General features: G+C 33.2%; 5 protein-coding genes and 1 pseudogene across 6 annotated transcripts in view; 1 reads left to right on the plus strand and 5 right to left on the minus strand.

Annotated features, from left to right (window-relative positions):
- Nucleotides 1–1,400: 1,400 nt before the first annotated feature.
- On the minus strand, nt 1,401–2,759 carry LOC145948915 (cytochrome P450 6B7 pseudogene; annotated as a pseudogene). The gene is made up of 3 exons (XR_014427499.1): nt 2,427–2,759; nt 1,682–2,207; nt 1,401–1,492 (listed from the first exon to the last, which is right to left on the minus strand). The product of XR_014427499.1 is annotated as a cytochrome P450 6B7 pseudogene (transcript).
- Nucleotides 2,760–23,864: 21,105 nt separating this feature from the next.
- LOC145948944 (uncharacterized) lies at nt 23,865–27,886 on the plus strand. Its single transcript, XM_083058553.1, has 4 exons — nt 23,865–23,904; nt 24,205–24,336; nt 26,081–26,200; nt 27,386–27,886. Exons 2-4 carry the CDS (start codon nt 24,206–24,208, stop codon nt 27,648–27,650), a joined length of 516 nt encoding a protein of 171 aa, XP_082914679.1. The 5' UTR covers nt 23,865–23,904; nt 24,205; the 3' UTR covers nt 27,651–27,886.
- Nucleotides 27,887–28,691: 805 nt separating this feature from the next.
- LOC145948945 (uncharacterized) lies at nt 28,692–29,994 on the minus strand. The gene has a single exon (XM_083058554.1). It carries the CDS (start codon nt 29,922–29,924, stop codon nt 28,692–28,694), a length of 1,233 nt encoding a protein of 410 aa, XP_082914680.1. The 5' UTR covers nt 29,925–29,994.
- Nucleotides 29,995–38,240: 8,246 nt separating this feature from the next.
- LOC145948921 (uncharacterized) lies at nt 38,241–45,708 on the minus strand. Its single transcript, XM_083058505.1, has 3 exons — nt 45,399–45,708; nt 41,198–41,776; nt 38,241–41,083 (listed from the first exon to the last, which is right to left on the minus strand). The coding sequence occupies exons 1-3, from the start codon at nt 45,706–45,708 to the stop codon at nt 38,241–38,243; spliced, it is 3,732 nt and encodes a 1,243-aa protein (XP_082914631.1).
- An 11,031-nt stretch (nt 45,709–56,739) lies between these two features.
- LOC145948941 (uncharacterized) lies at nt 56,740–61,578 on the minus strand. Its single transcript, XM_083058539.1, has 2 exons — nt 56,933–61,578; nt 56,740–56,773 (listed from the first exon to the last, which is right to left on the minus strand). Exon 1 carries the CDS (start codon nt 61,317–61,319, stop codon nt 59,805–59,807), a length of 1,515 nt encoding a protein of 504 aa, XP_082914665.1. The 5' UTR covers nt 61,320–61,578; the 3' UTR covers nt 56,740–56,773; nt 56,933–59,804.
- A 7,202-nt stretch (nt 61,579–68,780) lies between these two features.
- The window catches only part of Trmt112 (tRNA methyltransferase subunit 11-2), a 3,518-nt gene continuing 209 nt past the window's right edge, over nt 68,781–72,089 (minus strand). Inside the window, exons 1-3 of the mRNA XM_083058836.1 lie at nt 72,043–72,089; nt 70,794–70,895; nt 68,781–70,658 (exon numbers count right to left, since the gene is read on the minus strand). The exon at nt 72,043–72,089 is cut by the window's right edge and continues 209 nt beyond it. Coding sequence (XP_082914962.1) covers nt 70,464–70,658; nt 70,794–70,895; nt 72,043–72,089 — 344 coding nt within the window. The 3' untranslated portion in view covers nt 68,781–70,463. The remainder of the gene's footprint in view (nt 70,659–70,793; nt 70,896–72,042) is intronic.

Consider the following 72,089-nt stretch of genomic DNA (forward strand, 5'->3'; position numbering starts at 1 on the left):
CACTACACTCTCACCGGCAATATTGCACTCTACTCCGTCTCCGAGCGCCACTGTTCCGCTATCTTTGATCGGTCGGTATTCGGTGAGCCAATCACGTCGATACGTCATGTGTCTTGACGCACCACTATCGGTAAGCCAGATTTCGCTCTTCTTGACTGCGAGCAACTCTCTCACTTGACTGTCGCTCGGCGACCCAGACTAGTCCGACATATGCGCCCTCTCAACAATGAACGCGCAATCATTTGACTGATCGTCATCACCACCTTTCCCGCCTTTTTTCGTCGGACACTCATGCGCAAAGTGTCCCATGGCATGGCACCTGTAGTACTCGATGTTTTTTTTATCTCTTCGGTCTTCCTTTCTTCTTTCCGCGATTTTTCTTGTCGTTCTTCGACGCAGTAAATGCACTTGCCCCTTCTTCGTTGTCAGTACTCAATCTCACTTCCTCACGGATTAGCCTTTCTTCGAGATTGTTTAGAGTCTGACGTGCCGGTTCGACGCTGTCCCAGGCGGTTTAAAGTGTGCTGTACTTAGGCAATAGACTGCCCAGGATTTTTGTTATCACAGTAAACTCTGACATTTTTTCGCCCACGTCTTCGATTTGCGCGGCCATGTTACGAATTTTCGTGATATGCTGGACGACCGAATCACTCGATGCCATTCGATATTCGTGGAACTTCTGTAACAGTAAGAGCTTGTTTGCAGTAGCTTTTGCTCGTGTATTCGACACAAGTTGTCCCACATCTCCTTTGCTGATTCACACACCAGTAACGGCTCGAGCTGAGCGTATTCAAGTGCCGACGATGTTAAAAACATTGCCTTGGCATTGTCGCGCACCCACGTTTTCGCCTCGGGCGACGATCGGTTCGCCGGCATTGTTCGCGAACCATCGATAATGTCGTCTATTTCGTCGGCGGTAAATAATGCGAGCATTTGGAATTTCCAGCCTTGGAAATTCGTCCCATCGAATTTCTTCACATTTCTTGCAGACATGTCTTGAGACATGATGGATGCGAATCACACGCGCACGTTCTCAACGAGTGTCCGACCGCACAATGGCCACCGCCCGCACCACGTTTGTTTATCTCGCGACCTCTCTCCTTTCACTCAATTTTTCACGCAGGATGGGTAAACTGGGCCCATAATCTGTTGACGCAGTTGAGGATATATTTATATATATTGTCTTGTGAAAGGATCAGAGAGGATATCAAAAGAGATTCTGTATCGCACAATATAACTTTATTTGACGTGGTCACTTGTCTCGACTAGACTCGACTGACTAACACGAGGAAACAAGACGGAAGTCTTCGCTCGTAAAGCGCTTGCGCCTGCGCAACTCACTGCTGTGACACGGATAGTGACACAGCTGTCCTACTTACCGACGCGATAAACTAAATGCTTCAATATGCATGGCTTATGGTCATTGATGAAGTTTCAAAGCCGGCAAGGAAAAATACGAATGCTTGAGAAGCTATCAAGCTGTCGGTCAATTCTAAAGTGTGATTTTCTTTTTACGATTTAATTCTGTTGAATAATCTATCTATTTAATGATTAATATATAGTAAACTGTTGTATTTTATATACGCAAATATACAAATATATAAACATATACAAATTTATAAACAGTTCCGTCTAAAAAACATTTAAATGATAGAAAATATTCATACGGACAGTCACTTACTGATATCACCGACTTTCTCTGGATGCTTTTTTAATTCGCGTAGTATATCAATGAAATCATGTCTAATGACATTATTCATTTCTCTATATTTCATGGTATCTGCAACAACGCGTGTGAAAAATGTGGTGAACTCCGATGGTAGTAGGATATAATTGATCACGGCGTAGAGTCGTGGCAGGAATTGTTTTATTTTTAACCGTATAACATTTTTCCATGTTGACACGAAAACTAATCTTCCCATTCTGCGAAATTCGCTGTCTTCGTCCGAAAGAGCATTCATTTCGAGGCCGAAAACGCAAGTACCGATTACATCGGTCGTAAACTTAGCTGTCAATTCGCGACATTCTATCGGTTCAGTCTGGTTTATTATTTTATCTATATATTGCTGAAGATGATCGGCGCATTCCGACATTAAAGAGAACATCTCTTTTAATTTACTGGAGGTAAAAACGGGCGACAATCTTGTTCTTAAAGATCGTCATCTTTTAGACTCCAAAGCGAAAAGATGTTGCGACAATGGGTCAGCCTGCAATATAATATAAAGACATAATTATAATCAAGTAAGTTTTCGAAATTTAAGAACATTTTTACTAGATTACACGAAATTGACTGAAGAAACTCAATTTGTAATTAATGTCACGATTTTCAATAATTCCAATTATTGGAAAAATGTATTAAATAGATTATCGAAACGCATTTATATAATTCGAATATTATAATATAAGTTTATAATATTTTTACATACTTTTTTACTAACAGGAATTCCTCTGTCGGCGAAGTTGGTAAAATCTTTAATGAGAATATTCTTAATTAAACCTGGATCTTTTACAATGAGAATGGGTGTTTTTTAAGCGAATATTCCAATCATGGATTCATCTTTGTACTCGTTATATATGTCCCTAATGTAGTCACCAGTGAACTTTTTATTGAATATGACATCTTTAATATTACCGAAAACCAGTATTGGTTGTGGACCGCGAACGCCACGTGATTTCCAAAAGTTATAGTTTGATATGAAGTAATAATAAACAGTGAGATATATGGCAGCAATGCCGCACAATATTTCAAAGATTTCCATTATCTTGCAGCTATTGATCAATTATTTCAAGCGACGTTTGTTGAAAAAGAAAAAACAATATTTCGAGAAAGAAAAAGGTTGTTTTAAAAAAATTAAAATTTAGTAAAGAAAGTTTGATAAATCAAATACATATTTAACGAAATATAAATTTATGATAACTGAATTTAAGCGGATTTTATCGATATCAGACTGATCGAAAAATCCCTTACATAGATGTATATGATATACATATATCGAAATACACAGATCAAAATATAAAAACTTTCTTTCAGTAAGAATATTAAACGAATTTTTGAAGATTATTGAGATAAAAAATGACACATTATGACAGTTTATTCGTATTGTGCAAATTATGACGTCAAATTATCTTCCTTTTAAATCTCATCAATGTAATTTAGCGACAAGTGACAAAATAAAATTGTATTTTTTGGTTTTTATGAATGCATAATCTTACGATCTGTCTCGTGCCAATTGATTACTTGTTTATATATACCCAATTATAATTTAAATGAAGAAAAAAATTCATATGCATTTGATTCAAATTTACCAATTAAATAAAATTAATTTATGATTGAAGCTAATTAGACATAAATCTTTCAAGACATTAAAATCAAACAAACAAGAAATTATTTCTTTACCTTAATACAATATATCACGAAGATGTAAGAAAGTTGTCGAACTGTGTATTTATTAATAATCAACAGAGATGTGCAAAATGGGTGACCAAACCCATTTAAAAAAGAAAATGCAAAATAGTTAGAAGCTTTTCATTTAAAAATGCAAAATGCAAAATGCTTTTTAAACATCCATTTAAAATAGGAAATCGAAAATACTCATTGTAAAAATGGCTTTTTAAAATAAAACATGGTGTTTCAAACATTTATAAAAAAAAAGGATTTAAATTCTTATTTATGTATTTAAATTCTCATTTTTTTAATTAAATTTTTATAAACTTTATGCACTTTCTTTATAAGCTTTCTTTATATACTTTTTTAAATAAATTTTTTAAACTTTATAAACTTTACATAAACTTTACATATTTTTAATATAAACAAAAAATAAAAAATATATTTACATAAATATATTTACATGTGAAGTACAATAAAATGTTTATCATTGTTTACAAAAAATATATTTACTTTATGACTTCTTTAATAACATTTTGATTGTTATACATATATATTACTGATATTTTGATTAATTTTTAATTTGCAAGAAAAATGCATTTAAAATAAAAAAATTAGTAATAAAAACCATTTAAATGTAAATTTAAAATAGTTTTCGAAAACATGTGTTAAATGCAAAATACAAAATAGGCATTTTACATTTTATATTTGTATTTTAAATGCATCTATTTCAAATAATGCACATTCTTGGTAATGAAGTGGAGATAAAGTAGGCGATAAAGTATATGGCAAAAGTTGACAGATAGTTTGCAGAGAAAAGTTGGCAAAGATTATTAACATATACATATAACACTTACTGTATAGTTTGGAATTAAAGAATGTGCTTCAAGATTATGCTTCAAGAATAAAAACTTGTCACGTACTATTAAAAATTCAAATTAATGCGACGTAATAAAATCAGAAGTGCCGTTTACCAGCAACACCTCTGAACCACAAATACATCAAGCTGATGATGTTGTTGTTTATCACGCGTTTGTGTACGTACAACAGCGAATGGAAAAGTTGCACCACTCTTTTCGATAAAATTCCTTTCGATAAATCACATTTTTTTCGTCCGCAAGTGAATGATATTTCGCAAATGATTGCATCTGACTGTGAAATACCAAAAATTGATAATATTCTACTCTCTCCAGAGACAGGTACATTTCGAATTAACTTCTTTTAAAAAGGATACGACGATGAAATTATTTTTCAAAATGTTATGATTATTCGTACGATATATTTGAATATGTTTTACGAGCTTTGTAAGCTTTTACGATAGACTTAACCTGAATAAGCGACTAATGTAATGTATATGAATGTGATGTTAACATGTAATTGATAATTGCAACAGCTCACACATCCGCAGCTATCCCAGCCGACCATTTTGCAACGATGACTGAAAATAATACGTCATGGTCCAAATTGTATCAAATTATAAAGTGTACGTGCCACCGCAAGGAGATGTTCGAGCAACGTAAAAGTCACGATGAATTGCGGAAAATATATCTTTCAGATTCACCTCCAGCACAGAATGTCTTTGCAAATAATACCGGGAAGAATTAATTGATTATATTAGATTAGATATATTTAACTAACAATTAACTTTTTATATTTTCTTAAGACTTCTGGCTCCTCGCCGATCATGTCGGAATCGTGACGTCAGAGGCAAGAAAGCACATGCTAAAAATTCTTGCGTGCCATTTTTAAATAAAAAGATATTTCAATAAAACCAAAGAGGATCAGATAGAGTGGAAGCTGCCATAAGAGCATAATGTTAAATAGCGTGTCCGAGTTTCAGAGCCATCTACCAGTTCAGAGGCCATCCTAAATCCTCCCACTCTTCGGCATTAGGTTGCAATAGCAACGGTTAAAGTGGAGGTTATGGCTGATGGCAGAAAATTAATTACGTCTGTCGTAGCGTAGACGTAAAGCAAGGCAGAGAAAAACATATACGTAACTATGTAAATCGTGTATGCGGAAAGTATATCGTGCACTTTCCGTACACACGTATTACGTATACGTTTTTCTCTGCCTTACTTTACGTCTACGACAGACGAAGCTCTTGCGAGTTCTCTGTTATCAGACCACGATCATATAAACAGGTCTGGACACTTAGGCTCGGCAAGCGTCCCCTAAATGAAGCCAATATGGCGTCAGAAGAAGTAAAAAAATAAAAAATAAAATATTTAATAAAATATTTTTTTTCAGTTATTAATGTTACATACTTGTTTGTTAATCAGTTAAACACTTAGAAGTAATAAATTATTTAATTTTATCATTCAAAGCATGCAGCAATTCCGCGGCACATACGCGGTAAAGTTTACTTCTTCTGACGCCGTATTAGTTTTTTGGGTTCCACTCTTTCCTATATTCGCGACAAAGAGTGTCCAGACCTGTTTATATGATCGTGCATCAGACTATCTTGCAGAGTGAGAAAGAGGGGATAGAGAGGGAGAGAGAGGATTGCACGTAATGCGTCTCCGAACTGCAAGATGCGCGAATTGCGGTACACGGCCAGCTTCCACTTTATCTGATCCTCTTTGAATAAAACAACACTACAAAATTCTTTGGCACACTTGTAAAATTGTCCGAAAACTATCTTTTTCCCTTTATAATCAATCAACAACTGTAAAATGACTAATATGAAGTCCAAGACATCTGGTCTTTGCTCATGCGCAGTCATTTCACATGACAAAGTCCGATATCACACTCATTTTACGGTTGTTTATTAACTGTCAAGGGAAAAGCATAGTTTTCGGACAATTTTATAAGTGTGCCAAAGTGATTTGTAGTGTTGATTCATCGAAATATCTTTTTATTTAAAAATGGCACGCAAGAATTTTTAGCGTGTATTTTCTCGCCTCTAACGTCACAATCCAACATGGCCGCGGCGAGGATCCAGGAGCCTTAACTTGATTATAGATATCGTTTTGTATAGATAAACTATAAGAAAATAATTAAGATGCATATACACATATAATTTGTAAGCAAAACAATCCACACGTTTTTTAAAATTTATTAGTCCCACTAGAGTTCGATCAAATGATTTGTTAGCGAAAGTGTATGCTTAGACAGATTATTTACCAATTCTTTTATTAAAGATTTGCCATATGTTACGCCTTGTATTATCACAAAGAAAAAGCTATAAGATGCAAAGATCCAATTATGTACATTTTGAATTATTATAGGTACATAGAATTAATATTTCATAAATAGTAGAATGTAAAATAATGTATAATTTAATAGATCTATATTTTGTTTAATAATCTTATAAATAATTTTTAGTCAATTAACATTAAACATTCTTAAAAAAACAAATTAAAACGTATGAGTATTATTTTGCAACAATAAATGTTTTTAAAAGAACAATTATATAAATATATGTATACAATATGTGTATATATATATATATATATATATATATATATATAATGGATGTGTGTGTATTATAATAATATTCCAATTTTGTCATTTTAATGGAACCACTATTCTTTAAAATGATAAAAATCAATAAGCCTGAAAGTACATGCATATTGTTATAGCCCTCAATAGCTATAACTACTTAAGTTACATCCGCTTGTCAACGCGCTGGCTACGAAAAAACCGCATACGCAGCGAGTCACGCGCGAAATATTAAAATTGCAAAAATGCAAGCGAAGCGAAGGAGACTTCGAATTTCCTTCGCTTGCACCCGGGACTTTGACCAAGAGGGCCTGTTACCAGGCACCCCCTCCGATCAAAAGACTCCAAAATCCGGCTATAAAACCGAACAATAGACGCGCTCGAGCAGTCGCAAATTAAGAACCGAATTAAGTGTAACGCCGTCGCTAAGATTATAATATACGCGACCCGCCGGACGTTCTAAACCATACGAACGTCAAGGAACGACCGTAATCCTACACCATTCAAGGATACGACGCGAGCGCGAGTACTCTAACTGAAATAAGAGTTAAATAAAAGTGTAGACAGTTTGAATAAAAATCGAATATATTTATACGAAGATCTACAGTTTCTTCATTAAATATATATCCACGGACCGAATCATCCTGACGCCCACGGATTCCCATCCCAAATTCGACGCAACCCCTGTGCCTTTCACGAGGCACACAACATTATTGGTGGCAGCGGTGGGATCGCGCCGAAGGACCGCCGGGATCAACCGGAACCAGAAGACCTGAAATAATACAAAAGTGTTAGAAATCAGGCACGTCGAAAATAATCGACGGAATAAGGACAACACAGAAGGCAGCATACTAAGACCTGCAACATACATATATACAATGTGTAGAAGTAGGCACGTCAGATAACAAAACAGCTGACGGACCAAGAGCATCGTACCGTACGTGCACCACGGTACGTCTCACACACACGGACAACGTATCAAGCAGAAGTAGAGTAGGCCGCCGTCCAAGGACCAACGCGACCTACGACACACCGAGGAGATCGCAGCGCAACCGAGCAACGACCCGCCGTATCAACTTACAACGCCGGGCCGCCAGCCGTATCAACGCCGACGAGCAATGACCTGCAGCGTCAGCAGTCGAGCAGCACAGCGCACGATAATGCTAGCCGTAATACTGTAAGTCCGAAAATAATTACTGTAAAAATATTGCGTGAATGTCGGAAGGGAACAAAACACCCCCGAAACCGATAGCGAACAAATCTTGGCTACATAGCGACTCAGCCAAGCAAGCGATTCAAGCGTTACCGTTAATTGTAGAAAAACTCGAGCGAGTTCGAAGAAAATTAGAGAACGAATATTCAAGCGAAAGCGAAGTCGAATTACCCGCGAACGTCATCGTTAAACGCGAGTTCCCCTTCGATAGCTTTGACGAAAGCATACTAAAAGCGCTAACTGACGGTAATAACAAAAATAAAGAGGAAATTAAAATACGCGTGAGCAGATCCCCTAGCAACGCGTCACAGAAAAGCGGATGGTCAACTACGTACGATAGTAGTGAATTTGATTCTAACGGAGATAGAATGTCGGTAATGCACACTCCACCCAATGGTGCAGCTGACGTATCCGAGGGTGCTGTCGACCGCGAAATTGGTCACCTACGCGAAAATATAGCGCACGAAAATGCACAATGCGTAGAAGTTGACGTACATAGGACACCCGCCGAACATAGGACACCCGCTGAAAACAATACGGATACGGAAAACCCTTTGATGCGCGAATTGCTACAAGGCATACGAAACCTACAAATTGAAATGCGGACGGAAATAAACAAAATACTCGATTCGAGGTCACGCGGGGAGACATCAGACGACAGTCGTCGCAGCTCCCGCGAACGCACGTGAAATCGGGATACAAATAGGCATCGCGATAATCGACGAAATCTCCGTGAACACACCCGTAATCAAGATGCGGAAGAGAGATATGACAGTCGGCAAGATTTACGCGAACTCACTCTCGAGCGAGACGTGGACAGACACAGAAATAATCAACGGGATCACCGCAACCACCCTCGCGATCGAGACGCAGGGGATCGACGGAATTTACGCGAACACACACGCGAACAAGGAGCAGATAGGCGCTGCAATAGGCAGAGAAGATCCCGCGAACGCGATGGTGATCGAGATTCGGCCGAAGAACACGAGCCTCGTATAGCTTACGGACGAACCGAACGTGATATATGAAACCGGCGGAATGCCGCACAACGCTACATGTCATTAAAAGAAGCGCGAATAATGATACCGGAATTCGACGGTACAACGCGAACTCGATTACAAGAATTTTTAAATTCCTGTACTTACGCGATTAAAAATATTCATCCAGATGACGAGGAAGCGTTAATTCAGGGAATCTTATTTACGAAATTACGGGGAAAAGCCATGCAAGACTTCGAGACGCGAGATATCCAAACGTTCGAAGAATTAAGGAATCAACTCGAAAATTCTTACCAAAGTAAGCGGAGTACAGCGCATTTGCAAATCGAGTTCAATTCACTCAAACAAAAATTTAACGAATCAGCGCAAAGTTTCGGACAGCGCGTCGCGCTAGGATAAACTCGCTAGGAAACTATATGGTTCGATGATTGAGGGAGAAAACCGTTCGAGCACGTATAAGCGTGCTATATTAGAGACCATACAAAGCCAAGCGTTACTGAATTTCCAATTCGGGTTACGCGACGAATTGAAAATACTTGTGCGGTCACAACGATATGCAACCCTCCAAGAAGCGATAACAGGCGCAACCGCGGAAGAAAAGCTTATGGGGCCTAACACGTCGCGAACAACAAATGCCTCGCAAAATAAAAACGGGCAACAACCGCGACAAAGTCAACGAACGAGCACGCAATGCTACAAATGCGGCAAATCAGGTCATTACGGGCGCGATTGTCATAGCAGCAAATACGCCCTACCGAAACCCGAGAAATCTTCCCGCGTAACCGCCATTGAAAAATTCTGTGACCATTGCAAAAAACACGGACACAATCGTGAAGAATGCTGGTCTTTAAACGGGCGACCGAAAAGAAATACCGCGGAAGAAGCAAAGAAAACAAACGCGAAGATAGCCCAGATAGAGTCGGAGAAGGACGACCGAAAGAAAAGTAGGCCGCGACAAGATACATCCGACACCGAGAGCAGTAGCAACGAGGAAGACACGGGAGAGGAGACTCCGGCGCGCGCGATCGAATTTAGAGTATCGCACGTACGACGAACACAACAAGAGAGCGCGGGGTTAGATCTAATTACACTGCCGATGCGCGAAGCGCGGAATGGCACAGTTAAAATGCTGTTCGACTCAGGGGCCACAATATCATTAATGAAAGTTAAACATTTAAGAGACGATACACTAGTATATAGAGAAAAAATTACACTCATTAGCATAACAGGACATAAAGCACAGACAATAGGAAAAATACATGCAACAATCAACTTAAACAAGAGGAAAATAAAACATACAATTTATGTCGTCAAAGATGACTTCCCCATGGAATATGAAGGAATTCTCGGGATGGATTTTTTGCGGAAACAGGGAGCCACCTGCGATTTTAAGAAACGGGAACTCACCATAGGAAACGCCGTGTTAAACCTACAACCGTACGATAAGATCCGGTTACAACCGCGCAGCGAAACGATAGTACGGGCCGCTACAAACCTAAATAGCATAGGAATCGTAAGAGCCGAGGAAATCACACCTAGAGTCTATATAGGGCGATGCTTAGTCAAACCAAAAAATTTTGAATGTCCGATTAGCGTCATTAATACCACCGACGAGATCGTCGAAATCAGAACACCATTGGTAACAATAGACGACATAAACATAACATTAACGCACGAAATAAATGGTATAGGAACAGAAACTCCGAAGTATTCGTCCGAAAGAAACAAAAAAATATGACAATTACTAAAGACAGAGCAACTCAGAAGAACGACAGGCAATACATGGGATATGCGAAGAATATAGCGATTTATTTCTTTTGAGCGGAGAGTCACTGAGCTGCAACGCGACAGTGAAACACGAGATAGCCACGCGCGTTGACACATCATCGGTCAATGTACGACCGTATCGTCTGCCGGAGAAACACAAGGCGGAAGTAAACAAACAAGTGCAAGAAATGTTAGAGGCCGGTATTATTCGGACAAGCGTTAGTCAATGGAACGCGCCATTACTAGTAGTACCGAAAAAAGCAGATACATCCGGAAAACCGAAATTAAGGGTAGTCGTAGACTTCAGGCGGTTAAATAATTTAACAATAGGCGACTCATTCCCGCTGCCAAATATCACAGATATATTAGATCAGCTGGGAAACGCCAAATATTTTATCACCTTGGATCTGGCATCAGGATACCACCAGATACAGATGGCGGAACAGGATAAAAGCAAGACAGCCTTCTCAACCCCCTACGGACATTACGAATTTAACCGAATGCCGTTTGGACTGAAGAATGCGCCAGCAACTTTCCAACGCCTGATGAATTCAGTACTTACTGGAATACAAGGGCTCAGATGTCTAATCTACTTAGATGACATCGTTATCTACGGATCTAGCCTGGAGAATCATAACCGAAGATTCATAGAAGTCCTGCAGAGACTACGAAGATACAATGGATAAATGTGAATTTCTGCGCAAGGAGGTAATATATCTGGGACACATTATCTCCGAAAATGGAATATTACCGGATCCATCAAAATTAACAGCGATAAAAGACTGTCCGACACCGAGAAAAGTAAAAGACATCCAGTATTACAATATCCAGATTTCAATAAAGAATTTAATGTGACCACAGATGCTTCCGACTATACAATCGGAGCTGTGCTGTCACAAGGACCGATAGACAACGACCGACCCATCGCTTACGCAAGCAGAGTATTATCTCGCGCGGAGCAAAATTACAACACAACAGAAAAAGAATTACTAGCGATCGTATGGGCCGTGAAACATTTTAGACCATATGTCTATGGAACAAAATTTAAAATTATTACGGATCACAAACCCCTGGTATGGCTTTTCAACGTAAACGATCCCGGATCAAGATTAATCCGCTGGAGGTTGAAACTAGAAGAATATGATTATGAAATCATACACAAGGCCGGACGAGCGAACGCGAACGCCGACGCGCTAAGTCGAAACGTAACCAGAGACGCCAACAAAAAGGAACAGAAAGAAGAGATCCACAAGTTAGAAAGGAAGGAAGAAAAAGACGATTCCGATAACGAAAAAGTATACACAGAAGAAGAAAAACGACAAATACTTTACGAATATCACAACGCGTCCATTGGAGGACATCAAGGAATCGAAAGAACAATTAAACGAATTCGCCTAAACCACAATTGGCCGGGTTTAACAAAAGATGTTGAACAATATGTCGCAAAATGCGAATCATGTCAAAAAAATAAATTATCACGAAAAAATAAAGTACCGCTAATAATTACGGATACGCCTAATCAACCGTTTGAAAAATGCGCGTTAGATATTGTAGGACCATTAACAGTAACTACAAATGGAAATAAATATTTGCTGACCTTTCAAGAGAGTTTAACAAAGTTCAGTAAAACGATCCCGATACCGAATCAAGAAGCTGGAACAATCGCAAAAGAATTTGTAACCAAAATAATTTGCGAACACGGAATTCCGGATAGAATTTTAACAGACCAAGGGACGAATTTTCTCAGCGAAATATTTAAAAATACATGTAAACTATTAAAAATCGAAAAATTACAAACGACCGCGTATCACCCAGAAACAAACGGAGCGCTCGAACGATCACACAGGACGCTAGCCGAATGCCTTCGTCATTATATTAACGCCGATCAGACTGACTGGGACGAATGGACGCCTTACGCAATGTTTGCATACAACACAACCCCACACACGGCAACGGGATACACACCTTTTGAGCTAATCTATGGACATAGAGCCGAACTACCGACGGCATTGACAAAACCACCGAGAACAACATACAATTACGACGATTACGCTCAAGAACTCAGGGAAAGGTTAAGGGCCACCCAAAAGATCGCGAAGGACCGCATAAAGGAAGAAAAAATTAAAGCGAAAAAATATTACGATAAAGACACGAAAGAGACAAAATTCAAAGTCGGCGAAAAAGTGCTAATGCATGATGAAACGCTACGACGCGGACGGTCAAAGAAACTTGACGCGCTATGGACGGGACCGTACACGGTAATCGAAAAGAACTCCGACGTCAACTATACCATAAAAAAGGGAAAACGGACGATACGCATACATGCAAATAAATTAAAACCGTACATAGAAAATTAAGAAAATAAACTTAAACATACCCATGCGCTGGTTCGTCCTTGACAACCGCTAGCTCCTCCTTACAACTAGCATGAGCGGAAGAAAGCAACACCCGCAGCAGGACCATGGACCAAGCATCCTCTGGCACAACCGGAGACAATCCTTCATAGGGGAGCAATGATGATGGCATACCTCCGTGATAAGGGAAGGACCGACCTTCCTCAACAGCCTGTAAGCCGCACTGAAGAAGAACATCGACCATCCTCTCCCTGGGTACAGGAACAACTTCGTGAACCACCCGTTCACCAGTGGTAACGTCGAAGGTCACACGTAACGAATACGGTGTATCGGAACATCGATACACCGCTTCACAGGCCCGTAACATAGGGTCACACGGCAACTCAAGCCCCACCACAGGCTTGCGATAACATAACTCACAAAGGGGAGTACACTGCCCCTCACAGAGAGATACGCCACACTCACAACAGGAATAAAATGAGCACATGATGCGATGAATAGTCAAGAAAAGACTAAGAAAAAATTTTCGCAGTAATATCCCATGAGGCGAAAAGAAATTGAAAACGCCCCACTTAAAATCAGTAATAGGATCCCATATAAAGATAGAATAAGAAGAATTATATCATTACAGGATGCTCATATTCAGTGCCAACGCAGCGTTAATAAGACAGCCAGAACAAGAGCAGGACTATGAAATCGAAAAATTCATCAACAACCCAGGAGTGTATTTTGAAAAAATAGGTCAGTTACATCACTCCACAAAAAAATGGAAGTTAGTAATAAAATTGGACTTAACAACAATAAACCGCAGACAGGAACAAGTAAAGAATTATTTACAACAAACAAAAACATTATGCGACACAATGGAATTTCAAAACGAATATCATAAAGAAACTTGCATCAATTTAAATAATATTATAAAAAGAGAATTGACGTACTTACAAAATATTATGACGCAAATAAATTCCATATATAAAACGCCAACTAACAGACGCAGAGGACTGATAGACGGAATAGGTACAATAGCAAAAACATTATTCGGAACAATGGACGCGAACGACGAAAAACATATTAACGAACAGCTATACATACTTCAAACACAACAGCAAATCACTCAACACGCAGTACGAAATCAAATAAGAGTATTAAATGACACAGTAGCTCATCTCGATAAATTAGAAGATATAATTGACCGAAACGAAAAATTATTACAAAAACGCGTAACCGAATATATAAATCACGAGGAAATCATAGAACATTTTATAACCATTATAGCAATTATGACAGACCTAATACGAGACATAGAAAATATAATAGAATATCTCACGTACATACGTAAAGGGATGTTACATCCAAAATTAATGCCAATCGATAGTATCATTACTTATTTAAAAGAAGCATCAACTTAGCTATCGCAAGGAGAATATTTTCCGTTTAGAATTCACAGGGAAGATTGGTTAGAAATAGAGGAAAATATAGTAATAACCGCATACTGCGATAAAACAAATGTATATACTATTTTAAGCTTTCCTATAATTACGCAACATATGATATAATAAAAACGATTGAATTCCCCACACCTTCATATAAAAATGTATTTAGTCATATAGAAATTAATAATAAGATAATCGCGATAGATAAGGAAAAATTAACGTATTTAGCCGTAACAGAAAACGACTTACAAAAATGTAATAAAATAAACTCACATTATATATGCGAACAAAGTACGCCAGTATATCGAATAAACTCGAATGCGCCATGCGAAGTACAAATATATACACAACAATCGAAATATCAGCACTTTTGTAATATAAGACATTACGCTTCGACCCATATGATATGGATCACATTACAGCAACCCCAGACTTGGTTATACTCTACCGCCACGGAACGAACAATCACGATACAATGCAACGAACAATCCGAAAAAAGAGAAATAATAAAAAATACGGGTAAAATTACTCTAAGAGGGGAATGCAAACTAACAACGACAGACATGACGATACAGACAAAAGAAGCAAACTATGGAATAAAAATAGAAACCTATTTATCCGAAATTAATATAACGTTAACACAGGACAATAACATGACAATATACGAACATGACAAATTAGAAAGTACACAACACCATGCAGAATTAGTAAAACTCAAGGCCAAATTAGAAAATATAGACAATAATCTACAAAACAATGAACAAAACTTTTATACACAAAAACAATTTATTTACCCTATGGCGTCTAGTGGAATAATCATAGTGTTAATAACAGCATTTTTAATATGGATTATTGTTAAAAGTAAGAACAAACAAGAAAATAAAATCGGGAAGCGACCATCTGTCGTCTTCGATGACGAGTGGAGAGTACCAAGATCCATATTGAAAAGAAGCCAAAGGACGCGTTTCTAGAATTAAGAAACGATTATAATTATATTGTACACGGGAAAATATATTGTATATTATATTATTAAGCGAAAAACTACGTACCTCCGTTTTTCTTTTCCAACGGGGGAGGGGTGTTATAGCCCTCAATAGCTATAACTACTTAAGTTACATCCGCTTGTCAACGTGCTGGCTACGAAAAAACCGCATACGCAGCGAGTCACGCGCGAAATATTAAAATTGCAAAAATACAAGCGAAGCGAAGGAGACTTCGAATTTCCTTCACTTGCACCCGGGACTTTGACCAAGAGGGCCTGTTACCAGGCACCCCCTCTGATCAAAAGACTCCAAAATCCGGCTATAAAACCGAACAATAGACGCGCTCGAGCAGTCGCAAATTAAGAACCGAATTAAGTGTAACGCCGTCGCTAAGATTATAACATACGCGACCCGCCGGACGTTCTAAACCATACGAACGTCAAGGAACGACCGTAATCCTACACCATTCAAGGATACGACGCGAGCGCGAGTACTCTAACTGAAATAAGAGTTAAATAAAAGTGTAGACAGTTTGAATAAAAATCGAATATATTTATACGAAGATCTACAGTTTCTTCATTAAATATATATCCACGGACCGAACCATCCTGACGCCCACGGATTCCCATCCCAAATTCGACGCGACCCCTGTGCCTTTCACGAGGCACACAACAATATCACAAAATGTAAAATGTACTATTACCTATGAAATATAAACAAAATTACGAGATTGTTTTATATATAGTAATAAACAATCTAGTCCTTGTAATCTAATAAATTTTACTTTTCCATTAAAAAATTTGTTACTTTTGAATTAAAACAGAACTTACACACACACACACACACCCGCACGCACACACGCAACCACACACACACACACACACAAGTTTTGTTTATTTTCTTTTTTAGTTGAGAAATTTTTTACATGAGAAGGTTAAATTCTTTTTTGTAATAAATATTTTTAATTATTTTTAGGTACTTTTGCTTCGTTGTTCATAAGACAAAGATTGAACTTGCAAGATATTGCAAGATTATAAATTCAAAATTTGCAAACAAAAAAACGCAAATATATTAAAAAGGTAAAATATCTTACATAAATAATTTTAAGAGGTTTTTATTAACATCATCAGATTATGGAATATATTTGAAAATAATTATATCAATCGATGTAAATTAAAACTCGATTTCTTTTTTCAAAAATTATGCAACAAAGAAGTAAAAATCTATAAATTAAAATAACAATAGTCATTATTATTTCCCATTGCATCAATATTTATTGTATTTCCAACGATGCACACACATAATGATACTTCAAGACAATAATATTTAATTACTAATTCAACTCAATTATTTATTTATTTATTTATTTATTTATTAATTAATGTAAAGTCCATTTTTCTTAACTAAATATAATTACATTTTATATTTGGTTATTATTATAATAGTAATATAATTCAAACTTAAAATTATACAATTTATATGATATACGCGTATACTTTATCAATTCCAGTAACTTGGTAACTTAGTAGATATTTTGATAACATCGATATGTTCTGTATCGACTAATGTCTGCAATTAATCTTTTACTTTTTCGAAGTTGGCATTTTTCAGATCCACTTTATTTATTACTGGTATAATTACGAGATTTTTCTCTCACGCTAAGTAATAATTAGCGACTATTTGCGCTTGAACATCATCATTTGCATCGATTAACAGTATGACTCCTTAACAAGGAGTCAAGGAGCGATGGACTTGCCGAAAACTCCACAGTGACCTGGTGTATTGATGAGATTTAAAAGATAATTTTCTCTCGATATGAATAAAACAATGAAACTGTCTTTGCTTTCACACAGTAATTCCACGTTCTTTCTCTACTTGCAAACTATTCAAAACTTGCTTTCCAGAGTTTACCTTTTTTAGCCCCAGTTAATTCCAGCAGCCTGTCTGCGAGTGTACTTTTACCGTGATCAACATGCGCAACATAAGGTTCAACTGGTAAGTACAATTTTTAGTACAATACGAACTACTCTCTGTCGCGATTATAAAGTTCTATTATAATTTGTTAGCTCAAGAAGTCAGGGAGAGTAGAGAGATTTAGATTCTGTTTATAATTCTTACTTAAATGCCTTTATTCTTGTTTCCGCAAAATCAGTACTGAGAAAGAGCCTCTCGACCGGGCGGTCGTCTTAAACCTAGTCTACAATGGCAGTAAGCAGTATAGAGTAAAGAGTAAGCTTTATGGAATTACTTCACTCCTGTCTACAATGACGGGACAATGCGAGAGATTAACCAATCAGCGAACAGACCATCTGAAACTGTAGACAGTGACAGAAGACAGTGATTACGAGGTTAACGAGGTTATAAAAACAAGATTATAAAAATTATGTTAGATACGGTGGATATTGCGCTTGTTACGTTATTTTTGCTAACATGGCATGAAGTATTAGGTCTACAATTCCGCCTGTTGAAAAATACAATGAAATATTCTCGTCGACGGTGGTGGGTACGTCCCGTCAATCGAAAGAAAAATGTTCAAGGTTTTTATACTAATCTTGTAAAAGAACTGAAAGAAACGGATCACGAGGAATTCTTTTCATTATTCAGAATGTGGCCGGAACATTTTAACATTTTAGTTAATCTAGTCCGACCATACCTAAGAAAGAAAAGCATTCGTACACCACTCCCAACAGAATTGCGGCTGTCACATTAATGTGAGTAATAAATAACGTAAATATATGTTTTATTTTCTCATACCAAAGTAATGTCATTTATACTATATACTTACAGGTACCTTGCTCAAGGTGATAGTGCCAGGTCAAAACACATGGAATATAGACTTGGAAAATCTACGGTGCATTAATGAAACATGCAGAGCACTGTGGTTTGCATTGAATCCTATTGTATTGAAACCCATAAATCGTTTTGGCTGGGAGAGAATCAGTGAGGAATTTATGGTGAAATGGCAATTCCCAAACTGCTTAGGAGCATTAGATGGAAGACATATGCGTATTCAAGCTTCTCCTCAGTCAGGATCTCTCTTTTATAATTACAAGCAATTTTTTAGCATAGTGTTGCTTGCAATGTGTGATGCCAACTATAAGTTTACCTGGATTGATATTGGCCAATATGGTAAGTTCATAGAAATTGTAACTATTGAAAACTATTGCACACAATGACTGCGTTCCGATATTCACTGCCAGTACTGAAAATCTATAGTGTACATGACGTAAACTATAGAATTTCAGTACTGGCAGTGAATATCGGAACGCAGCCAATATCTATTTTACGTGATGAATTAATGTGATTCACAGGTTCAGCGATGGTGGTGTATGGGCAAATACAGATTTTGCACAAGATTTGCAGAATGGAGCCATTGATCTGCTCACTCCAAGACCACTGCCTGAGAGAAATATACCTTTTCCATTTATGTTTGTGGCAGATGAGGCATTTCCTCTAACTACGTATCTGATGCGTCCATATCCACGTAAAACTAGAGGTCAATTGACAAACGATATGCGTATTTTTAATTATAGATTATCTCGTTGTCGCCGAACAATTGAAAATACTTTTGGCATTCTCACGGCACGTTGGCAAATCCTACAGAAGGCTCTTTGTATGTCTATAGAGAATTCTGAGATGTTATTTAAAACACTAGTATGCCTTCACAATTTCATAATGATGAGTGAGGAAGAATTGCCTGTGCATAACAGACGTTATTGTCCACCGGATTATGTTGATCGCGAAGAAAATTACATTATAAAAGAAGGACGTTGGAGACAGCAACATTCAGCCTACTTTCAGGATTTGGGTAGAGTAGGGGCAAATCGAGCCGGAGCTGTCCCAAAAGGTTTAAGAAATTATTTGCGAGATCATTTTGTTTCTCCTATTGGAGAATCTCAGGCACCTTGGCAATATGAAGCTGCTCTCGGAGCTGTACGAATTAATCCACCTGCTATTAATCACTAATTTAGATGCTTTATTTTATTAAAGATTTTTTTATGTTTTATTAAACTTTATTAATTAATATAAGTAATATATAAAAATAACATAAGACTGATTTGTTTGTTATACAGGTTGCACTGTTCATTATATAGATTGGTAATATATAGAAATAACATAAGACTGATTAGGTTGCGCTGTTTATTAAATGTTATTTATATTCTGTGCATATTTTAATTTTTTACATTAATAAACTGCACACTTCATAATATTGCATTCCCTTTATTTATTTAAAAATAATTTTATATATAATAATATATTATATAATTAATAATTATATAATCTTATATATCTTCTCTTTGTAACAAGTTTAAAAAAAACACTTAAATCTGCAACATAAATATATAAACCTATTTCTGCAATATAAATAAACCTCTATTTCTGCAACATAAATATATAAACCTATTTCTGCAATATAAATAAACCTCTATTTCTGCAACAAATATATAAACCTATTTCTGCAATATAAATAAACCTCTATTTCTGCAACATAAATTTCTATTTCTAAATCTGCAAAAATAATTTTCAGAAAATAAAACTAATATATAATAAAAAAAATACATAACATTAAACTTATCTCTACTATCTCACTCATCAATTTTTACATATTTTTCATTTATGTAATGCAGAATATCCAACATGCATTGAAATTTCTTTGCCTTCTTTACTTTTGTTAGTGCCACTTGGATTGCTCCTAAGATGGGATCTAGGGTTGCTGCAGGAGCAGGTGCTGGATTTTGTTTTGCAATCAATGCCTGTGAAACTTGCACAGCCAGATTATTTAATCCTTCAGATTGTTTAATGTATGTGTCTGTGAGATCATCATTCATTTTCCTTTTCTTCTTATTAAAATTGTCAGGTACAGGAACTGTCTTCGCTGTAGCTTTATTCATTGTTCGCAGGATTTTTTGTGCAGTTTCCTCTCTTGCTGATACTGGTTCAATTTGTGTTATAGATGAAGATGGTGTTTGGCATTGAAACTGTGCTTGCGTTTGCTGAGCTGACGCCTGAAGTGATATTCCTGGAGACTCAAAAGTGGTAGACTCAGATGTCGTGTCATTACCTAAAAATAAATAAATTTCACTGTTACATATACAGGGTGTCTGACGTAAGGTGTCACACCGAAAATATACAAGTAGATCTCGTTAAACTGAGTCGAAAAGTCCTATACCATTTTGCAAACAACCACGTAAAATTTCGAGATATTAATTAAAAAAGATCGACCAACGAGCGCGCGAATTACGTCGGGGCGGCCCGCTACATGCTAGGCGCGTGTTGCCTATAGCGATACGGCACGGTACACCGCTTAGCGGGCCGTCCCGACGTAATTCGCGCGCTCGTTGGTCGATCTTTTTTAATTAATATCTCGAAATTTTACGTGGTTGTTTGCAAAATGGTATAGGACTTTTCGACTCAGTTTAACGAGATCTACTTGTATATTTTCGGTGTGACACCTTACGTCAGACACCCTGTATATATAACACATTTGTAAAATCATTCAGCATATGATGCAATACGTACTGGATAGATGATTCATAGAGCTGCGATGATGTCCAGTTGGTGCTAGGAATTTGTATAGGTGTAATGATACGATTAGTTACAGGCGTCTTAACATTTTGTGATGGTACAACTACTTTAAATAGGGTAGGAGATGAGATGGCTATTTCATTTGATGCAGGTATAGCATTTTTTACATAGTTACTAGAAGTTCTGTAACACATACAATATTACTTTTATAATATTATAATCATTGTAAATACATAATATTGATTTTTTAATATTATTTTAATTAAGTGGTCAACATACTTCCGAGGTATGATAACTTCACGCAGGAAACTATCGCATAATTCATACAATTCCCATTCAGGAACATATATAGGCTCGGCACCTTGTCCAGATTTTCCTTTCAATGACATAATTACTTTACGCCGCTCTTTTCCATATCTTTGTCAAATTTTGTAAAATTCCTTCTCACCATCTGAATCTGCAAAATGCAAATAGGAAACATTAATCATATTTTTAACTGTACATTCTTACAAGTACCTCATACATAACCTCAACTCCCGCTAAATAGATACAGTATATTTTAGATATATACAAATGTACTCACCAGAAATATTTTTTAGCACTTCACTCACAGAGGCCCAGGCAAGTTCTTTATTTACATTTTTATATTCCTTTTGTTTTTTGTCCCACAATACAGGGTTAGCTTTCACAATAGCAATAAGTTCTTTTTGATACGTTATTGTATCATTTTCAATGTTTTCTTTATTTTCTTTATTTTCTTCATATTCATAGCCATAGCCATCAACGCCTTCCACATAATATTCATTATCCATTTTATAAAAATATATGAAAACACGAATCGCGCAAATAAATCGTTCATGTATCTGTACTGTCAGCACCACGAACAGTCACCACTGTCAGCACATCGACACTCGACACTGATTGACACAATTAAATTTTCGCGCCTCAACACTCATTGACAGTAAGATAAGTAGGAGTACGAAATGGAAATTGCCCATTTCGTTACTCCCAGTCTTACATCACTTAAAACAGTATACTCTCTACTCTTACAACTTTGTTACTGCCATTGTAGACGAGTCTTTATATACATTCCTCAAAACATAACCGTCCCTTTAAACGCAGCCAATCGTGTGAGGACACATTTTAGCCAAGTGTCACCGAAACGACGGAAAGATAAAAGATAACATAAATATAACGGATACAGAACAATACGAAGGATAATAACCGACAATGACACACGATACATGACAACAGAGTCTCGACGGATATTCCGTCTCATCTAATATATGCCGACAAATTTAATTTTTTATTCAATCTATATAATAAAAAGTTCACACGAAGATTTGATTGCCGAGGATACAGAAATTCTTATCAAAAATAAGTTCATCAGAAATAATTAAGTTTTTTGAATGGAAAGAATTTAGTCAATTTCACTTAATGACAGCAGCATCCAGAAGATGTAAAACCTATTTGTGTAATGAATACCACTAAAGAGTTTTGTTGTGGTGCTGGAGAACTCTACATATTTTTTGTCTTGATGCTATTAAATTATTACAAGATGTAGTGACACAGGGTTGTTGGTCCAAAACAAAAATCTTTGAATTTTAATAAAGAGAATCTTGAAACAGTGACGCTGCATAAAATTAATAATTTTTGACACTTACAAAAGAATACACCATTTTGTCTTCTTAACGCAGAAGCTAATTTGTATGCATTAATGTATATAGACAAATAATAATATTATTTGTAATATGTAAACAATTATTTCAGAAATAATGTAAAAAATACAGTTTAAGGGCATTAACTTGCACAAAAAAAAAGAATGTATTAATTAGAACCTAATCTAATGTACAATAAAGAACTTGATTTCTATAATCCTGGAATATCAAATACTTCTTTTGCTTTTTCGATAGGTAAGATGCAAAGAGATACTTCTTATCCTTTATAATTATAACCTTCCCATCACACAGCGTAATAGACTGGCAATCAGTGAGCAGTGGCAACAAGTATCAACAATGTTAAATGGTATGTGGCGTTAATTTTATGATTATTATCAAAAATAAAACAACAGCAATGTTTTATGCATTATACATACATTAATACTTAAACATACATATATATATAATATTAATAGGCCGATTGAGTGCAAAAGAAGCTCAAAAGAAATGGAAAACATTGCGAGACACATTCTGCCGCAAAATAGCCGAAGATAAGCAGCCCAGCGGAGCTGCAGGATCAAAGAAAAAAAAATGGAAGCACTTTGACAGAATGCTGTTTTTAAAGGATACTTTCATTACAAAACAGTATGTATAAAACTAAATTACTTTGTTTTTGGGATTTTTGGAATAAACCCTAGATTTATGGAATTATTTTTGGAATAAACCTAGATTTATGTAACAAATTTGATTGGACTATCATACTTTTATTAGTGCCATTTCTATTATGTAATTATTATTTAACACTATAGGACTACAACAAATTTAGAATCTGGATCAGGAGAAGCAGCAGACCCCTTGAATAAAAAACGTAACGTAACGTAATGACAGAGAGAAACCTGAGAGCGGCCACCGCGATTCAGTGGACGCGTGTACTGATGCGCCCCCTGAGAAAGTAGACGTGAACTACGTCGTAACGCTCGGTAAAAAATATAGAATATGATTCGAATCCGTGATATGGTTCATATCCAAACTATTCGGATAAGAACCGAGTTGAGAACCAGATGAGTCAGACAAGGACCAACAATCGCTCTGGCTTTGTCTCACCAACGCTCGTGGACGTCTAGTAGATTGATTAGAAGTTGAGTAAGTAGTAATTAATTAATATTACACATTTATATTTACATGTGTGTGTGTTGTGAAGAATCTCTTATATTTATTATTATATTCCAGCAAACACAAAGTAAGAGTCACACATCAATATATTATAATTATCTAATCAACAGTTTAATTGCAATGTACGTGCAAATGCAACATGCCTTGTACGTAATAAAACATTGTATTGAATGTTATATGTTACTATCATTTTGTGTTTGCTCGGATGTACATATAAAACATTAAATATATTAACATAAACGTAGTACAATCATGTTTTTTTTATTATAGAATGGATAAAAAAGACGCAAAAAGAAAATTAAAAGAATTGATGGAAAGAGAGGAAAAACTAAAAAAAAGAAAGAAAGAACTGGAAGACTTATTAAAGGATTACAGTGGTGATGATGAGGCAGATGAAGAAAGGTATTGTTATATGTATAATTATATATATATATATATATATATATATATATATATATAAGGATGTTTCATTTTAAGTGATATGGTCGACGATTATCTCGCGAATCGATGATTTTATTGAAAAATGTTTCAGACAAAAGTTGCATATGGTTTGAAGGGTACATAAGACGGTACAAATGGTTTGGTCTTGGATAATTATTTGAAGGTCACGTGAAGGTCACCTTCAATTTCTTAAATGGAACCCCCTATTTTTTATTGCATATTCTTGTAGCTTATCTCAAGATCTTTCCAAAACACTGTAATTATTTTTTCATTAAGTACTTCTCGAGTTATAAGGCTTAAAGGTTAACAATTTTTTTATATAAAATGTACAATATTTTGTAAAATATTCAGTTTTCGGTAATTTTGACTTAATACTTTTATGCATGGAATAGTGAAACCAATCAATTAGTGTAAAGAAAACACATAGTTGGTTTTAAGAAAAAGTATGCAGCTGCATGTTATAAATTACATTTTCTTTTTTAAACAATTATCTGTTTTGTTTTATACCAATTGATTGGTCTCATTATCTCGTGCATAAAAGTATTAGGGAAAGATGATCGAAAAATTAATATTTTACGTGATATTTTACATTTTGTCAAAAAATTGTGAATTTCAAACCTTAATAACTCGAAAATTGCTTAATGAATAAATATTTTATTATAGTGTTTTGGAAAGCTCTCGAGATAAGCTACAAGAATATGTAATGAAAAATAGGTAGTTCCATTTAAGAAATTAAAGGTGACCTTCACATGATCTTCACATGACTATCCAAGATCAAATCAGTGGCACCATCTTATCCCCCTTGAAGCTATACAAATTTTGTCTGAAACATTTTTTTCGTATCTTCCATATTTTTCGAGATATTTGCCTGGGACATTTAAAATGGGACACCCTGTATATATATATATATATATATATATATATATATATATATATGTATATATATTATAACTATTTTTATATTTAAAAAGAAAAAATATACGTTATATAAAAAAATTATATAAGTATTTTTATTATATATACATTAAAAAATAAAAACTTAAAAAATATAATAATAAAAAAAATGTTCTTGATTTTACAATATATAATAATATTGTATTTTGAATAACATTTTTAAAAAACGTTTTACAATTCTGTTTATCTTTTACTTTTTAGATGTGTATATTTCTTTTTTTTAATTATGTTTTATGTTTTATAATTTATTTAAATTAAAACACAAATTATTTAAATTATAAAACATAAAACATAATTAAAAAAAAGAAATATACACATCTAAAAAGTAAAAGATAAACAGAATTGTAAAACGTTTTTTAAAAATGTTATTCAAAATACAATATTATTATATATTGTAAAATCAAGAACATTTTTTTTATTATTATATTTTTTAAGTTTTTATTTTTTAATGTATATATAATAAAAATACTTATATATTGCGGGCTATTATTATATTAACAAAAAATATTATTTGATATAAATATTAAGAACATTGAGACGACTCTAGATATCAAATATATATATATATATTATTTGATATGTTTAAAAGTTATAACTTCTGTTAAATTATATTAAATACTCTTTTAATTTTTTTATTAGATCATTTAATAAAAACAGAATTGTAAATCCTTTTTTGTACGCGCAAATATATATAAATAATATGTAACACACTAATACATTTTACATTTAAATATTTATTTATTTTTTTCAGATCCATTGCTGATGAGTTGCAGCAACAACAGCAGCAACATGATGTTGCTGCTGCTGTTGAAGTAGGTGGTTCTCGACCACAGCATCGGGCTGGCGTTAGGCGCGCCGAACGCGATGCGAGGTATGTTTATTAAATTTTGGATTAAATTTCGTATTTTATCAATAGAATAATACAACATTTATGTATACATACAATATAATATAGTCCCTGTAATTATTAATAAAGAAATAAAATATACAACTCGTTTATAGCTAGAAAATATTACAATTAATCTTAGACGTTATAATAATTATATATGCAGGGTGTTTCAAAAGGAATGGGTCAGTATATTCAAAAGGACATGATTGTACTAACAATAAGGTAAATGCTTGGATATGCACCTACAATTGGACATTCGTTTTTTTTTTTGGTTTTTAAATATGGATATCTAAATTTTTAATATGAAATGTATATATATATTAAATGTACGTACATATGTTCATGGCTGAAAGTTTAGATATCCGCATTTAAAGATCAAAAAATATGAATGTTCAGTTATAGGTGCATGTTCAAGCATTGGTACTAATATCTTACACATCATTTTAATATCATTTTAATATCATTTTAATATCATTTTAATATCATTTTATAAACGTATTTATATAAACTTTTTTGTTTAAAATGATGTATATAATCATGTCCCAGAATACTAATTATTCCTTCTGAAATATCTTGTATAAGTATATAATTATATAAATAAATATTTGAATACATATATTTTATATATATAATGCATGTTTGTTACAAATTATTGTGTCTTATTACAGAAATAAAAAATAATTATAATTTTTGTATAAAAAAGATACTGAAGTTCTTTAAAAATTAAACTTTATCATAACTATATTATATTACAATAATTTTAAACGCGAAATAGACTCTTCAAGCGTTTTTCACATTATTTGTTACATCCACGGTTTGACTCCGCGATATATCGAAGCGCGCTTCGACTCGCGCACTCACACACTCGCGTCAGGAAATAATAAGATAAATTAAGAAAAAAGCTCAAATTGAACTTTAATTAACAACAAAAATTATATTTATTTTTTATTATACATATATATTATTTCCCGGCGCGAGTATGTCTGCGAGTCGCGGCGCGCTTAAATATATCGTGGAGTCGGACCGCGGATGTAACAATATACATATATAATAATATTAATACATGAAAATGTGTGTAATTTTGTGTGTGTGTGTGTGTAAATATATAAAATAATTATCTCTTTTATCAAGCTATAATATATATATATATTTCTCTCTGTTTTATAGATATAAATGGTCTGCGCGTAGAAAACAAGAATTGTATACGCGAGACCAAATAGATGAAGAAGGAAATAGAGAAAGAAGAAGAATGGGAAGCAGAGGAGGAAGAGGAATGGGAAGCAGAGGAGGAAGAGGAATGGGAAGCAGAGGAGGAAGAGGAATGGGAAGCAGAGGAGGAAGAGGAATGAGAAGAGAAGGAAGAGGAATGAGAAGAGGAGGAGTAGAAAAAGGAAGAGGCCGCGGAGCCATTATATTTAATTATAATTTTTAAATAAATTTGAATTTTTTACTTAATTTTTTATTTTATTTTATAAATATTTTCTCGTTCCTGATTTATCCGACTATCAATATATCGATTACTCTGGATATCAATGATATAGGCACCATCACGGATAAATACACCCTGCAGAGAACCGAGACTATTCCAGGCGGAATACCAGCTGTTTCTGACACCGATTACAGAAGTTTGTAGAGAATTATACTTGAAAAAACTAAGTAATTACATATTGGTACAATTAATTTTTTTATTAAGGAATATATACAATTTATTAGAAATAATATATTTCAAAAATCTCATATATCGAAATCTTAAATTTCGTTGGAATCGACGCACCGCGATCCGCGTACGGCTCTCATTGCCATTTAATTTCAATTGTTATATTTACTAATATAATTTTCTATTTGTATTATTTAATTTATATATTCTCTATAATTTATGTCAAAAAGAAAATAATATATATATATATATATAATACACACATATACACATTATAATCTTAAAATGTCAATTGTTAGCTACTCATATAGAGCATTTCCAGGAGACGCCACGTGGAGGCCAATTGACATGTAACTCGGAATTCTTTAAAATATAGACATAATATTTGTTAATAAAAAATGTAAATATATATATCTTGCATCTAAAATTAATATATAAAAAAAGTAAAAAATTATTTCTATTTTTAAAAATTCCAAGTTAAGTGTCTCCCTTATTCGATCCGCCATAAGGCCGCGAATTTTTATTTATACTATCATATTTCTCATAAATTTCATTGAGCAAGTTGCAATCAATCTTTTATCGTACCGCTCGAAGAGCCGCGATCGTTTTACTCCGTTCCGCATTAAATGCCGCGAGTAAATGTACAATAAGTCAGATCGTACCGCTCGAAGAGCCGCGATCGTTTTACTCCGTTCCGCATTAAATGCCGCGAGTAAATGTACAATAAGTCAGATCGTACCGCTCGAAGATATATAAGTTTAAACGTTTTGTTACTTATTTTTTTTGCTTTACTCTTTATACTCTATTTACGAAACTTTATTTATTTGATAAATTTTTGACTTTCCTTTTAAATGCATTGCTTGTCTTTGCAGCACGATTATTATATCGTGTACGCGAATATATTTTAACAGTTAATAAGAATTTTAACGCTTGTACGTGATGATTGTAACACTTATCATTCGTGTCAAACCATCCAGCGTGCGTTTTATTTGTTGCACATATACATTCATTTGCAATTTTCTCAACAACCTGTGTAGATGCCCAATTATGTTGCCATGTCCGATTGAAGCTCATCAATTGTGTTTTGATTACATCTGTAAAGAGGCTTGTTGGTCGAGTTAATTTCGTAACTGTTGGAGCATCCTCGTCTTCATTGGGATATTCACGATATTCGATGTATCTTTCATTTGGAGTTGCGGCTTCCATAGGTGTTTTTAACATTGTTGAACGACAATGTTGACAATTATTCCTTTCGATACATCGTCGTGCTACATATCCTGCAAAAAATGTTATCGCATTTTCGTCATAATTACTAAGTATACTTACATTATCCGTATCTATATCACATTCTTCGAAAATGTCTGCATGTTTATCAAGTAATTCTGTTACCGAGGCAACATTATCAACATTTTCATCATCGTCATCAATAATAGCAAAATTATTTTCACTCATACAATTTTCAACCGTCTTAACAAGTTGATTTGGTTTATTAATAAGAGCCTCACTTTCAGGACATTGCACATTGCCTTTATCACTGGTTTGAATATAACCTGTTGAAATTATATGTCTGAATGACAGTCGGACCATTCTTGCGGTTGGATTAGGATTAAATCCTCCGCGTTGCCGAATTTTGGAAAAAAAATGTTCTACTGAATCTTGGTTACATAAACCTGTTGCAAGTTCAAATTCTTCATTTTTACTTGCAAGTTCCTTATACAGTTGAAGAATTGCTTGTATCGTAATGGCAAATCCTTTGAAGCAAGGAACTTGATTTATTCTGTCTGGAAACTTAGACCATCCTGAAGACCATTGCACAAAGTTTAATAATAGATTTTCAATGTCAGGATTTTTTTTTGACAATGGCCGTTTTCCACCGAATGTGACTTTAAGACTATACGAGTTGCAAGGATCAATTACGTTGTTCATATGCTCTGCAAAATCAGCTGTTGTTTTCCATGTATTTGAATTTAATACTTTTGCATCACCAGCTAATTTAATTGCAGCTGCGAATCTATGGCTAAATAATTGAAACGCTCTTTTCACATTCATTGCTTCAAAACAATTCGGACGAATGTGTGCTTGTGTAATATGGGACAATAAATTTGAGCCCCCTTCTGTCGCATTATCGATGTACCAAGTCTTAACAATATCAGAATATGATGCAATTATTTCTCCTTTGCAATATATCTTGTCGTGCGTTCTAAGGAAACTCGCTAGTCTTTTGACTAAGTGCGGAAAATCATATGAAGCATAATATCTTTTATTATTGTACATAAAATACGGATTTTGTTCATCTACACCTAGTTGATTATAAGCGGCTTGATTATTTGTACCTTGATCACATGTTAAGAGTTTCACATCAGCGCCCGTTTCATTCAATTTATCTAGGCATATCTCAACTAAATCAATTATTTCCTGTGATTTCATACATTTGCCTGGAAGAAAATACGCCAATGGTTGTCGCCATGGATGACGTGCATTTAAACTATCAAGGCAAAAGACAAAGACGCACTTGGTTCTTTCTGCTTTTCTGCCCAGAGGTCCCAAATCAACGAGACCTTCTATCTCATCAAATTTCGAAGAATATTCTTCATAGCTTTTTATGGACATCTCATCCCATTTCAACGCACATACTCTTTCTTCCTCAGGGATTTGTGCAATTTTTTCTTTTAATTTTTTAAATATAATATCACAAAATCCCGGTTTTATATTGTATTCTTCTACCCATCTTCTAATTGTTCTCTGTCCAGGAAAATTGCAACCTGCTTTCTTTAAACGGCAAAATGCTGATGCTGAATAATAATATAATTGCTTGGAAAGCATTTTCTCTTCGTCAGTGTATCGCGTACGTGGTGTATGCAGTTGTAAATGTATCATGGTTTTTGCTACAGGATGCAATTTTTGTTCATTTATTAAATTCTTTAGATTTTTCTTTTTTCTGCTTTTTCTGGTTTGATTCTTTACACGTTTGTGTCATACATCGCAGCTGATATTTTAAGCGCCTTATTTTTTGACGTAAATTTAAATTCTCTATTCTCAATGCTTTTATTATTGTTTTTTTTATTATTATTTTTTTGAGTGCTATTATCTTTGCATTTCACGTTTTGATGTTTAAGAGGCTCCAGATGCACCCATTCCATCACGTCTTCTTCTTCCGCAGACATGTTGAAATTTAAAATTGCAGGTCTGTATGTCCGTAGAGTACACTCTTCTAATATATTTTCATTGTTAGGAAGTACTGTAGTACGATTTTGCATTTCTTCCACTTCAATATTTTGTTCATGTAGAGGCATTGGTTCTTGTAATACTATGTTTTCATCATTAGGACATTGCATTTGGATTTGCATTCCTTCTATTTCAATATTGTGTTCGTTTTCAGATGAGCCAGCGCTGTTATATGCGACTGGTATAGCATCTCGTATTAATCGTACTTTTGTTTCATTTATAAATGACGTGGCAGGGAAATGGTCTTCACACAAGCCCAATTTTCTTAAAGTGTTGGCAGATAATTTATGCAAATTAGTATTTCCTGTAAGAAATGTACAGAAATATTACTAAATTACGATTACATGTTTACTTAAAGTTTACATACGTACAATAATTGAATAAATATATCGCGCGAGTGTTAATCCTAATAAAAAATAATCTTAAAATTAAAAAATTTTGGGAATTTTTCATAAATTAAATTTATAAAGAATTGTAAAAAATTAGATTTATTTAGATTTTAAAATATTTGTTAAAATAATTATAAAATGAAAAATCACAAGATATATTTTACATTATATATATATATGTGTGTGTGTGTGTGAAATTCTTACAATTAATTCCTAAAATTAATTTACAATAAAAATATAAAATATCTCCATATTATGTAGGGAAGAACATCATCGATTTCGTTCAATTCTAAATGAGTTGTAATATATTAATATTATACTACATACTAAATTAATACTAATTCTACATCTTTGTTCAATATTCTGTGGAAAATAAAAATAAAATAACGTTTGCATTAATTTGTTGTCTTAAAGTAAAATGTATGAGAAATTTTCATTGAAAGTTTTTGTGCGTCTCATGTACCGTGTACGCGGATAAGTTTAACGAATAGTGTGCGTGGTGGAGTGAAGAAGGCGGCGGTTTAGAATGCTGCATGTTGCGCGTTCAAATCCTACTTCTTCCAAATTTTTTTTTACGTAAATTTTTACAAAATTTCTATTTAACAATAAATCAATGCATATGGAATAAAAAATTATTATTTTATTATTAAATTTAATACTAAATCAATACTTTAATTTAAATGTCATTCTTTATATTTCTTTTACATAATAGATGTAGTTTATCTCATTCATGTTAAAGAAAGACAAAAGTGAGATTTATCTGAGTTTTGATGTAAATGGAAAGCACCTATTTTAACGCCTGTTATTTATCTATACAAATAATATCGATTCATAATAAAAAAATTATTTAAAAATTCTGCTTTATTTCCATTCACAATTATCTTCGGAATCCTCTTTAGAAATTGTACATATTTTGAATATAAACTATTAGTATTAATTTATTAATATTAAATTATTAATATTAATAATATAATAAAAGAGGGCTAATTGAGAGCCAAGCGTGGTAATTAGTACGCTGATGTGTTCTATTAAAATAATTTTATTTGTTGTACGTTTCGGTCCTCATTTTTGAACCATCTTCAGCATGTGAGTAAAATCTAAACAAAGTTCTAGACACTACGGTGGCCCATCGCGACCAAAATCCGCATCTTATTCCAGTAATCGAAGAGATCGAACATCTCCACTTACTAAGCACATGTAACGAAGGGAAACGTACAACAAATAAAATTATTTTAATAGAACACATCAGCGTACTAATTACCACGCTTGGCTCTCAATTAGCCTTCTTTTATTATATTATTTATTACTAGAGCCTCTCATTTTAATAGTTATTAATATAAAAATTTAATAATAAAATAATTTTTTATTCCATATGCGTTAATTTATTGTTAAATGGACATTTTGTAAAAATTTTCATGAAAAAAAAATTGGGAAAAAGTAGGATTTGAACGCGCAATATGCAGCATTCTAACCCGCCACCTTCTTCACGGCACCACGCATACTATTTGTTTAACTATCTTTATTTTATACTAGATATCAAACAAAGATAGAATGAGACATATGTTGACTTCCGTTAACATATCATATTCTATCTTTGTTTGATATCCAATGGAAAATAAAGATAGAATGATACTTACATTCTTGTGTGTATCGCTAAATAACAAATGCATTAAAAAGCAGAGCAGAAAAATAAATGATAAATCGGATTTCTCAAATTGTGAAAATATGATTTGGATATGCCTGCGTGATTGGCGGAATCACTGATTTTCACTTTTCACGTTTTTACTCTAAAGAAAAGTTACATGATCGATACCCTGAACGTTCGCCAAAATCGAGGATATAAAAGTCCTCCCGCAATCGCGCGTACCGGCTCATTGTCAGTTCTCTGCTCTCGAGAAGAAAAGATAGTATCGCGTTTATCGAAAGTTCGCTTGTTCGTGCGATTGACCGTCGCTCGCGGTTTTCTTGCAAACTATTGTAAAAGTTCTCTGTTAAGCGTTTATATACAGGATATCCGGTAATTGTCGCCTCAACCGTCGTGTGCAGGTAGAGCGAGTTAAACCGAGTAGGAAAGTCCTCTACCGTTTTGCGATTTTCGCAATAATTATTGAGTTATTAATTAAAATATGTGAGCGAATGGGCGGGTAGAAAGCAGTGGGCTGGAATCGATGGGCATGTAAGATATGATTTGTTTGTTAGTAACAAAAGCATTATCTGATGGAGAGGTGGAGTCATGCAGCGAACGGCGAGCAATGCCGCCGCGCCGAAAAGTAAGATGATACTCTTGTTACTAACTACCGAGTCCGGCCTATCACTTTCCACCCGCTTATTCGTTCAGATATTTTAATTAATAACTCAATAATTATTACGAAAATCGCAAAACGGTAGAAGACTTTCCTACTCGGTTTAACTCGCTCTACCTGCACACGATGGTTGAGGCGACAATTACCGGACACCCTGTATATTATGAAATATAATTTTGTTTTACGTTACGCGATTCCTATTAAATTCTTGTGTGGACCTGCTGCGTCCTAATATCCTCCGCTCCATAGCGTACAGTGAGTATCATATAATTTATAAGAAATTAATAATTAAAACATAATGTATAGTTGTTGCACTTACCTGTATTGCGTATCCATATATTGCATCTTATGTCTTTTTGCATTAGGAATTTAAATAGCCGTTTCCCATGCGATTTTACATTCTTGCAATCTTTATACATGCATCTACTGTAATAATCTACCACGGGACACTGACTCGACATATTTGTATATCGTATAATGCGATGCAAAAAGAAATTATAGAAACAGAAAAATAAAAAATACAGAATTTAAAAATAATAAATAAAAAAGAAGAAATCACGTAACAACACGTAAAAGGAAAAAGAGAAGTAAATTGATACAATAGAAAAATACACGCATACACACACGCGATATTTAAAACTAATCGTATCAGATAACACAATACGTGTTGCAAAATATATAAATCTCACAAATCACGAAGCACCGCAAAACCGAACGTTACTCGTACAGATCGTCGCGCTGACTGAATCGTCGAGATATCAAGATTACCAAGTATAGCGCTGTTGCGCTTTTCTTTTGTTTCACCTAAATACAAGCATAACGCTCATATCTATAGCTTATCAAAAACTGAACACATTGCTCTTTAAAATCTATAGTTCTTTAAATCCTAGTGCTTTAAATAAATTTAATATATATATATATATATAAAATTAACAAATCTGTTTATTGTAAATGTAAAATAGTTTATATATGTAAGTTGTATATATAAGTATATACATATATTAAAATTAAAATAATTAAAATAAATCTATATATATACATATATAATAATTAAAATAAATCTGTTAGATCAGGTTAATTAATTAATTTATTTATTAACGTCATGAAATTCTGTTTTCCGAATACGGAAACGCTACACGTGAAAGATGAAATCTCGTGCCTGCCGCCGCATGAATCCGCGAGACGTTCGTTGGTGGGAAAAAGTCAGAGCGATGGATTGTTGGTCCTTGTCTGACTCATCTGGTTCTCAACTCGGTTCTTATCCGAATAGTTTGGATATGAACCATATCACGGATTCGAACCATATTCTATATTTTTTACCGAGCGTTACGACGTAGTTCACGTCTACTTTCTCAGGGGGCGCATCAGTACACGCGTCCACTGAATCGCGGTGGCCGCTCTCAGGTTTCTCTTTGGTAATGACACAGATTAATAGACAGATAGCCAAAGGTCTGGATGAAGGCGAGACCGGCATTTCTCACTGATTTCAGCGCCATATCGTAGTAGTGGCCAATGCAGTAACTACTAACTACATTCCCAAGAAGTAAGTCATTTTCGAAGTCAAAAGTCGCATCGTTAATACGACGGTAATAATAGTAATTGTGGGATCCCAGGTTCAAAACTTAGGATGGCATAATTTTTTTTTTTTTTTTGTATGTGTTATATGTATTATTTATTACGTAGACATAAATATTCAACATATATTTATTGTTTTTAGATATGCATATCTTTATATATTTAAAATGTATAAAATAATCATAATATAAATAAAATATTTTTGCAGAGAAATATTTTTAGAAATATTTTTACTTTTTAAAAATTTATACATTTTTTAGATTTTCTTAAATAATCTAATAATGTTAGAATACACACTTTTCATAACTTACGGAAAACATTCGGATTAAAAATTTAAAAAGTGTATGAATTTTTAAAAAATAAAAATATTTCTAAAAATATTTCTCTGTAAAACTATTTTATTTATATAATGATTATTTTATACATTTTAAATATATAAGGATATGCGTATATAAAAAATAATAAATATATACCGAATATTTATGTCTACGTAATAATTTTAAATAATTTATATAGATTATCCCATAAATAAACTTTAAAATAATATATATATGTATAATATTAAATTTATAGAAATTAAATTTACATCTAAAATTTAATATAAAAAATAAAAACTAGAAGACTAAAAAATTGACTAAAATCTCTCTTCTAAATATAAATTAAAAATAAAATTTTCAATATTAATTTTAATTTAATATTTTACTTTTTTTTCAAGAAATTTATAAATTAATAAAATTTTTACTAATAAACTCTTATACAAAAGTACATTAAGTTAAAATTACTTATTTAAATCAAACCTTACTTACGTTACTATCTATATAATTTAAATAATTAAATTTAATTGCTAACTTACTAACTTAATGAAATTTAATTTAAACTTATTACTAATTGTATTGTGTCCGTCGAAGTTTCGATCAAACGGCGGGTCACATAGAGAGATAAGTATAAGGATAGGTCGCGGATATAGGGATGGTCACTGAAGCGGAGTGCGTACAGAACGAGGAGAAGAGAAAAAGATTGCGTTCTCGCTCTTTGCTTTATTAAAGCGTGGTCAATCTTAAAATCTAGGTTTATATATTTAACAGTAGATCATGGTCGAATGTCTCTGATAGCAAGCACCCCCGCCTCACCCCCGCTCCCAAGCTACTCGGTCCACCTGTTCACGAGGGGGTGCGAGGGAAAGCCATCCGAGACACACAATAAGTGTCCAAATAAACACGCGCGGTCACGAGTAAGGTAAATTCCTTAGCTCCCTAAGACTAATACTTAATTAAACTTATTACTTAACTAATTTTAACTTATTAACTAATTTAAAATTCTATAATAATAATAATAATCTATTTTAATAATCTATATAATAATAATCTATTTTTGCTTACGTTACTATCGCTATAATTTAAGTAATTCATTTAATTTAATTACTAATTTTATACTAACTTAATTAAATTTAAACTAATTACTTAACTAATTTAATATTAATATTATAATTTATTATTAAATCATATAAAAGCCTATTTAATAATACCTTAACGCATTTCTGAGATGTTTAATAAACTGCAACAGTTGGTGGATCTGGAATAGAGTCAAATTCGTCAACATTCTCCATATATTGAACATTGTTACGCCATGGTTTCAACTACCAGTGCATACGTATATAATTTCATTGATGTTAATGATATATCAAGATCTTCTAGAATTGACAGTTCTTTTGATACTGTATCAGATATGACTTCCTATAAAGAATGGTATTAAATTATTAAATATCATCTAACGTTTAAGTCGTAAATTTATATTTAAGCGGGGAGCACACACTTTTGCATAAGTGCGTATAAGCATATGCATAAGGAAATTGATTGATCCATTTTCTTATGCATTTGCTTACGAACCAATCAGTTATTTTCTTATGCATATGCTTATGCATTTTGTTCGATAACAATAAAATGTAATTTTGTACGTACCGAACGTAACTTCTTAACTCTTATTCCAAGATTAATATCAATTCATACAATATTCTTGCTATGTATAATCCTTCCTTGTTTTACGACGTTATTTCATATTATGTACAGGACTGAATGTAGTACAGGTTATATAGGAGTTGTCTTCATCTTAGAAACAGGAACCAGGAAATATATATATCAGTAAAGAATTCCTGCGTCTATAAAGAAATTAGGAAATATAATTATATAGTCATAGGATATTATATTTTCCGACTCACGCTTGACGCGCTCAATGTGACAAAGAAAATATGAAAATTGAGATAGTATCACTATACGGCATTAGATATATAAAAATATGAATTAAATGATATCACCGTAAGGCTAGATAAAAATGATTATGGATAATATCACCGTAAGGCAAAATATGAATAAGAGTTTTATAGTTTTCAGATATCATCTTTTAAGGCAGAGAAAATATTAATCAGCTTAGATAAGATTAGATTGATAAAGATATAAATCACCATAAGGCAAAGATAGAATTTGGATGATCGCCTTGCGGATAAATCACCATAAGGCAAAGATAGAATTTGAATGATCGCCTTGCGGATAAATCACCATAAGGCAAAGATAGAATTTGGATGATCGCCTTGCGGCTAGCCTCAAATAATTGGCTTAATGGAAGGTATCGACTATCATGATATGTACTTACATGATGTCCCCAATTGGACAAAGTCGACCTTCCTAACCAGATATATGTAATAAACCAAATATGTATCGATGTATCTCAGATGATCTTGTTATTTCCGTACGATGCGCACCGTGTCGATTCAAACATTAAAAAAAACCTTCATAAAACGAACTACGATAAACAGCTGCATAGCAACCAGATCTTTTTCTTTTTTCACGGCACTCTTTGAAAGATTCGAATAGACTTTCCTATACATTTTCTCCGCCCGCATTCAACAATAGATTTGTTGAATAAATTTCAGGATCAGTTGGGATAATACATAATTTTGTTATAGGTCTCTTGTAAATAGAGTTTGCAGTTTTCACTGTAACAACTCTGGTTAAACCGTCTGGTCCTGGATGTAAATGTGTGACTCTTGCGAGGGGCCACTTTCCTGGCGGGTAACGCTCATCCGTAATTAATACTAAGGATCCTTCCTTTATTTCATTCGAAGGGTGATACCATTTAGAAATGGCTTGATACCTTTGTAAACACTCTATAGACCATCTTGACCAAAAGTGATCTACTTTCTGTTTAAGTAATTGCCAGCGTGAAAGCAAAGATGTCTTTTCAGTTAATAGACTCGGTTCCGGTAATGTAGTTGGTGCTTCTCCAATAAGAAAATGTCCTGGAGTCAGGGGTGAATAGTCAGATGCATCATCTGATAAAGGACATAATGGCCTTGAATTTAACACTGCTTCTATTTGTACAGTTATCGTTGTCATTTCTTCATACGTTAATATAGTATCCTTTAAAATTCGTTGTAAATGAAATTTAATAGATTTTACAGCTGCTTCCCACTTTCCTCCAAAATGAGGGGTTGATGGAGGATTAAATTTCCATTCAGTGTTATCTTTAGCGAGAAGATAGGCAAGGTCACGTAATTCATTAGAAGATGACTCGAAAAAACGTCTTAAAGTTGCATCAGCTCCAACAAAGTTTGTTCCACAATCACTTTGTAGCGTAGCACATATACCTCTTCTACCAGTAAACCGTTTATAGGCAGCTATAAAAGCATCAGTGGTATAATCCGTAACTACTTCTATATGTATTGCTGATGTTGTGAGACAAACAAATATAGCTAAATAGCCTTTATAAGTTTTTGCCGCTCGCCCTCTCCAAGTCTTCAATATCACGGGACCAGCATAATCTAAACCTGTGTTATAAAAAGGTCTTGCTGGAGTCACACGTGATGATGGTAATTGACCCATGAGCTGTTTCGCTCGAATTCCGCGATACCGTGCACACCTTCCACATCTTAGGATGTAAGAACGTACAGGTGCTCTTCCACCGATAATCCAATATGAACTTCGTAAAAAACCGAGAGTAACTTGAGTACCTCCATGTAGCGTCCTTTTGTGAGCATCATCAATGATCAAAGTACTTAACGAAGATCTTCTTGGTAAAATAAGTGGATGTTTTGTGTCAGACTCTATCTGTGCATTATGGAGACGACCTCCAATACGAAGTAATCCTTCATGGTCTATAAAAGGTGTAAGGCGAATCAAAGGGTTGGATCTAGGCAAATGCTCTCTATTAGAAATTATACGAATCTCGTTCGAAAACCATGCTTGTTGTACAATTCGTACCCAAAAATTACGACTCTTCTCGATTTCCATGGGTGTTATGGGATGTTTAATCAGTGTTGATTGTGATTCTCTACGGAGACAACGAATAAATCTGCGACAAATAGAAGTAATTCGTAATAATTTCATGAGTGAAGAGTACTTATCCAACAATTCCCAGTATAAAGGTTGATGGGTGACAGCAATCATGACTTGTCTTGATCGTTCTTCCAAACCAGTTTCCGGTAACTCTTTACATTTGAAAGAAGGCCAAGATGATGGAGACTCAGAAAGCCAATTTGGTCCTTTCCACCACAGATCAAATTTAATTAATTGATCTGGCCTTAAACCACGAGATGCACAATCCGCAGGATTTTCTTTCCCAGGAACAAAATGCCAAGATCCATAAGGTAATAATTCTTGTATAGTAGATACACGATTACGAACAAAATCTTTCCATTTGGTTGGATGAGCCGAAATCCAAGAAAGAGTTACAGATGAATCAGACCAACAAAACACCGGTACGTCAGAAAGTGCTAGTGCTTTTAAAGTATGTACAGTTAATCGCGCTAATAACAAAGCCGCAACAAGTTCAAGACGTGGAATCGTAAGCCGTTTAATTGGTGTAACCTTTGTCTTGGAACAAATCAGTTGAGTAGATATTTTACCATCGTTACTGGAAATTCTTATATAAATCACAGCTGCCATGGCTAATTCTGATGCATCTGAAAATCCATGAATTTCAACAGAAGTATTGGAATGAACATAACCAAACCATCTAGGAATTGCTAATTGATCTAGATGCTGAAGTTGTTTTCGAAAATTCTCCCAACGATATTGCATGTCTTGAGAAAGAGGTTCATCCCATTCAATCTTTCTTAACCAGAGTTCTTGAAGAAAGATTTTGGCTGTTATAAGAATAGGTGCGATAAGTCCTAATGGATCATATAATTTTGCGATTTCAGAAGAAATTATCCTTTTAGTATATTTTGTAGTAGATGTTGGTAAAGCTGAGAAATGAAACGTGTCCGAGTCGGGTCTCCAAATAAGACCTAATATCTTGCAAAGTGTAGATTCAATTTCCACAGCAGATGACGATTCTTCACATTCTTCACCCGACATCGACATTGGCAGAATCTCTCTACAATTACTACTCCATTTCTGCAAAGGAAATCCACCCGCTGCACATAATTGAATAAGTTGATTGACAATCTCTTTAACTTCCGAAATTGAATCCGCTCCTCCAAAGATATCATCAACATATCTTCCCTTTGTCAAAGGAATAACAGCCTTAGGAAAATGATGACCTTCGTCGGTTACTAATTGTTGTAATGCTCGTAATGCAAGAAACGGAGCACAGACAAGTCCATAAGTTACAGTTGTGAGTCTAAAAGCTACCAGTTGATTTTCAGAACCTCGCCACAATATCCTTTGTAAATCCCAATCGTCAGGATTAAGAGCAATTTGTCGAAACATTTTAACTATATCTGTAGAAAAAAGAAATCGATGTGTACGAATCCATATAAGAATATCTGAAATATCTGTCTGAAGTTTTGCGCCTGCGTGAAGCAGATCATTAAGAGAATAACCACTGTTTGTACGGCTAGACCCATTAAAAACAACTCTTAATTTTGTGGTACGACTGCTTTCTCGAAGAACTCCATGGTGTGGTAAATAGTGTATAGGAGAATTATTATTTCCGGAAATATCAGCTAACATCATATGACCCAATGTTTTGTATTCTTCTATGAAATCAACATAGAGTTCTTGAAACTTGGGATTTGAAGTAAATCGTTGAAATAATCTATTGAGGCAACATAGTGCCTTTTGTTTTGAATCACCCAGAAGTGAAGGATTTGATTTAAGAGGAAGACGTACAACATATCTTCCAGTAGCATCTCTTGTATGAGTCGACAAAAAATGTCGTTCACACTCTTCTTCGTCCTCACTTAATTTAGATTCCGTTGTAGTAGGTAGTTCCTCTTGATTCCAAAATCTAGCAATAAGATCTTGTAAATCATGATCCAAAGTACAATGATACGTTCTTGCTGAATTAGATAAATCATTCTCTGATATTGGTCCTGAAAGAACCCATCCGAAAATAGTTTGCTGAGCAATAGGCGTTGACAAATCACCTCGTATTAATCCTGGCAGAATTACCGAGCCATAATTATCTGAACCTAAAATGATATGAATATGACCAGAACAAAAAAAATCAGGATCCGCAAGTTGAAGTCCAGCAATATGAGACCAAGTATGACAAGACGCGTTAAAAGGCGGTAATTTGGTTGTTAGACGAGGTAACACGTAGGCTTCGATTGTACAATTATAAGTTGGATCATAGATGGACTGTAATTTTATTGTAACACTCCCTTTAGTGTGACCGGAATATGTACCACCGACTCCAAGAAGTGGTATTGAAGCTGAACTGCGTTTTAGTTGTGCATGATTTACTAAATTTTCTGAAATAAAAGATAATTCTGATCCTTGATCTATTAATAAACGTACTGCAAAATTTACATCTTTATTTTTATGTAATATGGCTCTACTCGTAGCTAATAACGTAAATTTTGGTAAAGAATTTGCTTGTCCAGATTGATGAGCACATAATTTGTTTTGTCATTCTATTGAAGGTTGTGACTGTGGATTTTCTTTAGATTGAGTAGATTGAGCATTATCTATCTTAGATGATTTTTCACCAAAATGTTTTGATGAAGACGCGTTGATGTCATGAATTGAAGTATGATGCTTCTTTCCACATTTGAGACATCTTTTTAAAGAATTACATTTGCTTGCTACATGTGGGCCAAGACAATTAAAACATCGTCGATGCTTCATAATAATATCCCTTCGTTGTTGCTGAGTTTTCGAATGATATTGATCGCACTTTGCTAAAAAATGTGAAGATCCACATAGCGGGCAAATAAAAGAATTAGTAAAAGAATTTTGATTAGATGATGTAGCTACATGAGCAGCTATTTTTGTACGAGACTTTCCAAAAGAGGAATGATCTTTATCCTTATGTGATCCGGAAGAGAAAGTATTATTATGTAAATTAAGATTCTCTAAAGCTCGTGTCCTCCCAATAAGAAATTCTTCAAATTGTAAGTAAGTCGGATATGAAGAGGTTGAATCAAGTTTAACCTCCCATGCTTCTCGAGTTTCAGGATCAAGTATTCTTACGAGCTGATGTAATAATAATGGATCCCAATGATCTACTTCACAGTTCAAAGCACGTAAAGCACCAATAGCTTCTGATATGGTTGTCAAAAGAGTTCTGAGACCTTGAGCGCATTTTGTTTTAAGCGGCTTTAAATTTGTAATTCTATCCAATTGAGTAGTAATCAAAAATCGTTTATTCTCGTATCTTGAAACTAATATATCCCATGCAACAGTAAAATTTTCACCAGAAATAGGCAAATTATACATTAACCGAGACGCTTCACCAGTTACACATGTCTTCAAATAATGCATCTTCTCTACGTTTGATAAATCTTCATTATCGTGAATCAAAGAAACAAATAAATCATGGAATGATCTCCATGATTGATAATCTCCTGAAAAGCTTGGTAATTTTATACAAGGTAAAGCACTGCGAGGTAATTGTGAGGTAGATGATGCTACATGTTCCGAATGAGTAGGTCGAGATTGCCGATCTACCGTTTCTAAATCATCTCGATATGTAAGTAATTTAGCACGAGAATATACATAAAACGCTTGACAACGTTCATACATGTGTTCTTTAATATATGATTGATCATTATTCTCAGAAAGTATCTCAAGATATAAATTTTCATGTTCTACTTGAAATTTAGACCAATTCTGATCAAGCAAATCCAAACGTGTATTAATTAATTGACGATTTAAACGTGAAATTTCTACGATATCAAAATCCGCTGCATCTTGTATTAGATTAAATCGACTTTTTTGTAAAGCGATCTTTGCTTCTATATTAGACATCTTGAAAAGCTTGGTATCCGGCTCAAAGGACCAAAAAATGTTCGATAACAATAAAATGTAATTTTGTACGTACCGAACGTAACTTCTTAACTCTTATTCCAAGATTAATATCAATTCATACAATATTCTTGCTATGTATAATCCTTCCTTGTTTTACGACGTTATTTCATATTATGTACAGGACTGAATGTAGTACAGGTTATATAGGAGTTGTCTTCATCTTAGAAACAGGAACCAGGAAATATATATATCAGTAAAGAATTCCTGCGTCTATAAAGAAATTAGGAAATATAATTATATAGTCATAGGATATTATATTTTCCGACTCACGCTTGACGCGCTCAATGTGACAAAGAAAATATGAAAATTGAGATAGTATCACTATACGGCATTAGATATATAAAAATATGAATTAAATGATATCACCGTAAGGCTAGATAAAAATGATTATGGATAATATCACCGTAAGGCAAAATATGAATAAGAGTTTTATAGTTTTCAGATATCACCTTTTAAGGCAGAGAAAATATTAATCAGCTTAGATAAGATTAGATTGATAAAAATATAAATCACCATAAGGCAAAGATAGAATTTGGATGATCGCCTTGCGGATAAATCACCATAAGGCAAAGATAGAATTTGGATGATCGCCTTGCGGATAAATCACCATAAGGCAAAGATAGAATTTGGATGATCGCCTTGCGGCTAGCCTCAAATAATTGGCTTGATGGAAGGTATCGACTATCATGATATGTACTTACATGATGTCCCCAATTGGACAAAGTCGACCTTCCTAACCAGATATATGTAATAAACCAAATATGTATCGATGTATCTCAGATGATCTTGTTATTTCCGTACGATGCGCACCGTGTCGATTCAAACATTAAAAAAAACCTTCATAAAACGAACTACGATAAACAGCTGCATAGCAACCAGATCTTTTTCTTTTTTCACGGCACTCTTTGAAAGATTCGAATAGACTTTCCTATACACATTTATGCAAAAGTGTGTGCTCCCCGCTTATAATAATATCATAAGATTAAAACATACTTTTTCCAAAAGTTTCCACTGTACATTTCTAGGGAGTATGCGATGCTTAAGAGTTCGTTCAAAGTAATCTTTAATTTGAAAACTGTAGAATATTTCAAATCTATTCTCCTATAGCCATAATCTGTTAGGTCGCGCATCCGTAATCCATTAAACCAGTCAAGTAACTGTCAATTCAGACAATTTATATCGTTTTAACCTGTGGAAATATAATATATTACAATATTTTGTAAAAACAATTAGATTTAATGTGATATTAGATTGTATAATAAACTATATTTACCCAACAAATTCATAAGTCTTGCCAGATGTTGACCAATTCCAGTATTGTATTAGCATCTTATTAAGACATTATTACTTTTAAAATGATCTTGAAATCAGGACGGACTATTAACACCGATCATAATTACATATGTTTTATGTTCTTTAGTTTTTGACATTTTGTCTTTATTTCTTTTGATCTTCCAGATGCTACTGTATTTATTCCTTCTCTTCCTCCATTATTATTCTTTTTTGTAATTGCATATATTTTGACTCTTAACATAAAGTCCAACATTTGAATTCTATGTGGATAACACTCGTTGTTCTGGTTAAACCAATCTTCATCAGCATGCTGGACGTGCTTTACACAAATGTCAAGGAGTTTTTTCTTCACATCTTTGAAATGCCAATACATCTTATAATATGAATTCATTGCTTCAAGTTGTAGTGTAATAATATTAAAAAATGAATCCGTTGGCCTTGATAGCCATTCTATTTCAGGATCATCTTCGTCTTGATGTTCATATTCACGTAGCTGAATATAGATTTCATTGTTGTTTAATTCTTCCATCGGTGTTTTCAAAGTTTTTTCACGGCAGCTGTCGCACTTCGTATTCTTGTAACCGTAGCGAGCAATATATCCTGCGAAATATGAAATTGCATTTCTTTCATATGCTTCTGCCTCTGAATTTAAGTTCTCCTTGTTGGTCTTTGTTATTTCTAGATTGTCAGAATATTTAGTAATTTCTTCAAAGGCTATTGCAATGAAATTATCAGAGTCGTCATCCATTTCAGTTAAACAAGTAAATTCTTCTTGTAATGGAATACTGTTATTTTCCATTTCATCACGAACTATCGATGTACCATCCGTTAATGAAAATGTTTCTTGACAAGTTACATTTCCTCTGTCGCTTCCATAAATATATCCACTTGATAAAATGTGCCACAACGTTAACCGTACCATTCTAGCAGTTGGATTACGGTTGAATCCTCCGCGTCCTCTAATTTTTCCAAATGTATGTTCTACAGAATCTTGGTTACATAATGCAGTGGCAAGCTTGAAATCCGGATAGTGTTGTTTGATGGAACGATACGTTGATAAAATTGCTTGCACAGTCGTAATCATTCCATCAAAGCATGGAGGTCTTGATATCTTGTTGGGGGAAGTACTCCACTTCGAACTCCATTTAATGAAAGACGTTAATAATTCTTCAACCATTGCATTATCATCTGATAACGGACCCTTTTCTCCTTTCCAATTATTTAAATAATATACATTCATAGCATCTATTACTTTATTCATTTTGTAAACAAATTCTGCAGATGCTTTCCATGAAGAACTATTTAACACATTGCTTTGGCCTGCTGTTGACATTGCTGCAGCAAATCTTGCACTTAACATTTGAAATGCTCTTTTCACATTCATGACTTCAAAATTGTTTGGGTAAAAGTGCGTGTAGGTAATGTGACTCAATAAATTTGAAGTATTTAATTTTCTGTCAAATTGCCATGTTGCAAATAAGTCAAAAAAGACATAATGATTTCGCCATTAACATAAATATACTTATGAGATCTCAACTGGCTAATCAACCTCTTGATAAGATGGGGCCAATCAAAAGAAGTAAAATACGTTTCATTGTTTAATGAAAGAAACGGTTCATGTGGAGTAATTTTCCAATTATTAAAAGCTTTTCTATTTGCTCCACCTTGGTCACATGTGATTATCTGTACATTTGCCCCTACATCTTTTAATTTTTGTAAACATATCTCGGTGAGTTCAATAATCTCCTTATGTGTTGAACTTTTTCCAGTCAAAAAGTATGCTACTATTTGCCGCCAACGATTTTCCGCATTAATGCTATCAAGGCAAAATAGTAGAATATGTCCCGCTGGTTCATCGTGTCGTCCCAGGGGTCCGAGATCTATTAATCCCTCGATGAGATCATATTTTCGGCTGTATTCTTCAAATTTTTTGATTGACATCTCATCGAATTTTAAACAGCAAACTCTTTGAGAAGGTGGTAGTTTGGACAAATTTTCTCGAATTTTATAAAATATTTCTTCACAAAAACCTGGTCGAATTTCTGTTTCAGATATCCAATTTCTGACGGAAGATTCTGATGGAAGATTTAGTCCAGCCTTTCTCATCCGTGAATATCCACTTGCGGAATAATAAAACATTTGTTTCGCTAAATCTTTTTCTTCTTTTGTGTATGCTTTTTTTCCCTTATGTAGTTGAAGTTTTATCATAGTTCTCGCAACTGGTTTCAGACATTTCTTTCCATCTAAAAATTCATTTATACTGTGTTTGCAAACGTTCTTGTTTTTCCGGATTTCAATATTGCGATGTTTCAACATAGCGCGCATATTTTTTTGTTTTCTCTTCCTCTCCATAAGAAGTTTTTTTAGACTCAAATTTTCTTTTTTTAATTTTTCTATTTCGGAGAATTCATCTTTATTATACATTTTTTGAGGAGCAGACTTTTCTTGCGGTTTTTTTATTCGCTTTTTTATCATGTTCGCTTTCACTTCTTTCTGCGAGTAATTATCCAAAAATAGTGGAAGTGGATTTTCATTATTAAACCACTCATCGTCTGCGAAGTCATCTCCGAAATTGCAGAAAAGTTCTTTTCCGGAAGGGTAACATCTCTTACGTGTCGCCATTTTTATTATGGCTACTTCTTCATTTGTATTGTTCTTTTTGGCCTCTTCAACGTTTACTTGAAAATCGGTATGCGTTTCGACTTCCATTAGAATGCAGTCTTGATTTCCTGAATGGTTAACATTTCCTTGTACAATATTTTCATTAGTTTTGCCTTCTTCTGTAATTTTTTCAACATTATCTTTGACAAGATATGGAATCTCAGTATCCTTTGGGCCCCATGGTATGGGGTTTCTTCTACTATGTAACTTCGTACAGCTTATGAAATCTTCTTTATTAAAATGGTCTGCACATAATCCTGCCTTTTGTATTGATGCCGAGGACCACTTAAGTAACTTTTCATTACCTGTTTAAACATAAATCTACAGTTTATACACTGAAAAAACATCACGCATTTCAATAACACCAAGTAGAAAACAAATACGTAAAAATATTTTTTAAAAGCTTAGAAAGTATTTTTTAAAACATTAAAATAATGAGTCACTTTTTATTTATTAAAAAAATTTTAATTTTAACATTGAAAAAAATGTTTTTTAGATGTTTGAAGAATAATTATTTTTTACTTAAAAAATTTATTTCACATTTGAAACTCCCATGATTTCTTTTAATGAAAAGACATGTTTATACTTAAACAATATATTTTTAATATTTAATGATTTAATGAGATTTCAGCAAACACACAGGCACGTGTGTGCATGCGTGCGCGCATGCGCGCGTGTGTGTATGTGCTGAAATCTCATATGTATTAAATCATAAATATTAAAAATATATTGTTTAACACACACACAAGGAAAGAGAGAGAGATCGCAGTTGACTCTTTACCGATTTTGATCTCCTATTTTATGGTGAATCTGTATTGAATTTAAGTTGATCCGTGTTCGAGCTTTTCGTCCAATGCTTGTAAATAATATTTTTTTATACTGGATATTTAGAGAAATTTTCATGTTTGTTATAAGGTCTAAAGAAAGACACAGTTTCAACTAGTACCGCTGGTGCAGCGGGAGAGCACAAGAGTAGTGATTGTGGGATCCCAGGTTCAAAACTTAGGATGGCATAATTTTTTTTTTTTGTATGTGTTATATGTATTATTTATTACGTAGACATAAATATTCAACATATATTTATTGTTTTTTAGATATGCATATCTTTATATATTTAAAATGTATAAAATAATCATAATATAAATAAAATAGTTTTACAGAGAAATATTTTTAGAAATATTTTTACTTTTTAAAAATTCATACATTTTTTAAATTTTCTTAAATAATCTAATAATGTTAGAATACACACTTTTTATAATTTACGGAAAACATTCGGATTAAAAATTTAAAAAGTGTATGAATTTAAAAAAAAATAAAAATATTTCTAAAAATATTTCTCTGTAAAACTATTTTATTTATATAATTATTATTTTATACATTTTAAATATATAAGGATATGCGTATCTAAAAAACAATAAATATATGCCGAATATTTATGTCTACGTAATAAATAATACATATAACATATATCAAAAAAAAAAAAAATTATGCCATCCCAAGTTTTGAACCTGGTTACTACTCTTGTGTTCTCCCGCTGCACCAGCGGTACTAATCGAAACTGTGTCTTTCTTTAGACCTTATAACAAACATGAAAATTTCTCTAAATATCCAGTATAAAAAAATATTACTTACAAGGCGCATTGGACGAAAAGCTCGAACACGGATCAACTTAAATTCAATACAGATTCACCATAAAAAAGGAGATCAAAATCGGTAAAGAGTCAACCGCGATCTCTCCTTGTAAGTATAAACATATCTTTTCATTTAAAAAATCATGGGTATTAGAATGTGAAATAAATTTTTTACATATTTTGAACATTATGTAGAAGCTGGGCGGCGGCGAGCCTAGATTGCGTTAGAAGGAAACAAGAGGAAAATTTCACTTGCAGTTTACACGTATACGTTTATGTGAAATTTCCCCCTTGTCCCCTGCTCGCCGTCGCTGTGCAATTAAAGCCCAGCTTTTGACATCACTACATAGTGTACTTTAAAAAATTGTTAATTAAATTTAATTAAAGAAAATTACTTGAAATTTGTAAGACAGCCGTTTCTTTATTTTTCACAAAATTCAGCTTTCTTTTATTATCATCAAATATTTTTGGTATTTTCAAGAATTTTGTATTTTTACTTACCGCAGTTTCTTATCCAAATGTCAAATCTTTTATCACTCTTCTGTGGAAAACGAAACAATTTACAGTTCTCTGATTTGATATTATTACAGTTTTTGTATGCACATCTGTCGAATATCGTGATTTTCTTCACATTATCGTTATCCATTTTGATCCACGAAAAATACCTGCAACAATCGAAAACAAACCGCCGGCCGCGAACGAAAAACGCCGAGAAAGCACGCTATCTCCGCGAATTTCCGCGAATCTCGTGATTTTATCGAAACTACATTTTCGTTAAAACTGTAGATTCGTAAAATCGGATCACAGAGCACACACACACACACACACGTCACACTATTCATAATATATTTCAATAACAACGATAAAAAATCGTTAAATATTGAAAATCGCAAGCGAAAGCACAATGGGAATTCGTGAGACACAGTCGACGTGGTCACTCGAGAACGCCAGAAGCTTGTGAGCTCGCAGCGACAAGTAAAAACAATTGCATATCTATTTCATTGCGTTCATCTGTTTAAACGCTTTAATTTTTCCGACGCGGCGACGATTTCGCCTCTTTAATATATTTTAAATCCTATCTTTTAAAGGTCCTGTTTTAAAGATCCTTTCTCTCCGCGAACAAAGTTCGAAAACATGGGTTATCGAATTTTTATACTTTGTAATTTGTAATCATCGATAATTTCAAGAATTTTCTGTTTGAAAATTATTAATTTTTTATTGCCAATTTGTTTTTTTGCTTATTTTCTCACAGACTTTATTCCATTGCACTTTTGCTTGCGGTTTTCAGTATACGATTTTTTATCGTAGTTACTGAAAAATATTATTGTGAATTATAACTTGTGCAGTGATCCGAAGAATCTACAATTTCAACGAAATTGTAGATTTTTCAAAAAAATCACGAGATTAGCGGAAATTCGCGGAAATTGTGTGCTTTCTCGGCATTTTCCGTTCGCGGCAGGCGGTTTGTTTTCGATTGTTGCAAGTGTTTTTCTTGGATTAAAATGGATAACGATAATGTGAAGAAAATCACGACATTCGACAGATCTGCATATAGAAACTGTAATAATGTCATATCAGAAAATTGTAAATTGTTTCGTTTTCCACAGAAGACTGATGAAAGATTGAACATTTGGATAAGAAACTGCGGTAAGTAATACAAAATTCTTGAACCAAAAATATTTTATGATAATGAAAAAAGCGGAATATTATTAAAAAAAAGAACTTAAAAATTTCAAGTAATTTTCTTTAATAAAATTTAATTAAAAATTTTTAAAGTACACCGTGTTGAGTAAAATAAAATAATAAATATATAATGTGCAAAATATTTAAAAAGATTTATTTCAATCATGATTTTTTAAATAAAAAAACATTTTATGTTTAAAAAATGTATTTTTAATATTTAATGATTTAATATATGTAAAATTTTATCTTTCTCTCTCACACACGCGCGCGCGTGCGGGTGCATATGTGATAAAATCTCATATGTATTAAATTAATACATATTAAAAATAAATTTTTTTTTAGTATAAAACAGGTCTTTTTATTAAAAAAACATGGGAGTTTTAAATATGAAATAAATTTTTTAAATATAAAAAATAATGATTTCTCATCTAACAAATATTTTTTAATGTTAAAATTTACGTTTTTTTTTATAAATAAAATTTTTTATAAATAAAAATGACAACTCACTATTTTAATGTTTTTAAAAATGCTTTCTAAACTTTTCTAAAAACATTTTTTAAAGTATTTGTTTGCTACTTGGTGTTATTGAAATGCGCGTGGCGTTTTTTTTCAGTGTATAAACTATGTAGATTTATATGTAAACAGGTAATGAAAATTTACTTAAGTAATCCCCGGCATTAATTAAGGAAGCAGGATTATGTGCAGGTAACTTTTTTTTTAAAAGGAAGATTTTATAAACCGTACAAAGTTGCACATTAGAAGAAATCCTCATACATGGATCCCAAAAGATATTGTTTCTCATCTTGTCGAAGATAAATGTACAATTCATTACATGTGATCCAGACAGAGCAAACAGAACAGTTTTTAGCAACTGAAAAATTTCTTTGCGACACACGGCATGTGAGTGGGTGTGAGCAGGGAGCAAATCTTTCACCTCTCATTCGTCTCATGATCAATTAGCCTGGGGCTTTATATTCTCGAACAATATCGTATACGATATTTCATGAATATCACTTTTGCGCAGGTTTTTTGTATCATGTAATAGCTGCGCAAGAGTGATATTCATGAAATGTCGTATGCGATATTTTTCGAGAATACAAGGATTCGCACCAGGGGCAAAGTCTGTTGGTAAAATCAAAGGAGTTTAGCCTGGACTCGCACCAGGGGCAAAGTCTGTTGGTAAAATCAAAAGAGTTTAGCCTGGACTCGCACCAGGCGCAAAGTCTTGTGGTAAAGTTAACGGAGTTTAGCACGGACTCAAACCAGGGGCAAAGTGTGTCGGTAAGGGGCAAAGTCTGTCGCACGGAAATGCCGGTCTCGCCTTTTCCAGACCATTGGCTATCTGTCTATTAATCTGTGGTAATGATATCAATTATTCTTAGGCCCGTATTCATAGTCCGTTCTCATATTTAAGACCGTCTTAAGTACAGTCTTAAGACGCCCTCTAGATTCATAGTCGAAAAATGAGTAAGGACTTGATCAAAATCTCAAGTTTTAACTTGTCGAAGATGATCTTATTTCTGAACGCTTAATATGTTTCATATACATATCTTATTTGACATAAGCACATGCTTAATATAATCTTATTAGTTATGTATTCATAGCCATTCAAGATCGTCTTATTTGACATATATATTGTTAAATAAGACTATCTTCGTCAAGTCGTGGTCAAAGAGGACTTAAGCAAAGTGAATTAAGGTTATGATAAAAGTAAATAAATAATACATAATGGATTTGGCAAATCTTGATATTGAAGATATTAATTTTTCAAATGATGAAGAAGATAATGAAGAAATTCGTGCATCAAAACGCTACATTCGTGATAAACAAAATCCATTTGAATTTTATAATGGGCAAGAATTCAAAAAAAGATTTCGCTTTTCAAAAAATTCTGTGATGTTTGGTATTTTACCATTGATAGAAGAGGGATTGGCAAAAATTAATAACCGCGGTTTGCCAATCTCTCCTGTTTTACAATTATTGATCTGTTTGAGATTCTATGCAACAGCAAGTTTCCAGGTTAGTTTATATACATATATATATATGTTTTTTCAAATTATTTATTTTTGAATAATATAAGAGTATAGTATAAATTAATATAAAAAATTTTATTGTTACAGCTTGTTATGGGTGATATTATACAAATTTCACAACCTACTATATCGAGAATCATTTTTCGTGTTTCTTGTTTAATAGCAAGTAACATTAACAGATATATAAAAATGCCAATGTATGATCATGCACGCTCTGAAATTAAACGTTTATTCAAAGAACTTGGGCATGGTCCAGGAGCTATTGGACTCCCTTCCATTGATGGAGCAATAGATTGTACGCACATAAGATTAACTCACACAAGGTTTCAAAATGTTGATGAAATATATCGCAATCGAAAAGGATATTTTTCTTTAAATGTTCAGGTATATATTATATATGTATATTAAACAAAATACAAATTAATATTGAAAACATAATGATTTAAAATTATTTCTAACATGTATGCAAGAACGAAAAAGATGCACAAATTATAATCTTACTATAGTATATTATCAATTATGTTTGAGACATAAATATTTTATTTTCTTCCATTATAATTGTTTATTTATATTTACAGATTATTGTCGGACCGCGTACTGAAATATTGGATATTGTCCCGGAATGGCCGGGAAGTGAACATGACAGCCGAATATTTCAGAATTCTCGAATATATATGCGGTATAGACAACAACAATTTAACGGAATACTTGTCGGTGATGGTGGATATCCTTCATTACCGTTTTTGCTCACGCCGATTAATAATCCTGTTACCGATGAAGAAATAAAGTTTGTATATATAATTCTATAATTATAAAAATAATAATTCTATTGCATTAAACAGTTCAATAATCAAGCATTACAAAGTAAATTAACAGTAAAAAATAATAATAAAAAATAAGACATACATATATACACATACATGTAAATATATAAAACTACAATATATAAACATAACATTTGTAATTTTGTATCTTTTTCTTTTATGTATAATTAATAGATGAATAATATAGATGATAATAGATAATTCTACATAATTAAGATATAACAATTTGATTCATTAATGCCACGCACGCACACACACATACATAAAAGAATTTTATTATATAATATTTATTATATATTATATATTTATATATTAGATATATATTATATATTTTTTTACAGTTATAACATAATCCATGGGAGAACTAGAAGAATTGTTGAGAGAACTTTCGGCATCTGGAAACGCAGATTTCCGTGTTTATCTAAAGGATTGAGTACAAAATTATTAACATCCACAACGATTGTTGTGGCATGTGCTGTTTTGCACAATTTGTCATTGATTTTGAACGATAATTTAGAAGAAGAAGAAGAAGAAGCAGAAAATATAAACGATGAAGTTCCTGTGCCTCAGCCTCATTGGCAACCTGGAGATGGACTTATTATGCGAAATCTTTTAATTGAACGGCTTTTTAGATAGGACAAACATAAAAAGAATTGTTTTTATTTACCCCGTTTCTTCTTTTATCATTTCTCTCATTACTTTTTAAATCATTCTTACATTAGTTTTAAGTTATTAGTTACTAGTTTTATTAATTTCTTGTGAATCAGAAGTTACTATGTCGCTCTCTATTATTTATGAAAATCGAAAACGCTAGTTAACTTTCTCTTTATTTATAGGTATAAGATATATTTAGGCTTAAGGTAATTTAGGAATATTATATATATTTAGATAAATAAAACAATTTGTGTTAAATTTTATTTATTTTTTTTAACCTGTTAATATTTTATAAAGTAATTTATAAGTTACAGACTAATTGATATAACAAAATTAATGTATTATTTCGGAACATAAAACATCATTTAAAATAGTTTATTCACAGTTCGTTATGTATAAACTTGTTTATAATAAAATAAAAAATTGCACGAACAAATCACAAAACTCAATTTTTCTAATCTATGCAAATATATATATTTTTTTTAAATATTCATATATATATCACATAAAAAAATTATAGAATCGTGCCTCACTATATTAAATAAAATCTGTAATTATAAGTCTTTCCTTAATGTTTAACACATTCATGTATCACATATAAAACAAAAAAATAGAATAATGCCTTACAATATTAATTCTATAATTGTAACAGCCTTTTAGTGTGTAACAAATATTTAAGTATCACATAAAACTAAAAAAAAAAAAAAATAATAGAATCCTGCCTCACTATATTAAATAACATCTAATTATAAGTCTTTTCTTAATGTTTAACACATTCATGTATCACATATAAAACAAAAAAATAGAATAATGCCTTACAATATTAATTTTATAATTGTAACAGCCTTTTAGTGTTTAACAAATATTTAAGTATCACATATAAAACTAAAAAAAAATAATATAATCATACCTTACGATATTAAATTAAATCTATAAATATAACAGCCTTTTCTCAGTGTTTCATAAATATTCATATATCACATATGAAAAAAAAAAATAGAATCATGTCTTACAATTTAAAATTAATATTTTCTTTGTTTGAATATTGATTTTCTAAAATTTTCAGTTTAGCTTTATTAATTTCTATTTCTTGATTATTCACAATATTTTTATGTTGTGTTTCCATTTCGTTTAATTGTTTAAAATGGCATTCTTTTATCTTGGCAATATTTTCTTCATGCCTTAGTTTAACAAACGCTAACTGTTGATCTTGCCCCATTATTTGTTTTATACGTTGTATCCGTAAGTTTTCTTCTATATCTGATAAATCTTGATTTATATATTTCCTCTTTCTTTTTTGTACATCTGTAGTACTAGAATATATTGACTGTTTATATTTTTTTAAACTATGTGTATCGATAATTTTTTGATCGCTCTTATTATTTGTGAAATTATCTTTGTTTTCATTGTCTGATATTGTTATTATGTCATTTGTAGATATATTTAATTCAAACTTGCGTTTATCTGAAATGCACACAAATAAAAATTAATAAAATAAAAGTAAAAAATAATCATAAAATTGAAAATGAAAAATATATATATCTTCTACAAAAATGTAGATAGCAAATTCTTTCTTAGCTCATTTTAAAGGTCAATGTAATGAACATTGAAATTTTGATTACGGATAACAGTTTTTAAACATATTACTTATGTTTAATATATTAATTATTATTAACAATTAATAATATTAATAATAATAAATACCTTGTGAATCAATAATTTTATCACTCTCATCACTTATGAGATCTTCTTTATTGTTTGTGGGATCTAATGTATCTAAATTCTCATTAGTAGATATTATGTTAAATGTAGACTCGCGCATATCTGAAATAGATAGAAGTTGATAAAATAGATAATAAAACATTAATATCAGAAAAAATTTAATATATTTATATTGCAAAAAATTCAGAGGTTAGGTTAGGTTAGGTTAAGTGTTTAGGTTACAATAATAGTTAATTGTAGATATACCTTCAATCTCTGTTTCAGACATATTTGATGTAAATAGCACAGGTGCATTTTCCATCAGATGTGGTGCTATATTAAGGATATCAGGATCAACATTTGCTTCAGCTTCTTCTGGTCCTCCACCAGTTGCTAGACGCGACTGTTTCTCTTTCGTTAAGGCATCTCTCTGAGACTGCTTTAAATTTGCCCACAATTTTTTTAACTGTTGCACAGTTCTCTATAATCAAAATATTGTGTAAGATAATGTATTAAAGCGTATATTATATTCTAAATTATAGTTCTTACCTCTTGAGAGATTAGCGCTGATTGATTGTATTCTTGACATATTTCACCCCATGCAATGTCTTTATCTTTTGCAATGTTGAACTGTCACTTTTTTTAATTTCTATTACATTTTTATATTTTTCAAGTACCTGTAAAAATAATTTTCTCTCCATTAATGAATAATGTTTATTTTTACTTGAAATAGGCTTCTCTTTACATGACATTCTGTAAATAATATAATAATTAATAATAAAACTTATTCAATAAAATTCAAATATCATTGTTCTCTATCCATAAATATTTCAAACCTGTTTAATTCTCGAGATTTTCGATGAAGGATAAGCCTATTTTTCGATGATACTGCTATGTACTGGGGTTAATTATAATAACTCGGGATTGCTTGGTGGATACACTCTTTATATATTTATCCTTGATATCCCGCTAGTACAAAAATACGCCTCTCGGCCACTCGCTTCGTCTCTCCAGCTACCCCCTGTCCTTCCCTGCTTTTTCTCCTCTCGCGTCCTAGATACTTCTTTTATCTTTGGTCGGTATATTACAGCCTTTCCCTCCCTATATGACAGTGTTTCGGTTGTCTATTATTAAAATACAGCGTGTTTTATATGTCTAGTACTTAATTTAATTACAAGTCTAATCGCTCCGGTTTCTTCACCGTGCGTTGAGACCTCCTCACCGGACCTAGGTCTGTAAGGTTGTGCTGCTCCTTACTCGGAGTTCTTATTCCCTCCTGCAGACTTCGTCGAGTGACTTCCGGCTGCGTTTCCTCCTTGATTCTAGGAGACTCTTCGGATCATTTATTTCGTGGGCTACTTAAGTCGCTAATATTATCGCTCAACGGATTTAATAATGCTGCTGATAATGGAATTCCTTGGGACCTCGCGTGGTCATCGAATCCTGGTTGAGTGTCTCTTCCGTTCCCTGCCGTCCTTAGTCCAGTCAAATTTTCCCTAATATCGCCCGCGTGCATGAAGCGTTCTTTACCGTTTGCCCATACTAAATATGTGACCGCGCTTTTTCGTGCTATAATCTCCCCGGGCCACCATTTAACGTCTTTCGCTCCTATCGCCCGGACTAACACTGATTGCCCTACTTCGTATTCGTTTATTTCCTTTCTGTCTACTCGCTTCTTAATACTATTATAGTTTGGTTTGAGCATAGATAATTTGGTTCTCGGTAGCTGCTTTAATACAAATTCTGACGGAGCTCTCCCCGTTTTTACGCACGGAGTGTTTCTTATGAACATCAAGTATCGAGCTATTTTATTTTCCATACTTATTCCTGCCTTACATTCACGTAACTGTTTTTTAATATTTTGTTTAATCGTTTGTACCGCTTTTTCGGCCATCCCATTACTTTGGGCATGATACGGTGGACTGTGTGTGAGTCGGATTCCATGAGATCTACAAAACCGTGTAAAACCAATAGCGTTAAAGGGCGGACCATTATCCGAAACTATCTCTTGAGGCATACCCAACATACTAAAGGTAATCAAAAGTTTGTTTATTGTCTTTTCACAATCTGTTCCTTTCATGACATGGGCGTCTACCCATTTGGAGTAACTATCTATAATTAACAATACTTTACTATCATGTATGTCTAAAAAATCAATGTGTATTCTCTCCCATACGCCACTCGAATTATCCCAGCTCAACAGATCTTTCGATCTTGTTACATTTTGTAGGAGCTAACATTCTGCACAGCTTTTGACTACTTCTTCTACATCTTGGTTTATGTTTGGCCAGAAAACATGCGCTCTTGCTAACATTTTCATTCGTACAATGCCCGGATGCCCCTCGTGTAATAACCGTAAGACCTCCGTACGCAATTTTACCGGTACAATCACTCGGTTTCCGTAACACACACAATCTCCGCTCGTCGACAGCTCCATTCGTTTCGCAAAGAATGGTTTGAGACCTTCATCTCTCATGTGGCTGGGCCATCCTCGCTTCACTAAATCTAAAACTTTACTAACTGTTGGATCCCTTAGAGTTTCCTGCGCAATGTCCAAACTGGAGAGAGGTTCCGCAATCTCGATTTGTAAAACTTTATCTTCTGTACTTTCCTTTGTAGGTAGCCTTGAAAGCATGTCCGCGCTTTTTAAATTTGGTTTTAATTGAAGATCATAATCATATTGACTAAGTATAATTGCCCATCTTTGTAACCGGCTTGCTGCTAAGGGGGGAATTCCCGACTTCGCTCCTAGGATTTTCTTTAATGGTTGATTATCCGTGACTAAAATAACTTTCCTTCCATATATGTACTTGTGGAACTTTTTCACCGCGAAAATTAATCCTAATGCTTCCCGATCTAGCTGGCTATAATTTTGTTCCGCTTGTGATAATGTTGCTGACGCAAAGCGAATTGGTCTTTGCTCCCCGTTTATGATATGGTATAACACCGCGCCTACACCTTGTTGGCTTGCGTCGGATTCTACGTAAATTTGTAAGTTGATATCGTAATGGGTTAACAGCTTATTTCGTCTCAAGGCTTCCTTGCTCGCTACGAAGGCTTTTTCGCAACTATCAGTCCAGGAATACTTAACCTTAGTTCTTAGAAGGGCATATAGTGGACTCAACAATGTGCTAAGGTTTGGGAGGAATTTTCCGTAAAAATTTAACATGCCCAGGTATGACTTTAATTGTGTTACGTCGTTTGGTCTACTGCACTTTAGAATTGCGTCGAGATTGTCTCCTTTTGGTCTTATTCCTGTTTCATCTATTAAGTGTCCTAAGTACTCTACCCTTTTCTTAAAAAATTCACATTTGTTTATATTTACTTTTACTTTAAATTCCCTTAGTTTCTTTAATACCGTGTATAGTCTTTCCTTACACTCTTTTTCGTCCTTTCCGCTTATGATTACATCATCAAGATAACAACATATTCCAGGCATTTTTCCTAGAATCGTATCCATTACTGACTGAAAAATTCCCGGTGCACTAGAAACTCCGAAAGGTAGTCTATTCGGCTCAAATAAACCCTTATGTGTATTTACCACTAATAACTTCCTACTTCCTTCTGCTAATTTTAACTGCGTATATGCTGCTGTTAAGTCTAAAGTACAAAAAATTTTCCCTCCTGATAATGAAGCTAATATGTCCTCTAGTTTTGGTAGTGGATACATATCTCTTTCGATATTCGGATTAACCGTTCCTTTGTAGTCTATGCATAGTCGCAGTCCTCCTTTTTTTTATTTACCACTACTAATGGAGATGCCCAATTACTGTACCTGACCGGGGTCCATAAACCTTTCCCTACGAATTCGTCAATTTTTTCCTCGACTTCATCTAAGATTTTGTATGGGACACCATACGCTTTCTTAAAAACTGGTGTTGTTTTATCCTTTAATATTATATTTGCTTCAAAACCCTCTATACTAACTTTGCTATTTTCTTCAAAAACCACCTTGAATTCCTCAAGTATTCCTGGTACTGTGCTGTGACCTTCTTCCTCTAAATTTACCTGCAGAATTTCGTCTCTCCAATTTGGACGTAACTGTCCTAACCAGTCTCTGCCTAATAGTGGAACTCTAATATTATCGTGTACAACAATGAATGACATGGGTCTGGTTTGTGTAGTTTCCTTTTCTGCTACCATAACCTTCGCTTTACCTAAAACATTTAATAATTGACCCGAGGCCGATTTTAATCCTACGTGACCTTTTTCTATTTGTATTGTATTTGTAAAATGTTTTTTGAAATCTTTTAAGCTCATTAATGTAACCGCTGCTCCGGTGTCTACTTCAAAACTTATTTTCCTACCCTGTACGTACAAATTTTTTTTGAGGCCTGAATGATCAATATTTACTACATGTATATGATTTACGTTCGCTACACACATTACGCATCCGCATTTGTCTCCTTCCCCTGTAGTTATCGCTTGTTGATCCTGCTGATTCTCGTTAACGGCGTTGACAGGGCGCTGTTGTTTTTTCCTGCAGACTCTAGCGTAATGCCCAATGATTCCACAATTATTACACTTGGTTTCCTTCGCTCTGCAAAGCTCCCGATGTTCCGGATCCCAGCTCCATCCACAACGCATGCACGTTCTTTTTCCGCTCTCCCCTGCCGGTGTTGATTTGTTGCCCTTAGCGGTTTTGCTTAGAGCCGCTTTCACTGTTATTTTCGCTACCGCTAAATCTTCTCCACTGGCCATCGATTTTATTTGGTTTGATGCCAGTTCCATAGCCACTGCGATTTTCACTGCTTGATCAAAAGTTAGTTTTGATTCGATTAATAACTTCTGTCTAGTATGCTCGTCTTTTATACCGCATACAAATTGGTCACGTAATGCGTCGTCTAGAAAATTCCCGAAGGTACATTGTCGAGCTAAACTTTTTAGTTCCACACAGAATTGCGTTATTGATTCTTCTACTTTCTGTGTTCGTTTATGGAAACGGTACCGCTCTGCTATTATGCATTTTTCTGGTGCATAATAATCTTGTAGAACTTTTCTTAACTGCTCGTATGTTTTTGTGGCTGGCTTCTCTGGTAATATGCTGCTTCTTAAAATCTCATAGCATTTGGGTCCTATTACTGTTATAAATAATGGAACTTTTCTCTCCTCATTAACACCGTTCACTATTACGAACTGTTCAAATCGCTCCATGTATGATTCAAATGTTTCTTGACCATTGTATTCTGCGATTGAGCCAACATAACCTGTGTTGTTAGCCATTGTCAACGTACGTATATTTCCGTTTAATACTAAACGTGGGGATCGTTTAACCTCGTCGCCAACTTGCTATGTACTGGGGTTAATTATAATAACTCGGAATTGCTTGGTGGATACACTCTTTATATATTTATCCTTGATATCCCGCTAGTACAAAAATACGCCTCTCGGCCACTCGCTTCGTCTCTCCAGCTACCCCCTGCCCTTCCCTGCTTTTTCTCCTCTCGCGTCCTAGATACTTCTTTTATCTTTGGTCGGTATATTACAGATACTTGCACACGATAATACGCAACAGAATACAGACTACTGTAATAACAGAAATAATTGTATCTCCAATGCAATGTTCCTATTGGAGGAAATGCTGTGTTCCTATTGGAGGAATAATAGTAATATTACGGAAATAGCCGATTCGAGAATAAGCATAGTCTTGAGTACGTCTTCATCAAGTCAATCTCAAATTAAATAAGATTTACTTGAGCGTTAACTTCTTCACGAAGCTCATCTTATTTCACGACTATGAAATCTACTAATCTTAAGATGATCTGGATTGAATAAGATAGACTTGATCAAGATCGTCTTAAGTGTTAATTTGAGATGATGAATATGGGCCTTATTCATCCATTGAATAATAATACATATATTTATATGTACTATTCAGTGGATAAAAGGGAGTTTAATGAATAATTACGTTACCAATGTTTCGTAATGTCACGATATTTTAAGATCCTTATCTCAAATCCATCATAATAAATCCCCTTTTATTTATTGTAAAAATTGTTTTTGTTGTAACTATTAAAAAGCTTTTTTTATTTTTTAGGACGCACAACTCATTCAGATATGAAAGAATCAAATACAGCAATGCAGCAAATTGCAGATGCTATATCTACAATTGCAACTCCTGTGCAATCGTTAACATTGCCACCATCTCCGACCCTAGACGATGTAGATGGATTATTTTTGATACTTGGGAGTCAATTAAGGCGACAAACAGAAGAGCGAAGAAGGACTTTAATTTTAGAAATATTGCAATTTATGCATGAAAAATAAAACTTCTAATTGCTATCTAATACTACTTCTTACTATACTTTGCTTTTGTTTGCAAGAAAAATATTTTGTATTTTTGTTAACATATATATTTTATAGTATATAGTATACATAATTTATGATAATACATATTTTATATTGTACGTAATCCTAATAAATAATTAATTTTTTTATGCAAAATCAAATTTATTTATTTAATGATCCAAAGCAGTTTAATTAAATTTAAATATTTATAAACTTTAATAATTTAATAATAAAATCATAGAAATTATTTTAAGACTGATAAATTTAAAATTTATTTATTTAAAAATGTGTACAAACTGCCATGGAATGGCGCCTTCTTCATTGAAATAATTCATAAACTGTTGTCGGTTTTCAGCAGACGTTCTTGTGTATGTGTGTGTTGAGCAAGAAGCCATTGGTTGCAGAACACTGTTGTCTAGTTGCACAATTTTTCTCCAATTGCCTTCAATAGTGGATCCATTATTTGCTTCTTCGTCAATCATACCAGCAGTTATAAATGACTGCTCTCTATTTGATATATCTTTTTTGCGTAGCCAATTGTGTAAAGTTATTGTAGCTTTCACCATGTTTTCAATAGTCTCAACTTTTCCTATAATTGGTTTTCTATATATTCGCCATTGAGCAGCAAGAATCCCAAAAGCATTTTCTATTGTTCTTCTTGCTCGACTGAGTCGGTAATTGAAAATCTTTTGTTCTGTTGACAAACTATCTCTTCCAGAAAAAGGACGCATCAAGTACGGACTTAGTGGAAATGCTTCGTCTGCAACTAATACATAAGGATACTTGGAACTTCCTTCATAAATTTCTTCGGCAGGTGGAACATTCATTTGTCCCTGTGCAAATTTTTGTCCGATTAACGAATTTTTAAAAACACCACCGTCGCTCTGTCTACCATAGGCACCAATGTCAACATATATGAAAACATAGTTGGCATCACAGATTGCTAGTAATACAATACTGTGGGATTTTTTATAGTTGTAATAAGCAGAGCCACTGTGTTGAGGACTCTGAAAGAGAAATAGAATTTGAGTAATGGAGTAACTGCGTAAATTATATGCAAATTTTGATTCAGATATGCAGAAAAACCATTTTATACCTGTATAATAACATGTTTGCCATCCATTGCCCCAATACAATGTGGAAATTGCCATTTAATATTCATTTCATTTGCAATCTCCCTCCATTCTTTATGTGTGTGCAATGGAAGTACAAGAGGGTACAATGCATCCCATATAGCTTCACATGTTTCACGAATAATTTGAGAAACTAGTTTGGCTGACCGAGTACTGGTGTGACATGGATGCCATACTGTCACCACTAGCTAAGGGTGTCTTCCGAAATGCGCTGAAAGTACTGACAGTACTGTTGCTGAAATCACCGTATTTTAGTTCTTTCGAAATTGTCAGTAGGACTGTGGCAGCACTGAAATCGAAACGCATTTTCAGTATCATAAGAGGTATGTATAGAGCGGTCAGAGCGATATACATATGTATAATAACCTAACTTTTGTGAAAGAATAAAAAGTGCTAATAAAAAATGGAAAAATTAATAATTGTATCCAGTATACAAAATTTTATAAAAAATTATTATGAAAGTTCATCATCTTCGGATGATGAAGAAGACATTTTAAATATTATTAAAGTGATGACAGAACGAGGGCCGATGATATTAAGACCATATTAGTTTTTGCATCTAATATGGAATATTTTTTTAACGACATTGTGAAATTACTTTTTACTTTTTTACAAAACGATCAGCCGCCATATACATTACTGAACTTGCACTACCTCGAGACTATGTGCAGAATCAGCCGGAAGTCAGCAATTCCCTAGGGTCAAGTTTCGTTAAAAAGATAGTAATTATTATTCTCTTGCAGCACGCTGAAAACAATTTCGGAACACGAAAACAGTACTGTCAGTACTTTCAGCGCATTTCGGAAGACACCCTAGGTATCTAAAATATGAAAATTTTACTTTTTTCTACTTACAATAAAAGGATAATAGAAAAAACTACATATTACGTATTGCATTACCTTAAACATATTATTAAACGTTGTTCCGTTTCAATGGGTTCTCGAATGGCATATTGTCGGCTTATTCTTGGCGCAATTAATGCAAGTAACTCTTCAAATTGAGTATAGTTCATCCGAAAATAATTTTTAAATCGGAGATCATCTAATTTCAACATTGGGAATACCAAGTAATAAAATCCTTTGCGTCGTCGTTGCTTATAAATCTCAGCCATCCAATATCGTTTCTTTTTGTATTTTCTTTTCCTTACTATTGTACTTGTGTAAGCTGTCGCTACTACAGCTGCCGCTATTACAGCTTGTTTTTGATGTATTTTTGCATTATACTCATTAATTTTAAGTATACACTCTGTTTGCCACTGATATAATTTTTGATTATACGACATAGTGCTTTTACTCATTCGGTTATATCTCGATTAATATTGAAATTGAGATTAACGATTTAAAACACTGCAGAAAACCTATTTCATGGGCAGCGCAGCAATTCTGTAAAATCACCAAACAATGCTAGTTAGTTACTAAACTGCTGCTGCTTTTCACTGCTCATGAAATGTTACCTGTAGGGCAGCGTGAGCGTGAACAAGCGTAAGCGCTTACGTTCATTTCGGAACGCATTGTTAGCGCATAGTATCAGTAAATTTGACTTATGGCCTAGTTTACATCATCAAGGCTGGATTATAGAGGCCGTAAACTTTTTCCGTAACCGTAAATTTAAAGATTCAACCAATCGCGTTGTTTGATTCGACAACGTGATTGGTTGAATCCTTAAATTTACGGTTGCGGAAAAAATTTACGGCCTCTATATAATCCAGCCTTTATTTGATACTCGTATCAAGTAGTGCATTTAAGCTTATCAGCTAATGAATAAACGAATTTAATAGTTATTTACTATTTGATACGCGTATCAAACGATCGGTGTAAACTAGGCCTGTGACAATAATTATATGACAGAAATAGATTTTTAAAAGATGCGGAAACCGACCGCGTGTACAAAATATATGGAACGGCAGATGAAGTAAAGCGTATATTTGCGCAAATATAATTAACTTATCGTCTGCCCCATCTTGATGCGCTTATAATCGCTTAGGGTGCCGGCACATGCAGCGTAAGGGTGCCGTCACATGGGGCGTAACTTGCGTAAGCGTAACCAGCGGATCGCCAATCACCGAGTTATTCCGATAGAGCTCGACGAAGGGCTCTATCGGAATAACTCGGTGATTGGTGATCCGCTGGTTACGCTTACGCAAGTTACGCCCCATGTGACGGCACCCTTACAATTGCCAAAACGAACGGTATTCCTAACTGTCGTGTAAGCGCTCAGATACCAAACCGAACGATTGAAAACAGCGCTTATAAGCGTGAGCGCCTAAACCGAACGCACCCTAAGAGTAATTAATAAAGCTCCTAGATATTCGCCGCGGCCAGATTGTTAGATTGTGACGTCAGAAATAATAAAATACACGCTGCAAATTCTTGCGTGCCATTTTTAGATAAAAAGATATTTCGATGAAACACAACTTCAAATGGCTTTAGTACACTTTTAAAATACTCCGAAAACTATTTTTTCCCCTTGTCCTATTTTAATTTTAAATTGGAAATAGGATTTGGGTTAGGTTAGGTTATATCTTCCGGAAGTGGAGCCCCCCCGCGGGGGGCCAAACCCACTGAATCCACACATGTACTTTTCCACGCGAAGCGAGGTTCCACATGGGTTTGCAACTTTCCACGCGAGCGAGGTTTGAGTTTAACCTCGCTTTGCGTGAAAAGTTGTTCGTAACTTTTTCCCTAATTGAGAGTGACACTTTTACTTTACAGATTCTTGTTCTACGCACAAAAATACACAATATTGGTAAGTTTGAACAAAATCGAAGAGGACGGAGCTCTCCTTCAGTTTTACCTCTTTTCGTTATAATCAAATCTTTTATTCATCTTTATACATTATATTTTAAGATTTTTTCTCTTACAATTATTTTTGTTCTTACATCTTACATTTTGTTTATTTGTAGGTTTGCGCAATAGTTTCTAAACGTAATTATAATAATGAAATAATTTTTAAATGTTTACATATAATATAACATAACATAATTTACATAATAAATTTATTTACAGGGGAATGCCTATTGTTCTCGACAGAAAAACATGTCCCAAGGAAGTGAGACAGAAAATATGGTTGCCTCTCTCTCGTGGCTTATTGCTCGAAAGTGCACATGCGCGGCTATAATACTTAATCACGAGAGAGAGACAACTATATTTTCTGTCTCACTTCCTTGGGACACATTTCAGACTGCTATTCCCCTTCCATTTATATATGTTCTAAGGTCCCAATACCCTCTCTGCCAAAAAAGAGACACAATCATGTGCTTAGTAGATAGAGCTATACGATTATCCCATCCAAGATTCCATCAAAAAAACCTCGAATTTACGATACGAGTGCTACGGGATAATAGGTATTCATTACTTTCATTTTCCAAATTCTCCACAAGAGATTAAAAACATTGTTCCACAATATATGGAGAGAGAGCCTACACATGAGCCCGGGGTTTCGGCAGATGATGCCACAAAGCATCTAAAATATTTTAACATTTCGTATGTCCCGGGAATATCAGAAAGATTCAAACATATAGTCCAAGATAAGAACATGATGATGTCCTATTCGGGCCTGAATAAACTCCGAACTTTTATAAAAGTCCACAAGGATTCACTAGCAAATTACTCGCGAAAGAATGTGGTTTATAAAATATCCTGTAAAAATTGCGACGCGATTATTTCAAAAATAATCAACTGTGATTGGTCAATTTTCTTACGATCTACAATTCTACGATGTAGACCCGGCCTTAAACCAATCAAATGGCTGCGTAGCATCTCAAGCTCGGATGAATTCCGGCCTTATTTACAAATAGAAGCTTCTAAAAATTTACAATTGTTTCATTGAAATAAATATTCATTTCTATTTGAATAAAAATATCTAATTCTAAATAAATACATGTATTACATTAAGTAAATTATTTTAAATCATTACATTTTCTACATTCAAATAATGATTTCATAAAATATAGAACACATTTATTAAATAAAATAAATTATTTTTCAAAATAAAAAATCAAATTTTTTTTAAAAGATTATATCTCTAAAAGATTATATCTTTTACTAAATATTTTATAGAATAAAAATAAAAATGTTTTTAGTTTTAAATTATATATACTCTTCTATATTATTTATATCTTGTTATAAAATACAGCTTTTTACAAAGTTTCATCAAAATCGGAGATACACACCGTTTTCGGAATTTTATCCAAATTGTTTATTCCACTAGATAATTGAAATTTATTTCTCCGAAACTAAACGTTTCCGCACTTATAGCATTTGATTACATTTTGTAAGTGCTACATGCTTATAAAATTTTATCAAAATAAAATAAGAATATGGCTAGTCTCGTTCCGATGTTTTTTTTTAACTGCGTAATTCTAGCAAAGAAATATTTTATTGGCAAGATTTAAGATATAAACGAGTTAATTAAAATTTTTATTATTTATTTTTTGTGTATGTACATACACAAAGTGTGTGAAGCTGGCAATGGAGTGCCTACACTCTCAGGTATAAAAGACTTTTTTTCTAGAGGTATCCATGCACTTCCGAAGTGCTGAAACACGCTTGTATTGCAAGTCAGATTGGATCGAAAGTTCGATTTGTAACTACTTAAATTTAAATTATCATAGCAGAATGAACCCGAGTTGGACCCGACTCGACTCCTGGCAGCATGAGCAGAATTTAAACAGCAATCTACTCTTTGCCATCTAAAGAAGAACCAGAACCGACTCGACTCAGAGTTGGGTAGAGTCATGGGTAAAGTCAACAAATCGAATACGCTATAAGAAAAATAATGTGTGTACTTTTTGTATTCAATAAATTACGAGATAAAAAATATTTAAGGTTTTCAATTGACTCCACCTAATATATATGTATATGTATAAGCCTAATTCCTTCTTCCTCTTTTCTAATATAAAAACAAATACGTATTTATTCTTTTTTATTTTTTGCATAAAAAAACTTCAGCATTGACCACGTTCAGTAGAACAAACCGCTTAGTAGCAATCAAACGTGGCTCTTACTTGTAGAACCAACGTAGAGTGTTGATAAAAACCGCAGACAATTCCGCAGTTGTTCTGCTAAACGCGGCCATTATTTAAAATTTTTCAGTATAAATTTATTTTGTACTTCTCTTCAAACTATTCTTCAAATTATTATTTTTAGTTTTATTTGAGGTAAATAAAACGTCATTTAATAGCACGTTTGGGAGATAACAAAAAAAAAATAATTTAAAAAATATATGCGTATATATTTAAAATCAGTGGTGTAATTTAGGATTTTATTTCGGGGAATGGTGAAGGGAGTAAAACTCTGGATGAGCGATTACATTAAAAATTCATGTTTAATATTAAGCAATGGATTGTAGTTTTATTTGTTTAATAAAATTGTTCTATAAGTGCAAAAATGATAACAACTTAATTGGTTAAATCTCAGATTTTTTAAATGAAAGTTGAAACTCTGCAACCTCCCTCAGAAATACACCACTATTTAAAATGCATAGTGACATGTAGATTATTTTATATAATTAAGATTTCCTATTTTTTATCATTATACAATCATATTGAATTATGACATCAGAAACAAGAAATTATCAATTTCTTGTGAAATATGTCAAAACAGTTATTTTTTGCCATAAATGTTCGATAGTATGGATTGAAAAAATATATTTAAAACATTCTTTTTTATTTAGAATTGATAAATGCATATATGTAACTCAATTTATATCTGTCCTACATTTTCAATGAAAATAAACCTTATAATAAAATTTACAACTATTTATTTGTATTAATCCAAGAGTTAAAGAATTTTTGATATATTTTACCAATTTGTATTATTAAATGTGAGTAGTGATATATACGAAAAAACTTATTTATTTCAATGTATGGCACCAAAAAAATCGTATAATTTTTCATTTTTATTATATATACTTTTATCTTTTATTATATGTACTTTTATTATATACATATATACATTTTTATTATATATATATATATGTATAAAATTCAATATGACTGCAGACTGCAGAGAGACCAAAGAAGTTTAAAAGAACAAAATGTTACACTTTAATATTAAACTTTTTATATTAATATACAGGATGTCCGATAATTCGCGATTGCACCTCTCGTGAGCATATAAAACGTGTTAATTTAAATAGAAAAATCCTTTATCATTTTGCGATTTTTGCATAATTAATGAGAAATTAATTTTAAAAAATCAACCAATTCGCGCGCCTACAAGCGCACGGCAAACGGCAAGAAAAGACAATCCAGTCTTAAGCGGCGTCTACAATAAGAATTTAGATGTAAGACGTAAGAAATTAATCAATCACAGCTGAATTTAAGAAGAATAATCGAATATAATTTATTAATTTCTTACGTCTTAAATTCTTATTGTAGACGCCGCTTTATATAGTCACTATGCACGCAACAAGAAGAGACAGCCCAATGTTATAGTTGTTAAGCGCAATACATAATTAAACGTCGTGTGCCTAGCCACCACGTAACACTGGGCTGTCTTTTCTCGCTGTGCGCTTGTAGGCACGCAAATTGGTCAATTTTTCAAAATTAATTTCACATTAATTATTGCGAAAATCGCAAAATGGTAGAAGACTTTTCTACTCAGTTTAATACGCTCTACATGTACACGAGAGAGATGGTTCGTAAATTATCGGACATCCTATATAATCTAGCTAAATGAGTTTATTTTGAAGTTACTCAAACTAATTGTAAGATAAACTCTTTTTATGCATATGTAAATATATAAATTTAATATATTTATTTATTATACATATGCACATACAAAAAGTAAATCTAATTTGTATCAACTATTAATGATTTTATATTAATATAAATAAAAAATTAAACTAGCATAAAAGTACATAATATATTTAGATATAATTATTTAATAATTATAATTAAAGAAAGTAACAAATAGTATTCTTAGGAATTATTTGGTTCTGTTAATTAAACTTCATCTTCGTTTAGAAGCATGTTTGGAATGCCATCATTGATGGGAAATTTCCTACCGGATTCTGGACATAATAAATGCCCATTTATAACTTCAACCTCCAATAGAACATGGTGAGCTTTTTTTAGAAAATCTTCATTCGTCTCAAAGTCTTCTATTAAAATCTGAGGTAATTCACCAACATGCCCTATCTATAACAAAACTTGTATTAATATATTAGCAATATTTTTTTGTATGTATGTTTATGTGTATGCATGTATATATATTCACGAAAGACTGTATAGAAATATATAGAAGATATATAAAAATATAGAAGGTAAATTTACACTTTCTGCAGCTTTCCACAGCACTGTCCAATCTACTTTTGGAATTATTCTAGAGATATATTCTGGACTGAAATCTACTTCCGATACTCTGATGTCTTTGGCCTACAAATAATTTTTTTTATGAAACATTTGTGTGGCAATTTCATGAAAATGTATAAATATATAACTGTGTGTGTGTGTGTGTGTGTGTGTGTGTGTGCGCGTGCGTGTGTGTGTGTTGGTTAAAGTTATCAGCTAGCAGATTGACAGACTTTATTTTTATATTCCGTGATAATTAGTTTTAATATTATATAAATATAATTCTTTAATTACAATTAAATCATGATTATTCTAATAACATTAAAGATAATATTTTTAAGATAAATTTTATAAAACATGTTTTATAGTAGTAGTACAGATAGACTAATTTTAAAGTATTTTTGTTGCAGTATTGTTTACAATTTTATCACAGAAAGTGATTAATCCAACTGTTGAATCTTTTATTTTATAAAAAAAATTAGAAAAAAAGGAATAACTTAAAAATAATTAATTTATAGCAAATAATAAACAAATTAGCTATATATTATAATGTTATTAGAACAAATATATTTATCAAAGTGCAAGGATTTACTGCATGTTAGAAGCATCCTAACCTTGTGTGTTTACTACATTCATACATTAACCCAAAAACATCTTACTATGGCCGGTATTCATAGTCCGTTCTTATTTCAAGACCGTCTTAAGTAATGTCTTAAGATGCAAATACAGCTCTGTGATTGGTTAATCACATCTTAAAATTGTACTTAAAACATTCTTAAATATAAGAACCGACTATGAATACCGACCTATAACAATGTTTAGATAATAATAATTTAGTCTAAATAATACATAATTGAAACATTTTTATATTATGCTTTCTTTTTTAGTTTTGAAATAATAACTATTAAAAATAATTATTAAAATAATTATTTGTTTATTCAATTGAATATTTTTATTGAGTTTTTTACATGTAATAATTTAAAAATTAAAACATCAAAAATTAAAATTAAAAGAAAAATTATTAAAAACATTAATTAAAACCAGAGTTAAAACACTAATAAAATAATCTTTTATTTTTTTTACTCTTTTTTTAAAATTCCAATATCCAATACAGAGCTTTTTCTTCTTTAATTATTAAAAAATATCTTAACTATTCCGAGGCTGACTTTTTGCGAGTGTAAATTGGAAAAGCAATTCTTTTTTTTATAATACAATTAAAAAGATAACTTACAATAATTCTCAGAGGATAACCAACTGTCACACCTTTCATAGCCCTGG

The sequence above is a fragment of the Prenolepis imparis genome, unplaced genomic scaffold, assembly GCF_030444845.1.
Source record: "Prenolepis imparis isolate NDT839.2.m4 unplaced genomic scaffold, iyPreImpa1.0 SCAF_2, whole genome shotgun sequence".
Taxonomy (NCBI): domain Eukaryota; kingdom Metazoa; phylum Arthropoda; class Insecta; order Hymenoptera; family Formicidae; genus Prenolepis; species Prenolepis imparis.

Bases quoted from the DNA above. Each gene is read 5' to 3' on its own strand.
- LOC145948944 (XM_083058553.1), top strand. From the start codon at position 24,206: ATGGATAAAAAAGACGCAAAAAGAAAATTAAAAGAATTGATGGAAAGA. The intron at 24,337-26,080 runs GTATTGTTATAT...TATTTTTTTCAG, and splicing joins GATGAGGCAGATGAAGAAAG to ATCCATTGCTGATGAGTTGC. The intron at 26,201-27,385 runs GTATGTTTATTA...TCTGTTTTATAG, and splicing joins CGCGCCGAACGCGATGCGAG to ATATAAATGGTCTGCGCGTA.
- LOC145948945 (XM_083058554.1), bottom strand. From the start codon at position 29,924: ATGAATGTGAAAAGAGCGTTTCAATTATTTAGCCATAGATTCGCAGCT.
- LOC145948921 (XM_083058505.1), bottom strand. From the start codon at position 45,708: ATGGAAAATAACAGTATTCCATTACAAGAAGAATTTACTTGTTTAACT. The intron at 41,777-45,398 runs GTGAATATGAAC...ATATCATTTTAG, and splicing joins TGAAATCTATATTCAGCTAC to GTTCAGATAATTATGGCTCG. The intron at 41,084-41,197 runs GTACAAACAGTG...TTTTTTCTACAG, and splicing joins TGTTTTTAATGGGTCTAGCC to ATATAGTTAAAATGTTTCGA.
- LOC145948941 (XM_083058539.1), bottom strand. From the start codon at position 61,319: ATGGCTAACAACACAGGTTATGTTGGCTCAATCGCAGAATACAATGGT.